At 43.5% G+C, this 72089-nt stretch overlaps 1 long non-coding RNA gene across 1 annotated transcript; it reads right to left on the bottom strand.

Annotated features, from left to right (window-relative positions):
- Positions 1-18831: 18831 nt before the first annotated feature.
- On the bottom strand, positions 18832-39388 carry LOC121040598 (uncharacterized). Its single transcript, XR_005795362.1, has 2 exons — positions 39212-39388; positions 18832-19225 (listed from the first exon to the last, which is right to left on the bottom strand). It is a non-coding gene; the product is annotated as an uncharacterized LOC121040598 (long non-coding RNA).
- Positions 39389-72089: the final 32701 nt, after the last annotated feature.

Raw genomic sequence — 72089 nt, 5'->3', positions numbered from 1 at the left:
TGAGAATCATCCAGTTTTCCAAAAGCCTTAATTTCATTTAGTGGTAAATGGTATCTCAAGACCATAATATTGATATTTGGGATGCTCCATGCTGCTGTGGTTTTTGTTTTTTTGTTTTTTTAATTTACATCCAAGTTAGTTAGCATATAGAGCAATAATGATTTCAGGAGTAGAATCCAGTGATTCATCCCCTATATATATAACACCCAGTGCTCATCCCAACAAGTGTCCTCCTTAATGCCTTTGCCCATTTAGCCCATCTCCCCACCCACAGCCCCTCCAGCAGCCCTCAGTTTATTCTCTGTATTTAAGAGTCTCTTATGTTTTGTCCCCCTTCCTGTTTTGATGTTATTTTTGCTTCCCTTCCCTTATGTTCATCTGTTTTGCATCTTAAATTCCACATACGAGTGAAGTCATATGATATTTGTCTTTCTCTAATTTCACTTAGTTTAATACACTCTAGTTCCATCCACGTCGTTGCAAATGGCAAGATTTCATTCTTTTTGATTGCTGAGTAATACTTCATTGCGTGTGTGTGTGTGTGTGTGTGTGTGTGTGTGTGTATAACAACTTCTTTATCCATTCATCTGTCAATGGACATCTGGGCTCTTTCCATACTTTGGCTATTGTCAATAGTGCTGCTATAAACATTGGGATGGATGTGCCCCTTCGAAACAGCACACCTGTATCCTTTGGATACAGTAGTTCAATTGCCTAGTAGTGCAATTGCTGGGTCATAGGGTAGTTCTATTTTTTATTTTTTGAGGAACTTCTATACTGTTTTCCAGAGTGGCTACACCAGTTTGCATTCCCACCAGCAGTGCAAAAATTTCCTCTTTCTCCATATCCTCACCAACACCTGTTGTTGCTTGAGTTGTTAATTTTTCCATGCTGCTATCTTGATCACAAATTTTAGACTTCTTCAGGAAACAGAGCTAAGATTATACACACATACACATAGACATATGGTATTTATATGTGTGTATATGCATACACACACATGCTATATAGTATATATATATAGTCTTAGCTTTGTATATGTATATATATGCATATTTACACATAGACATACTATATATACTGTATATATACACATATATATGTATATATACACACACTCACATGCTATAGACTACACTGCATGCATAGAGAGACAGAGAGAGTGTATCTTCTGTGATATAGATAGATGTAAACACAGAGATACAAACACATATAGATATCATACAAATACTTCCAGTTTAAATTTGTGTTTGTTTTGGGGCGCCTGGGTGACTCAGTTAAGCGTCCAGCTTCGGCTCATGTCATGATCTCATGGTTCGTGAGTTTGAGCCCTGCATCGCGCTCTGTGCTGACAACTCAGATCCTGGCACCTGCTTCAGATTCTGTATTTCCTTCTCTCTGCCCTGCCCCCACTCACACTGTCTCTCTCTCTCTCTCTCTCTCAAAAATAAATAAACGTTAAAAAAATAAAATTTTTTTAACGTTTATTTATTTTTGAGAGAGAGAGAGAGAGAGAGGGAGACAGAGTGCGAGCTGGGGAGGGGCAGAGAGAGAGGGAGACACACAATCTGAACCAGGCTCCAGGCTCCCAGCTGTCAGCGCAGAGCCGGACGCGGGGCTCAAACCCCCGAACCCACGAACTGTGAGATCATGACCTGAGCCGAAGTCGGACGCTTAACTGACTGAGCCACCCAGGCGCCCCTAAAAAGTTTTATTTTTAAAAATTGTGTCTGTTTTTCCTTAACTTCTTTTGTATTATATTCATATATTCATTCTTCCAAATGAGAATCTGGTTCTTAAGAATGCAGTTGATAAAATATCCTATAATAGCTCATCCCACAACTATCTCAAAATAGCAATATTAATACTGCTCAATATTACTGAAAACATTTGGGGACGTTTTTGTATTTACTTTCCGTCCTGCCCCCTCAGTTTTAAATAGTTGTACTATATCTATAGACCATAGTCTCTTCCTTTTTTATTTAATGTAAGCTCTATACCCAATGGAGGGCTTGAACTCATGACCCCAATATTAAGAGTTGCATGCTCTACTGACTGAGCCAGCCAGACACCACTATACTCTTCCTTTTAATACCTGTTCCATCTTAATCAAAAACAACTGCATTTTTAATTCTCACCACCAGTCTCTCTTGTCTGAAGCTTGTTCTCAAGTAGAATCCTTTGAAAGGGAACAATATTCCCTGAGTTCTTAAATGTTGAGAACGTTTGTCTATAGATAACAGCTGTCACGTAAAATACATACTTGAAAGTCAGTTTTACTGTATACTTTTTTAATATTTTCCTTCCTTAAATTAGTTTAATACATTATTCTGTTTTCTTCTAGGGAAAATCATTGCTCTCAAAAAGTCCAACACTAATATAATTTTCTTTCCCTTGCTGTTTTACCTAAATGCTCAAAGGAATTTTCTCTTTTTCTTTAAAGGCCAGTCATTTTACCAGAATATGTCTAAGAGTTGGTAGTTTGGGTATTATATTCTCAAAGGTGCAGTATGTTGTTTTCACATGTAATTTCAAATCATTTTTTTAACTTTGTGAAAATTTTCTTGAATTATAATTTTAGTATGTGTTCTATTCCCTCCCTCTAGTTTTTGTCTTCTGGAATTCCTATTGTCTGTATGTTGGATCTTCTTTTCCTATCCTCAATATTTGTCACTTTCTTTTAAAATCTTATCATTCCTTAATTTCTTTTTTTAGTTTTATTTTTTGTAAGTAATCTCTACACCCAGCAACCCCAAGATCAAGAGTCACATGCTCTACTGACTGAGCCAATCAGGTGCCCCTCTTAATTTCTTTCTGACTTAAAAAATCCTTCTTTCATAGTCTGTTTTTCTTAAAGGCATACCTATTACATTCATTTGTCTTTAGTTTTGCGTGTAGTCTTCATTTTACTCATAATTCTTTCTTAAGTCCTATCACCTCATTTAAAATGTTTCTTCTAGGGGTGCCTGGGTGGCTCAGTCGGTTGAGCGTCAGACTTCAGCTCAGGTCATGGTCTTGCTCTTCGTGAGTTTGAGCCCCGCGTGGGGCTCTGTACTGACAGCTCAGAGCCTGGAGCCTGCTTCAGATTCTGTGTCTCCCTCTCTCTCTCCCCCTCCCCTGCTCATGCTCTGCCTCTCTCTGTCTCTCAAAAATAAATAAATGTTTAAAAAATAATAATAGTAAAATGTTTCTTCTAGTTTAGGTTATTCTTTCATATCACTTTTGTATCTTTAGCTGGCTTTTAAATAGAAGGTTATAGTTTTGATCTAGTCTGTGGGCATGTCTTTCTGGTGTGGTTTCATTGTCTCAACAGGTGCTCTATTCCACATACCTTTTTTCTTAAAATGACCTGGTGTGGAATTCCATCTCGATACTTTTTACTGCTTCTTTTCACGTACAATTAGTTTTCCTGAAAATTGAGAAAGAAGGGTGGCCCAAGGTAGCTTTTTTTTTCCTTCACAGAACTCCCTCTTCTGATGTTTTTATGAAGATCTGAAAAAGATGGCACCTTGCTTTCTGACATTTCCTGGCCCTCTTTCCTTCCTCCACTTACGGCTGAGCTTTTCCCCCATCTCCACGGTTTACTTCCACAGTTTCTCCTCAAGACAGAAGCCTATCCTGAAAAGGATCCCTGACTGGTCAGTTTGGAAAGTTCCTAGAGGCTGGACTGTTCCAGCTCCTTCCATTTTTACCGCAAACCCATTCCACTCTCCTGCTACTGGAGTTGGCAAATCTCTTCCAGTTACAGCTGCTGTTCTCAGAGTGGCCTCTGCCGTGCTTTCCAGTGAACGCCTGCTGATTGTTTTTGAGATTCTTCTGTTTTCAGATCCACCGGCTGTCCCACTGCTTCCCTCTCTTCTGCATAGATGTTGATATAGCCAGGTCTTTGTGTATTCGGGGGCTTGGGGGATCTCTAGTCACCTAGTTTTGTTATAAACGTTTCTTTAAATGCTTATTTATTTGTTTTGAGAGAGAGAGAGAGAGAGAGAGCACAAGAGGAGGAGGAGGAGGAGAAAAAGATGGAGAGAGAGAGAATCCCAAGCAGGCCCTGCGCTCAGCGTGGAGCCCAATGCTGGGCTCCGTCTCACAACCGTGAGGTCATGACCTGAGTCGGAATCAAGAGTCGGATGTTTAACCAACTGAGCCACCCAGAATCCCCTTGTTGTAAATGTGTCTGGGGAGTTTAGTTTTGCCATCTAGTTGCTCTGTCTGTATCTAGAGACTCAAAGAAATTTCAAAAACTCTGCTGCAGCTACCATCTTCCCAGCTTGCTTTCTTCTATTTTTATAACAATAGTGTCGATCTTGGGAGAAAAGCAATGATATTTCCATGTTGGGAGGAAAAGAGGTCTGGCTGCATTGTACTGGATGGCTATGGGAGAATTAAACAGGGACGGTCAGCTGGTACTCACTAGTACAGCTGTCCCATTATTACAATATTTAAATACAGGGACTATCTGGCTGGCTCAGTCGGTAGAACACGAGACTCTTGATATCAGGATCATGAGTTCAAGCCCCATGTGGAGCGTGGAGCCTACTTTTTTTTTTTTTTTTAATTTTTTTTTTCAACGTTTATTTATTTTTGGGACAGAGAGAGACAGAGCATGAACAGGGGAGGGGCAGAGAGAGAGGGAGACACAGAATCGGAAACAGGCTCCAGGCTCTGAGCCATCAGCCCAGAGCCCGACGCGGGGCTCGAACTCACGGACCGCGAGATCGTGACCTGGCTGAAGTCGGACGCTTAACCGACTGCGCCACCCAGGCGCCCCGAGCCTACTTTTAAAAAAATGATAAAATATTTAAGTACCTCCATTTCAACTGATAAGTAGCCACTGCTCTAACCCCTGTTCCCCTTCCCTTGGGTGTCCCATCTCTATAGCCCCCTGAGTGAAACAAGAACTAAAGAGTTAATGTCCATCCCGGGGGGGGTCCTTCAGGATCCTGTTCTCGCCCAAAGGCTGACCGGTCAGTGCCCATGCTGAGCTGTGGGTTAAATATATTGAATATTTCCTCTGAAGACACTCCATTGATTTGGAGACTGATGGTATTTGGGAAGTGAGAGAGAAGATGACACTTGTGTGTACCTTCTAAATGGGTTTCAGTTGAGGGGCGCATGGGTGGCTGTCAGTTAAGCATCCCACTTCGGCTCAGCTCATGATCTCAGAGTTTGTGGGTTTGAGACCCGCGACAGGCTCCGTGCTGACAGCTCAGAGCCTGGAACCTGCTTCGGATTCTGTGTCTCCCTCTCTCTGCCCCTCCCCCGCTTCTGCTCTGTCTCTGTCTCAAAAATAAATAAACATTTAAATGGACTTCAGTCGAATAGTTCAACCAACATTTCAGCACCTCCTGTGTGCTAGGGGGATACAAAGACAGCAAGACTAAGTTCTTGCCACTGAAGAGCCCAGAACATAGTGCTCTGTCTCAGGGGCCACTTAGCCACTGGGAGGATGCCAATTTGCCATATTAGATTATATAGAGCTCAGTCCCTGAGCAGAAACGAGAAGAGGAAGAAAAATGCCTAATGACAAAGCTTTTACTTAAGCCATCACCTTAACAAGCTCAAATCTCTCTACCTTTAGAAATCAGGACGGCCGTAAAAGGCCTGGCAGCTAATTAAAACAACGTGGCAAATAAGCAGGCAAGGAACGCTCTGTCCTTGTACACAATGAACCAAGCAGTCTCCTCAGACACAAGAGACTCTATCCTTATCTATAGAGTGAATCAATTATTTAACAATCATCTTCTGTGTCCTAATTGGACTGGCAGTACTTTCTTTGAATATGGAAGAAAAAGAGATCTAGAAGAAAAGCAGGCCGGAAACATAGTGTGTCTAAATAATGACAACGGTGCCTCTTAAAGATTTTTTTTTTTTTTTTTTACACTCAGGAATGCAATACAATTGAGGAGATGATCGAATTTTTGTTTGCCCAGTTACGGGGAAGCACAAATCTCTTGAAGGAAAAAAAATCAAATAGGACTGGCACTCATTGTCAGAGCTCAGAAAGCACCAGAAGGGAAAATAAATCCCTTGACATCGTCGTTCCCCCAAAGCCAATAAATCCCAATTGATCACATGTATTAGGTAAATAGGTATGAGCACCTGAGTCCCTGCTATTATCAAATTCCACCTTACCCGGCAAGAAAGTTAATATGCAGAAATCTTTGCTGTAAAGCTCAACTTTGCCCCTGTCGAAAAGTTCAAGAAATTCAATAGTTCCCACAGCAGAGGTAATACTTGAGCAGGAACCAGATACATATTGTGAGTAGGACATTACTGTGTGTACCTTCAGATGGGACTTCTGAGAGAATGAACACAGTCCAAGCAGCTTGATTATCTGTAGGAGTTTATGACGCGGTCGGGAACCCCCACCTCAGAGCCTGTTTCTGAAGCAGAAGAATCGGACACTACAAATTCTCAAAGGACAAAATGAGAATATTACATTGGCGGCTGCTACCATTAACTTCTAGTAGTATAGTGTCTGGCAACATGGGAGGAGGAGGCATCAGAAATCTTGGTGGGGAGGCCGGGAGAAATAAAAGCAGCATTTTCCAATTACAGATCCCTTCTTAATAAGAGATTTTTATACGGAAATGGTCGAAAGCACAGGCTTTGGAGCCAGACTAAGTTCAAACTCTGGCTCTGATGCTTCTTAGTTGTGTGACTCTGGATAAATTATGTAGCCATAAATGACTCATTTTGTGCATCTGTAAAACGGGAACGATGACATTCGTGGCACCTGCTCATTCATCACTTTTGAAGGTGAAATGAATTAACATATACAAATCACTCAGAAAAGGGCATCTCTCCCAGGTCCTATTGCTGCCTCTTGTTGACCTAAGTCAACCATCCTAGGAAGCGCTCCAAGCCTCAGACCATGATAGAATCAAGAGGGGGAAGGAATCTTGGAGCTCTCCGCCCTTATCCATTTTGGAATCCCCTCTCTGAAATCTTGGCCAAGTCATCTGGTCCCTACTTGAAAGTACCGTAATGACAGGGTTTCTGTCTCTACTGTTCTGTACTATTCTGTACTGAAAAACCTGTTCCATCTCTGGGCACGTGAAAGGTTTCCCTCGCATTGAACAGAAGTCTGTTGCCCTGTTTCCTCTGGCTGTTGCTCTGTCTCATGGAATCAGAGATAACAAGATTACTAATATCCTTTTAAATAACGGAGGACAGCTAATGGTATACAATTAAGCTCATGGGCTCTAGAGGCAGATTGCATGGATTGAATCTCAGCTGCCCTGTTTATTGGTTGTGTGATCTTGGGTAACTTCATCTTTCCATGCCACAGTTTCCTCGTTTGCAAAATGGGCGTACCAATACTACCAGTTTCATAGGGTTGTGGTGAGGACTGAATGGGATGATATATTTAATGAGCTTGGTGCACAAGTCTCAGTGAATGTCATCAAGAACTGATGCTGTTGATATCCCTCTTGGGCATTTTCTTCTTCAGGCTAAACATTCCTATTTCCTTTGTTCCTGACACAATTCCCAGTACCCTTCAGCCCTCTCCTATCAGTCTGGTAGCCTGTCTTCCTCTTTAACGGCATCCCCAGTAACAGAGTCCGGGACTCTGGTGGGTTCTGATCCCCAAAAACCAGGATAGACCATTCTCCCTCTTGATGGTTTGTTCATTCACTGATTCATTCACACATGATTTTAAGCATCTATGTTTTTATAAATAGCTCCCAAGAGAGAACTGGCATTTTTTACTACATACATCCCACTCTTGACTTAACACTGAACTCACAGTGGGCTAGACCAGGGGACAGCAAACTTTTTTCAAGAGCCAGATGGTAAATATTTTTGACTTTGCAGTCTCTACAATCTCTGTTGCAACTATGCAACTCTGCTGCTGTGGCATGAAAGCAGCCATAGACAATACAGAAGACTTTATTACAGAAGCAGGCAACTAGCTGAATTTGGCTGATGAGCCATAGTTTGCCAACTCCTGAACTAAAACATATAGTACGAGTAAGTGTGTTTCACCATTTGATCCAGCAATTCCATTTCTGGTTACTTACCCAAAGGAAACAAAACCTCTATCTTGAAAAGATATCTGCATCCCCATGTTCATTGCAGCACTATTTATAACGGCCAAGACATAGAAACAACCTAAGTGTGGGGCGCCTGGGTGGCTCAGTCGGTTAAGCGTTAAGTGTCCGACTTCAGCTCAGGTCACGATCTCGCGGTCTGTGAGTTCGAGCCCCGCGTCGGGCTCTGGGCTGATGGCTCAGAGCCTGGAGCCTGCTTCTGATTCTGTGTCTCCCTCTGTCTCTGCCCCTCCCCCGTTCATGCTCTGTCTCTCTCTGTCTCAAAAATAAATAAACGTTAACAAAAAATTAAAAAAGAAACAACCTAAGTGTCCATCGATGGATGAATGGAAAAAAGAATGTATTTTATTTGTTACATAAAATGGAAAATTTTCATCCATAAAAAAGAAAGACATCTTGCCATTTGTGACAACATGGATGGACCTTGAGAGCATTACACTAAGTAAGATAAGTCAGATAAAGACAAATACTGTGTGATCTCATTTATATGTGGAATCTAAAATCAAAAAGGAAAAAAAACAAAAAACCTTCACAGGTACAGAGAACACACTGGTGGTTGCCAGGGGTGAAGATAGGGAGTTGGCAAAATGGGTAAAGGAAATCAAAAGGTACAAGTTTCCAGTTATAAGATAAATAAGTCCTAGGGATGTAACATACAGTATGATGACTATTGTTAACGATGCTGTATTTATTAGAAAATTGCTAAGAGGGTAGATCTTAAAAGTTTTCATCACACGCACAAAAAATTGTAACTGTATGGTGATAGATGTTACCTAAACATACTGTGGTGGTATACATCTCAAATATGTGTGTGTGTATACACACACACACACACACACGTCTCAAATCATATATGATCTATCTATATAGACATATCAATCATTATGTTGTACGCCTAAAACCAATACAATGTTATATGTCAATATCTCAATAAACAACAATTAAAAAATTATTTTCCCCACCTCTCACTCCCTGCCCAGCTTGTTTTTGTTGTCATTTTGTTTTGTTTTTTAACACAAGTGTAAGGATATCCATTTACTCCAGCTTCATTTTTTTGGACTCGGCCCAGCCTCTACCCTGCCAAGATCTGAGCACTGATTTTGCTACTGTCCAAAGTAATTCCCCTATCCCTTAACTTTGTTTCATCTGCCAGTAATAAATGAGCCTTTCATACGTTCATCCAAGTAATTGATTAAAGTTTTGAACTGGAAAGATCTGAGGACAGAGCCTGTCTGTCCATTAAAACATGCAATCAGAATATCCCTCCTTGTCATCTCTGCTGTATTCTTCACAATTCAGCCCAGTGTTCGCTTTCAGGAAGCTATCCTGACAACTCCCGTCTCTTCCCAAGCCTTCCTGCCCCAGGCTGAACAGGATTCCTGAATTAAGTCTGGGTTCTCCAGAGAAACAGAACCAACAGGATAGCTATCTGTCTCTCTACCTACCTACCTACCTACCTACTTATCTACCTACTTGTCTAAAGAGATTTACTATAAGGAATTGGTTCACACAATTATGGAGACTCAGAAGTCCAAGATCTGTAGACAGAAAGCTTGTGATGCAGGAAACTCAATAGTTTCATTGCAGTCTGAGTCCAAAGGCCTGACAACCAGGACAGCCAATGATGCAAGTTCCAGTCTGAGTCCAAGTCCAAAGACAGGAAGACACTGATGTCCCAGCTCAAAGACAATCAGGCAAAGAGAAGATTTTTCTTAGCCTTTTCTTCTATTCAGGCTCCAACAGATTGGACGAGGGCCACTCACACCAGGAGGGCCATCTGCTCTACTCAGTCTACAGATTCAAATGATAATCTTATCCAGACACAACCTCACAGACACCCCAAAGTAATGTGTAAGTAAATATCTGGCACCCTGTGGCTCAGTCAAGTTGATATACACCATTAACCATCATGATGCCTTTTGAATTTGGCCCGTTAGTAACCTACACGTGCCTCTACCACAGCACTCTCACTCCTCTGTAATTATTGTTTCTCCAACTAGACTACATCTTCCACCCCAGGGCATGGCACAGAGTCAGTGCTCAATGAATGCTGGCAGGATGAATGAATGAATGAATGAATGAATGTGTGGCTTTGAGAATGTAGTTTCTTCCTTCATCAAAAGTGACTTCCCTCTCACTTGTTGGGATGAACATTGGGTATTATACGTAAGTGATGAATCCCTAGGTTCTACTCCTGAAACCGATACTTCATGATATGTTAACTAATTTGAATTTAAAGAAATAAATTTAAAAAACAAAACAAAAAACAAAAACAAAAAAATGACTTCCTTCTTATTGTCTTCTTTTGAAAACCAGCTAGGTATAAGGTATACCAGCTAGGTATAATGGTACAACTCAATGTACCATTTCTTCTGGGCTTCCAGGGAGCTGATATTTTAAGAAGGGGGTCTACACCCTTATTGCAAAGGTCTGAGTAGCATGGCAATTTCAGGCACAATGGAAAAGAGATTTTGGAAGATGTGAATACATTGTCATTCTCCCCAAATCATACCATGTTGTCTTTTCCTTATTATGCCTTTGTATAAGAAAAGCCTCACTAAACGCAGTCTCTTTGAAGAATATACGTTAATGATTGTTGATTACAAATAATATTAATACATACCATCTGTGGCCCACAGAGTTCTTTCAGGCTTGGCTCCTGAGAATCTCTGACAAAGCAACTCACATCCTCACTTTTGAAACCATTATCATTCTGTTCAATGACCAGAAAAAATGCCTATCTCGAGATCTAGTCTCATCCTGAGAATAAACAACAATAAAGATAGAGCTGCTGTTATGTTACTGTCATGGATAATAAATTATTGAAAACTGTTGACTATCTCATTCACACTGGTAATAGGGTAAAGCAATCCTTTACCCTGAAATATTCAGAGTGGCCTGATTCCTCTTTGGGTAGAAATTTGTTGGGTGCCTGGGTGGCTCAGTTGGTTGAGCATCGGACTCGATTTTGGCTCAGGTCATGATCTCATGGTTCTTAGATCAAGCCCTGCCTCAGACTCAGTGCTGAGCGTGGAACTTGCTTGGCATTCTCTCTCTCTCTGCTCCTCCCCTGCTCATGTGTGCTTTCTCTCTCTCATTCTTAAATAAATAAGTAAATATTAATATTTTTTTGATAGGGAGTTTCCTTTGTCACTGACAGTTGAAAACTGAGAACATCCTGGGGCGCCTGGGTGGCGCAGTTGGTTGAGCGTCCGACTTCAGCCAGGTCACGATCTCGCGGTCCGTGAGTTCGAGCCCCGCGTCGGGCTCTGGGCTGATGGCTCGGAGCCTGGAGCCTGTTTCCGATTCTGTGTCTCCCTCTCTCTCTGCCCCTCGCCCGTTCATGCTCTGTCTCTCTCTGTCCCAAAAATAAATAAAACGTTGAAAAAAAAAAAAAAAGAAAACTGAGAACATCCTAAGACAAATCCTAAAACCTGAGATTCGTTTCCCTAACGGAGCTCCTTTATATCAGAGCTAGGGTTACAAACTAGGGCTAAATCCAGCCAGCCAACATGTTCGATGTTATCTTTTTTCCTCCCTCCCTCCCTCCATTCCTCTCCTTTCCTTTCAGTTATAAAATTTGACTTTCTTTTAGCAGATCATGTGCTCCCCCTACTTGATCATGGATGAGCCCATTCCCAAAGCCCCAAACCAGTTAGCTTTATACATTTAAATTACCTTCCTGGCTCCTGCAGACATTTGAGTTTTAGAGCCCTGCATTTGGGACATTGAGCAATTTGTAAAAGGGAGGGATAGTTATAATAGTTATTACTTTAGAGCATTTACCCTGGACAGGCACTGTGCTATATGCGCTTTTCATATACCCTACAACTTTATGAAGCTAAGAAAGATTAACCAGCCCAGAGCCACACAGCTGATAAATAACCTGGTACCCAGGCAGCCCTCTCCAGGGCAAGCCACCATGACACTACATGAAAATGGATACTATTCTGAAGCAGTCACAGCCGGTCCTGTTTATTCTTAAACTTTTAAGGAAATACCTACAGAGACTTTAACAGGACAGCAAATGGAAGTCCCAGGAGAATACGCCACCCCCAGATATGCCACTTTGCATACTGACTTGTCCACCTGAAAACGGCCAGTTATTTTACCAGCAAACTGGGTTTATTCAGAAATAACAGAGGACATGTAATTCAGCTTGTCATTCAAGCTATAGCAAAAGTCATAGGCAAGTGCAACAAGCAAAGGAAAGGAACATTAGCTTAATAGAGAAAGAGGAGGAAGTGGGAGGGGCTATTCTGAGTGGAAGTTCACTGGAGGCAGGCGAGGGTTCAGAGTAGTGATGGCTTCTCATTGGCTGAGTTCCTGGGCAAGGAAGGGAATCTCTCTTCCTCCTGCTGACACAGAAAAGTGGTATCAGGTTGCAAGGTGAGTCGCTCTCCGTTGAGCTGCGCTCGGTATGGACCCTGCTTCCTGTTGCCGGCTGGAATCCATGTCCAGGGGTAGTGCGTGAGGGCTCCCCCTTCTGGCATCCTGATTCCATTTTCAATGAGGTTTCCTTTGATTCATTTTCAAATTATTTTGAATTAAAATTATTTGAGAGTCAGTGCAAGAAGAACACTCCGATCCGCCTTTGTCCCCCTGAAAGCAGGAGACGAATCTCCCATGTGAAAGATGTACCAGGAGGGTAGAAGGGATCCTTATCACCAAAAATAGGGAATTTAGGGCTGAGAAGGCTATACAAACAAAACTTGTTATTTCTTCACTAATTTACTACCCCAAGCCCAAACCCCTTTATCTTGCTAATTCTTTATAAATTTACTGTTTCTCTATCTAAAAGGTATAGGGGCACCTCAGTGGCTCAGTCGGTTAAACGTCCGACTTCGGCTCAGGTCATGATCTCACAGCTCCTGAGTTCGAGCCCCGAGTGGGGCTCTGTGCTGACAGCTCAGAGCCTGGAGCCTGCTTCCGATTCTGTGTCTCCCTCTCTCTCTGCCCCTCCCCTGCTCATGCTCTGTCTCTCTCTGTCTCAAAAATAAATAAAAACATTAAAAAAAATGTTTTAAATAAACATTTAAAAATTAAGAAAATAAAAGGCATAAGAACTGTCTGCTTGGGTCACTTTTTTGAGTCTCATAGCTTTATGGGGCTCTTTTATGCATGAAATTAAATTTGTTTTCCTCCTGTTAATCCGTCTTACATCAATTTAATTATTTGGCCAGCCAAAGAACCTAGAAGAGAAGAAGGAAAAATTTTTCTGCACCTACAAAACTGTGACTGAATCTGAAATCCAAAACCCGGAAAAAAGAATAAGCAGGCAAGCCCCTGAACAAAACTGTAAAAGCTGTGCTAGATTTTAGGAAGAAATCCTAAGACACACGAAAATGAGAGCTTTTCTGAGGCTATTTTTGAAGCAACTGATCATGTGTGCATGTGTGTATGTATTTTATTTTGTTAAATAAAATGCTCTTGTTACACAGTATCTCAAGTGCAAGACTTTATTTCCCAGAAGACAGGGCAGACAGAGCAACAGACCTGATTATTAGCAGCAGTGTCTTAAGAACCAGGACGAGACAGGAGAAGCAGGAAACTGCCTCTTAAAAATTCAGGCAAATCACCCCTCAGTGACAAAAGGGAGTGTCCACCCTCCCTTGTTTTCCCAACAGGGATCAAATGAAGCTCGGATAATAATGCCTTTCAAACCACTGATCTTTGTACATCTCTAGGGAAGTCCGTCTTTCCTCAATTCATGTGTTTCTCAGGGCCAACTGCTGATCTCAGAGGCACAGTCCCTGCCCTCACGGAGCTTCCAATCCACAGGCAATGTAATTTCTTTCCTCCTGAATCCCACTTACCTAGAATTTCAAATACTTCTTTTTTTTTTTTTTAAAGTTTATTTTGAGAGAGAGAGTGGGAGAGCATGCAGGAGGGGCAGAGAGAGAGGGAGACAGAGAATCCCAAGGAGGCTCTGCACTGACAGTGCACTGACATGGGGCTCAAACCAACGAACCACAAGATCATGACCTGAGCCAAAATCAAGACTCAGACGCTCGACCGACTGAGCCACCCAGGTGCCCCTCAGATATTTCTGACTATCATTTTCAAGCATGAGGTGTCTCTCAGAGCACTGAGATTTTTGTAGAACAGAGGTAAACTGTATCTTCAAAAAAGTATCTAGATCTCAGGATGCTATGGGCTGGATTGTGTCCCTTCAGAATTCACATGTTGAAGCCCTCGTCCCCCATGTGACGGTGCTGAGGCCTTTCAGGGGGATTGAGGCTAAATGAGGGCATCAGGGTAGAGTCCTGATCCAATAGAACCAATGCCCTGTTTACAAGAAGAAAAGACACCAGAGCCCCCTGCACGCACTGAGGATGAGAAGAGGCCATGGGGGCACACAGGCAGCCACCTGCGAACCAGGAAGAAGGCCCTCACCAGAACTCAACCATGCGGCACCCAAATGGCAGGCTTCCAGCCTTCCGAACTGTGACAGGTGAATTTCTGCTGGTGATAAGTTACCCAGTCTGTAGTAATTTTTACAGCAGCCCCAGCAAACTAATAAATGTGATATATGGGATCATTGTCATGTTTAGAGTAATTAGGGGCACAAAAGGATCACTATGAAGGTGGCATCTCTCAGACTCTCCTTGTCAGTTCCAGGGCCTAGTGGGCATCTGTTATTTTGTCTGCTCTGCCTCCCTGATTCCCTTGGGGAACTCCTTCAGCCCGTCTATCTAGTTCACGTAGAATCATCCATCGCAATTTGCTGCCCTGCATTGACCACGGGCTCACTCGTCACCGTACCCTATCACCCCCACAATGGTGATCATAACTGGTACAGTGGCACGGTGCTATACCAACAGGACTTATCCGAGCCCTTCTCCACAGTTACATTCAGTGCCTGCCATGTATATTTAATATTCACTGAGACAACCTGCTTTTTCTGCAAGTCTTGCTGAGCTAGGATCATAAAAGCCTGGTTGAGTGTAGAAAGCCTGACTGTAACGGGAGAGGATGAGGCCGAGACACAGAGGAGAGGAAGAGAGCAAGGGAGTGTTATTTAAACGCCTGATTCCAGCTGTGAGTCACGCCTCTGCCAGCCCCAGTTGGATGAGCCAGTAGATTTCTTCTCATTAAGCTTAAGTTAGCTTGGGTTTGATTTCTGTCACGTGCACCCAAGAATCTTGACTTACACAAGAGGCTCACAAGTCTCTCTGTGTCCTTTGTGGACCAGATTTGGCCAGAACCCAGGCTGAGGGCTGCTTTCACCCTCCCAAATGGACATCCGATCCTTTTCTTTTCAGACAACAGGAAAGGGAGGGGTTGTTATCCCCAAACTTCCCATGGCCAGATATATGCTTTCCCTGCTCTAGCCTTAGGGTTTCCCTGGCTAAAACTCTCAACTTTTTATCTTTGAAACGGGAAGAACTGCTGTGAAATAATTTCATAAAGTACTTAGCACGTTGTTTGGCCGTAGTAGGTGCTTGGGGATATTAGCTCCTATCATGGAAAGTTCTTTGCATGGTAACCGAGGCTCTCCCCCAGCCTTCCATGTAACAATCTTTTCCTCTTTCTCATGAAAAGCAGAAGCAATGAACAGATTGAGATCAATATCTATTGTTTTTGCAATAAGATCTCTATCCTCTCCCAGAGAAAGTTGCCTATCTGCAACCAGGGAGGAGAACATATGTTCATAAATCCTCTGCTTAAAATCACACTCTGTTTAGAAATCCTTCTTGCCCGCTTTTCTTGTTTCAATTCAAGAATGGGAAGAAACCATCAGTGTCCAGTAAGGAGTGTTGAAATGAAATGTCACCATGGGTGCTCAATTTCTGCTCTGAGAAAACTAATGAAGAGACTTAGCAAGGCTTCCTTCCCCGGCACAGTCACTCGGATGGGCTTGCAGACTTGCAACCATCCCCACCAAACGGGAGATATTACCCCTGGGGTGAGGACGGCTTGCAAAAGTGCAGAAGCCCGCATTCAGGCTGAAGACAGAAGGAACGGGGCACTTACCTGGAGGATGCACCTGGCACGATAAGGGATAAGGGGAATACAAAACCCTTCTGACTGGTCTTGGCCTCCTGAGATCCTGCCATTTCCATTATTTGGGATGGAAAAGAACTGCCACACAGAGGAGAAGCTTCCGTCATCAGCCTTGTCTTGCTCAACAACCAACCAGAACAGGGCGAGGCTCACACCAACTTGGCAAACCATCAAACTATCACACTTGTGAGCCAGCCTCGGCCTAGGCCTACTTCAGGGCCTCCCCTGCCGTGGACAAAGGTCTGAGTGACACTGCCCCTCAGGCAAAACCCCCCGTCACCCCTGACGGCAACATCACCCCATCGCAGCCTGAGACGTTCACTTCCCCTCCGTTCCGGCCCCAGCAGCCTTGGGAAACCAGCACTGTCCGTCCCAGACATTGTTGCACAGGCACTTAGCACGTTTGGTCCCCACCCTATGAAGTGCGTACCTGCCCCCATTACAGGGTGGAAGAAACCGAGCCTCAGAGATATTAAATCACCAGTTGATAAGTGGAAGAGCTTGCAGGTCTGTGTGACTACAATACCCATGTTCTTCCCCACTGCAGGAGAAAGTTTCCACATATTTAAGACTCTTGTTCCTATGGCCTGAGAAGAGCAGAACAGGCCAGCAAATTCTGGCTCATTGAATGGGCTTCACGTCCCTCACTCTTCAATAGGAAGATACCCTATTAGCACCATTCAAAATATCTACTCTCTCGGGAGAGGACAGGCTGTCTGTCCCCCAGGCTTCCTCAATTAACCCTAAGAGTGCCCGGCACATCATTCCTCAGTCATCACGAACTGCTTTCATGCTCAGCTGTGTATTCACTAAATAGTCAGACTTCTTTGTGCGATGCCCTGCTGTCCTCAGAGTGGCCTGCAGCCCTTATTATTATCCCTCATTTGGCCTGGCCCAGAGCCCAGAGCAAATGGTCCGGCTCCAGGGGCCAAGCTCCCCTGGTTTCCTCACTTGAAGACCAGTTGGTCACCTGCCATACCCATTCTGCCTGCTGCTCCATGCAGATGATTCTTCAATGGACATTTCCTTTTTTATTTTTTTTCAAATGCACCATGCTTCTTTTTAAATTTTTTAAATATTTATTTATTTTTGAGAGAGAGAGAAAGAGAGAGAGAGAGAGATTGAGAGTAGGGGAAGGGCAGAGAGAGAGGGAGACACAGAATCTGAAGCAGGCTCCAGGCTCCGAGCTGTCAGCAGCGCGGGGCTCAAACCTACAAGTGGTGAGATGGTGACCTGAGCCGAAGTCAGACGCTTAACTGACACTCAACACCACATTTCTTGAGAAACCCCCTGGTTTACAAGGCTTTGAAGAATTTTCAAACAGCCATCACTTGGGCTTCCATTGTGCCCCTGGAGTATCAGCCAGGAAGGACAGAGAATCGGGGCCACATTTGTTGTCCTGTAATGACTATCAATTTCAGTAATTTCAGGTATTGGCAGCAAGAGGGGATAAAGCCTTGTGTGTTTGCTTCTTATTGGCTTAAGGCCTTTGCTCACGCCATGTCCAGTCTCGTTAATCAGTAACTGCAGACAGCTGTCTATGAAGGATGTTTTTATGGTGTTTTAATGTCATTTTATTTTCCTAAAATGTCAGTAGACAGCCAGGGAAATTTCCCTCCAGAGTCCTTGGAGGTCGTTTTGAACTGAAATCACCACTGCCACGGTCGGCTGAGCAGTAAATGAAAAACAGTGTTATATGTCAAATTAATATTTTAGGGAAGAAATTGTGCAAACCTGCACGGGCAGGTCTGCCCACACGATCTCCAGCTTTAGCCACAAAGCTGTGCAGTGATGACCGAGAGGCTGGAGCCAGATGTGGCCATCAGTCAGGAAGCTAAAATCAGAGATGGGAAGAAAGAATAATGATGAATGGGGTCTCTATTCATCAACTGTGGCAGACTAGCGGGACAAGAGAAGGCAGGAGTGGTGACATTTTTAAATGGATTCATTTTGAGAGGACCGCTGGGTGAAAAGCAGCACTTACTGGAAACCACTGCCGAAGCCTTAAGAAAAAATAAGATATTGTAGAAGAATAATGAGCGATAAGGCAACTCGATAAAAGCAGGTTACAAAACCAAATGTACAATATTATTCAATTTTTGAGAACTGTATGAGGGAGAAAGAGAGCACATGTATGAGTGAGTGGCAGGATTTTTATGCCTGATTTTACAATAGAATGTTCTGGAGTTTTAAAAAAACATGTTGTTTAATGTTTTATTTGAGAGACAGTGAGCAAGCAGGGAAGAGGCAGAGAGAGAGGGAGAGAGAAAAACAATCCCAAGCAGGCTTCACGCTGTCAGCTCAGAGCCTGATGCAGGGTTCGATCCCATGACCCCTGAGATCATGACCTGAGCTGAAATTGAGTTGGAGACTTAACCGATTGAGCCACCCAGGTGCTCTTAGAATTTTTTTTTTTTTTTAGTACAGATCCCTTGCCCCTGCCCCTAGAGGTTCTGACTTTTTAGATTTGGTTTGGGGCCCAGGTATTTGTATTTTTAAATCTTCCTAGGTGGTTCTGATGCACTGTCAGCATTGAGACCACTTATACAAAGAAAAGAAAAAGATCAGAGAGAGCTCTTTCTTAAAAGATCAGAGAGAGATTTACGAAGTATTTCTGATTTAATATTTTTCCTGTGGTTTTTCTATACTCTTACATACTGGTCTATGAACACGCATTCTGTCTACCATCAGAAAAGGTTACTAATAAAAATTATAACTGAACTGGTTAGGAAAAATTGTCCCAAGCAACAATGACAATGACTAACATTCATTAAGTGCTTCCGGGGAGCCAGACACAGTTTTATTAATGTCATTTAGTCCTTATAATAACTCTGTGACATAGCCACTAGTATTTCAGCCATTTTACAGATGAAGAAGGCGGAGGTCCAAGAGGTTCTAATCCAGACAACGAAAGAGTGAGGGACACAGTATGAACCCAGGAACTGTTACTTGAGAGACTGAGGCTTACCCCCACGTGCTTCTTTGTTCCAGTTGGAAGAAGTCCTGTGGTCCAGACGCCCACACCATCCCCAGCCCTCTGGATGCTGGGCCTCACCTGTGCCTGCCGTGAGCTTCCCAGGAGTTGGAGTTATGGGAAATTTCCTCTCTGCATTCCCACTGAGTTTGCTTCTCATCTAAAAGGAAGAATTCTGTCACCACGCAAGCTAGAGAGAGGGAGAAAGGAGAAATTGAACACCACGGGATGCTGGCTGGCTATTAAGGCACATCATAAGTAAGAATCCTTTGAAACAATTCTTAATTGGTTTTTTACTGGAGTGGAGAATGAAGTTCTATGAAGTGCCCCAGGCCATTATGCGTGTGGATAAGGATGTGAAATTCTCCAGGGTTTTCCCCTCCTCTGAGAGGACAGAATCAGATTATTTCCCCATTTCACAGATGGTGGTGCCCAGTCATTAAGGGATTTCCTGAAAGAAAAGAATGAGCTGACACCTCCAGCCACAGATCTTGGCTAGTCCAAAAGGGGTTGGGAAATTTTAAAGATTTTTAAAAATCGGCAGGGGTTTAAATTCTTTGTCTTCATGGTAAGGCTGCCAGATAAAATACAACATGCCCAGTTAGATTTGAATTTCAGATAGCAAATAATTTTTCGTAAAAGACATCCCAAACATTGCACAGAACATAATGATACTAAAAAATTATTCATTGTTTATCTGAAATTCAAATTTAACTGGGAGGCTTGTGTTTTTGTTTGCTAAACATGGCAGCTCTATTTCATGGGAAAGAATTTTATTTTCTCCTTGGGGATTGCTTTCCCTCCTGAGTGTCATTGGCTCAATGATTTGAAGAAGTATAAGCCAGAAAATTAATCCCAGCTCATCCTTTTGTGCCAAGCACCCAGAGAGCCACCTCCTTTGGTAGCCAGTAAGTATTACATATTCCCAACGCACATGCGCGTGCACAGCCTATGCACGTACCATTTGCATATGCTCACATACCTTCAAATACACTCGCTAACACGCTTTCACATATACATATGCAAATGCATAATGCAGGGTGCAAACGGACTTCTCCGAACATTCTAAAATGCAAATCTCTCACTCTGTTCAGATTGTCATGGCTTTCTAAAAACATAATTTTCCTTTTTGGTCAGTTCTTGCCTATTCAAGAAGAAAGTCATATGCCCGGCTTGCTTTATATGCCCAGCTACACTGACTGGCTTCCCACAGGAAAGGTTGGCAGTAAGACCTTATCTCTTGTATTTCAGAAATTTTGAACTTTTCTTTCCTTGCCATTGCATTTAATTGCTTCTTTTAAGTATAAAGGGGATGACAATTGTCTTAGCATCAGATAATGAGTGTAATTTACTAACAAGGAAAAATACAAACTACGAATTGAAACCTTGAGCCATTTAATAAAAATACTTGAAAATAAGAGAGAAGAAAACATTTTTTTCAAGATTTGTTCATCTTTGAGAGAGAGAGAGCACAAGCAGGGAAGGGGCAGAGAGAGAGGGGAACAGAAGATCCGAAGCGGGCTCTGTGCTGACAGCAGTGAGCTGGATGCGGGGCTCCAACTTACAGCCGTGAGACCATGACCTGAACTGAAGTCAGACACTCAACCAACTGAGCCACCCAGGTGCCCCGAGAAGAAAATGTTTAAAGTATTCTCAAGAAGCAATATAGCATAGTGGCCAAATGAATAATTCCTGGAGTCAGGCTGCTTGAGGAACCAGCGGGCCAAGTTATTTAACTTCATCTGTAAAGTGGAAACAATAAGAGATGCATGAAATAGTGCCTGGCACACAGTATTTACTATGATAATTACCTCTTACTCGCTAGACACAGGGGTAACCTCTTTACCCATATAATCCCATTTGGTTGTCAAAATAAGCCTGTGAAATATGTGGACATGAGGAAACTGAGACTCAGAGAGGTTAAGAGACTTGCCCAATGTCACACAGCTAACATGCAGGAAAACCAAGATTTAAGTACCAGTCTCAGTATTAAGCCACTGTTCTCTTGATTACCCAATGTTAAGATGACAACGAGTGGAAAGCACACAGGTGGCAAGGTGGTAGGTCCTCAGGGAGGGGAAAGAAGGTCATTGCTTCTGTAGAATAGGGCTGGGAAGGTATCAGGAGAAGTTTGGACTGGTGTATTTGGTAGAGAGGACGGTACCCGTAGTAGTTATAATACAGTAGTGCAGTTACAGACCTTACACAAACATTTGCCAAGCAGACCAAGACCTCACTCTCTTGTGACCTCTCCAAGCAAATCCCCAGGAGATGGAAAGCCCTGACCCAGGACTCTGCCTGACCTTCCATCATGAAAAAAAAAATTTTTTTTTTTAATGTTTATTTATTTTTGAGAGAAAGAGAGAGTGCGAGCAGGGGAGGGCAGAGAGAGAGAGCGAGACATAGAATCCGAAGCAGGCTCCAGGCTCTGAGCCATCAGCACAGAGCCCGGCATGGGGCTGGAAACCATGAACCATGAAATCACGACCTGAGCTGAAGTCAGAAGCTCAACCGACTGAGTCCCCCAGGCGCCCCCTGACTCTCCACCATTAAGGCAATACAAGCACTGGGTCCACCAGCACTGGGCATGTTCTAGCAGCAGCCCCAGGACTCTATCCTCAACTTTCTTCATTTACAGACTTACCCTGGAAAATTCCATCCAGTCCCTTTAATAACATCTATAAACTGATGAATTCCACCTTTATGGCCCTACCCAGACCTCTCCTCTGTACTCACACTCACAACTGCCTAATCAGCCTCTCCTTGGATATCAAATAAAGATCCCAGGCTTAACAAGTTCAAAACAGGATTTTACCCCAAAACCAGGCTTTGCCTCCAGTGCCCCGGACTCAACATTTGACAACTCCATTCCTCCGGCTGTGCACACCTAAAGATTTGGAGGGGCCCTTCCCTCCCCATTTCTTGTGCCCCTGCGATCCAGTCCACCAGCTCCCCCTCCTTCAGTCCCATTGGCTCCACCCACAATCAAACCACCTCCCACCTCCCACCCTTACCAGCCCGGGCTGTGCCATCTTGTCTCCATCAGGACCACCGCAGCTGCCCCCCAGCTGCCTCCCTGCTCCCATTCTCGCTGGGACATGGTATGTTCTTCACACCACAGTGGGAGCATCCGCATTAAACTGGGCTGCAGGGGGCGGGGCGCCTGGGTGGCTCAGTCGGTTAAGGACTTTGGCTCAGGTCACGATCTCATGCTTTATGGTTCCAGCCCTGCATCGAGCTCTGCACTGACAGCTCGGAGCCTGGAGCCTGCTTCGGATTCTGTGTCTCCTTCTCTCTCTGCCCCTCCCCGACTTGCACTCAGTCTCTCTCTGTCTCTCAAAAATAAACATTAAAAAAAAATGTGATGAGGATCACCTCACTCCTTTCTCAGACCCCCCCCCCCAAACCCTGTCATCTCAGGAAAAGCAAAGTCCTTACAATGACCCCAAAAGCACACCACAAACTGAAGCCCTCCCCCAGCTGTCTCGGACCCCTGCCCCACCCCTGTTCCCAGCTCCATCTGCTCTAGCCATGAGGCCACCAAGTCAGTCTTTGCCACACGGGCTCATGCACTAGGGCCTTTGCACTTGCTCTTCTCTCTCCAGGACACACCCCCACCATTGTGTCCCTGGGACTCACTTCAAATCTCCATACTTTTCAGTCTCACCCTATCACCCTCCTTTGATAAGACTACCCTGTCCCCACGCTGCCCTCAGCCTGGGCACTCGCTCTCCCTCAACCTGACTCTTGTTTCTTACAGCATTTATCACATGTCCCTCTCTGATGTGAGCTATTCATTTATTTGCCTATGTGGATAGGGATTTTGTCTGTTTTATTGACTGCTATTTCCTTCATATCCTCAATGTCCAGAAGCCTACACTCACCCAGGAGGTGCTCAATAAATATTTGGTGAGTGAGTGACTGGAAGGAGCCCCCTGGACATTCTCAGGCCGGCTGAACAGAATACCTCTGCTGACTGCCTCAGCGTCCCCTCCCAAAAGCCAGGCTTTCAGAAGACCCCCCACTCGGCACTCCTTTCCACCTCAGCAGTCAAAATTCCAGGAGGATCCTCAACAAATCTTTTCTGGCTGGCTTGCTTTTTGTGTTGTGTATTTCTGCTTGGTTTGCTTTGGCAGACGAGACTCGTGGGCAAAGGCACGTGCAAGTCTCCCCACGTGTCTCTGGCTCCCCGTGTGCCCTTGATGACAATGTGCCTGGGGACACTGTTCTAAAGGCTCAAGCAGAGAGGGAAGCAGATCCATCTACCCTGACGGCCACTTCCATGGAAACTCCAAATGAGTTCAAAAGGCCAGTGCTGGCAAGACTTTCTGCTGTTATGATCCCTTCTTGTGGTTCCAGGGTTGTGTCTGCAGGCACACGCTGAGAGGAGGCCTTTTGAATCGAAGGCACCAAGAAGGAAGCTTTCCAAAACCCAAATTAATTATCTTCAGCAGCATTGAAATAATTATTATTACGTGACGAGTTTGCCAGTCAGACCCTCTGGCACATCCACTAGGAACCCTCAAACCATGCCAAGTGCTCAGCCTCTCGGCTGCAGAAATCCCTTCACCCCCAAAATAAGCAAGGCTATTAGAAAAAGGCTTTGCTGATTCGGCTGGGAGGCCTCGTCCACTCCTCTGGCATCTGCAGCGTCTCCTAACAGCTAAAGTGTCACCTACAGAAGCCTGGGATGAACACCGAACATTGCAAGTGTTCAACACACAACATTTAAATGTACATGGGATCTTTTCCTAAAAGGATCCAGGTAATCCAATCACAGCTGTGATTAGCCATTTCTCCAGAATTATACCGGCCAGACTGCCTATGCTTAATGGGTCCCAGTTTCTTTTAAATTAAAAAAAAATTTTTTTAATGTTCATTTATCTTTGAGAGAGAGAGTGCAAGGGAGGGGCAGACAGAGAGGGAGACACAGAATCTGCAGCAGGCTCCAGGCTCTGAGCTCATGCCAGCTGAACAGAGTGCTAGAACCCACAAAATGTGAGATCATGACCTGACCCGAAGTCGGAGACTCAACTGAGCCACCAGTCTCCCCCGGGTCCCAGTTTCAAGGATGCACATTCTATTCGGATAAAGAGGATGATGTCCCCATGGAGTTGCTTGAACTCTGCTTTTTTCCGACACTCAGATCAGTCATGACCTCTTTAATATTTCTGAACATGCAACCAGGACAAATTCTAGGTCATCCTTTAAGTACATACATGTCTATGTACACCATACCTTCATTTGTCATCCATTTCAAGATTCACCACTATGTTACATAAAGCTAAGAAAGAAAATGATGCTGTCAATTAAATTAGAATCAAGACTTTGATAATAAGATGTGTCCTGATCAGAGATGTTACGTTGTAATCAATTGTGAACTGTGTGTGTGTGTGTGTGTGTGTGTGTGTGTGTGTGGTGTGTAGGGAGAGAGAGAAAGATGTAGTTGGAGGGAAAAAAAAACTCATGTAAGTGGTTTGAAACAATTTTAATAGAATTTTAAAATTAAGAAGTGTTGGGGCGCCTGGGTGGCTCAGTCGGTTAAGCAGCCGACTTCGGCTCAGGTCATGATTTCGCGGTCCGTGAGTTCGAGCCCCGCGTCGGGCTCTGTGCTGACAGCTCAGAGCCTGAAGCCTGTTTCAGATTCTGTGTCTCCCTCTCTCTGACCCTCCCTTGTTCATGCTCTGTCTCTCTCTGTCTCAAAAATAAATAAACGTTAAAAAAAATAAAATAAAATAAAATTAAGAAGTGTAGGGGTACCTGGGTGGCTCAGTCAGTTAAGCGTTCGATTTTGGCTAAGGTCACGATCTCGCAGTTTGTGAGTTCGAGCCCCGCGTTGGGCTCTGTGCTGACAGCTTGGAGCCTGGAGCCTGCTTCGGATTCTGTGTCTCCCTCTCTCTCGGTCCCTCCCCAGCTCGTGCTCTGTCTCTGTCTCTCTCTCAAAAATAAATAAACATTAAAAAAAAGAATTTAAAAAAATAAATAAAATTAAGAACTGTATGAAGTTATTTCTATTTCAGACTCTAGTGAGCACACGCTGACTTCTCTAACTCAAAAGTCACGCAATGGCTCCTCCACTCGCTCTGTTTGCAAAGGACCACACCAGGTAGGGTCGGGTGCTGCTTCAGCAGAGCACACAGTTAAGTGATGTGGCAAAATGGCTATCCTTCTGGGATCTCGAATTCACTCATGCACCCACTCACTCTTCCATAACTGCCTTTGAGCCACTGTTCTCAGTGGTAATTTTCTGGGTTTACCACTCATTTCTCACTTGCTGAACGAGAGGCTAGAACGAGGTTGATTTGTAAACTTTAATGTCTGGCTTCATATTCCACTTTTATTTTGAAAATGTAAGAGTCAGCTGGAAAACATTTAATGGGCATACTATGACAAGAGCGTCAAACTTTTTTGAGCACTTACTATGTGCAAAAGGCGCTACAGTAATTGCTTTCCATACAGTATGTCACTTAATCCGTGAAGCGGCTTTGAGGTAGGGGTTACAATGCCCATTTGACAGATGTAGAAGCTGTAAATTCATGCCAAGTAGGGCCTTTTTTTTTCTGTTACAGATTTATTAAGATAGGCTTCACATACCGTATACATCACACTTTAAAATTAACGTTCGGATTCTGTGTCTCCCTCTCTCTCTGCCCCTCCCCAACTTGTGCTCAGTCTCTGTCTCTCGAAAATAAATAAAACATCAAAAAAAAATTTTTTTTTGAAGTTTAAAAAATTAACTTTCAAGGGGCGCCTGGGTGGCTCAGTTGGTTTAGTGTCTGACTTCAGCTCAGGTCATGATCTTACTGTTGGTGGGTTCGAGCCCCACATCAGGCTCTGTGCGGACAGCTCAGATCCTGGAGCCTGCTTTGAATTCTGGGTCTCCCTCTCTCTCTCTCTCCCCCTCCCCTGCTTGCTCTCTCTCTCCAAAAATAAATAAACATTAAAAAAATTAACATTCAAGGGGCACCTTGGTGGCTCAGTACGGTGAGCATCTGACTCGGCTCAGGTCATGATTTCGTGGTTCATGAGTTTCAGCCCTGCATGAAGCTCTCTGCTGTCAGCGTGGAGCCTGCTTTGGATCCTCTTTCTCCCTTCCTGCTCCTCCCCCGCTTGCACTCGCACGCTCTCTCTCTCTCCCTCTCTCTAAAATAAAAATTTTTAGGGGCGCCTGGGTGGCTCGGTTGGTTAAGCGTCCAACTTCAGCTCAGGTCATGATCCCATGCTCCACGGGTTCGAGCCCCGCGTTGGGCTCTGTGCTGACAGCTCAGAGACTGGAGCCTGCTTCAGATTCTATGTCCCGCCCCCCCCCCCCACCCCGTCCCTCCCCTGCTCATGTTCTGTCTCTCTCTGTCTCAAAAATAAATAAAAACATTTAATAAATAAAATAAAAAATTTTTTTTTTAAATTAATATTCAAGGGGTGCCTGGGTGGCTCAGTCTGTTCAGCATCAGACTCTTGATTTTGGCTCAGGTCATGATCTCATGGTGTGTGAGTTTAAGCCCTGAATGCGGCTCTGGACTGACAGTGGGGAGTCTGCTTCTCTCTCTCCCTCCCTCTACCCCCCCCCCCAAAATAAATAAATAAACACTTTTAAAAAATTAAATTAAATTACCGTTCGATGGTCTTAATATATTCAGAGTTGTGCAAGCAGCACCACATTCGATTTTAGAACGTTTTCATCACCCCGGAAGGAAACCTCATACCCTTTAGCAGCCATTCCCCATTCCCCACTGTCCCAGCCCCTGACAACCACCGGTCTACTCTATGTCTCCGTAGGGTCGCCGATTCAGGACGTTTCCTATAAATGAAATCACGCGATATGTGGTCTTTCCAAGCAGAGTCCCGACCCCAAATATTCTGGACTGCAATGCCATACACTATCCTGCCTCAGAGCTAGCTAGGTGTTTGAGGCACAAAGATAAAGTAGGAAACTAAATGCCTGCTCAAGTCTGGGGGGAGAAAACATGGGTTCAAAATAATAGCGGACGATACGAGACCACATACAGTCCACTTTTGGATTCAGAAAGAGGAGACAGAGGGTGAAGACAGCTCGCCCTGGCTTCCCCGCTCTGCTCCGGCTTTACCTGCTCGCCCCTGCTCGCACGCAGGTGGTAGAAACCTGCACGGAGGCTCGTGTGTTCCGAGCAGCCGGCCACCCACTCACTCTTGCACACTCTGTAGCTCACCGGACAGCTCTAAAACAGAAGAAAGGGGAAAAGCAGCTGACTTTCCGCGCCCTCCCTGACCAGAGAGGGGACAGGTGGTGGTCTTGTTTCTGCCCCGAGTCTGGGGCTGACCGAGCTCTCCTCAGTCATTTACAAGCCGCAGCTGGGGCCCCTCCCCTCCCGTAGCCCTGCTGGAAGTTTAGTCTTTCTTTCTTTTTTAAATTTTTTTTCAACGTTTTTTAATTTATTTTTGGGACAGAGAGAGACAGAGCATGAACGGGGGAGGGGCAGAGAGGGAGGGAGACACAGAATCGGAAACAGGCTCCAGGCTCCGAGCCATCAGCCCAGAGCCCGACGCGGGGCTCGAACTCACGGAGCGCGAGATCGTGACCTGGCTGAAGTCGGACGCTTAACCGACTGCGCCACCCAGGCGCCCCTAGTCTTTCTTTCAAGTCAAACTGCTGCAGATTCTCTCACCAGCTCGCCCTGGTAGGTGGAAAGACGCAGGGCTCAGGGACACCTGCTCAGGTGACTCTCTGCTGGGTATTCCCCATGTGTCCTCAACTGTCCTCTGCCCTCCTCTCCTGGCTCAGGGCCCCTGGAAGGCCCGTCTCTAGGGCTGCGTCACCCAGGCTCCCTTGCCCCCAGTGTGACCCCGGGGGGCTGCCCGCAAAAGGGAGGGCAGGAGGAGAGAGAGGCTGGCCCCATCGCTGGCCCTTCTCTCTCCCTTTGGGGCCAGGGCTGAGAGCAGCTGCCTTCTGTTGCTAGCTTCTGGATGTCTCCTCATCCCTTTACGGTTCCCTCTACAAGTCCCTTCATCTTTCCCAGACCTTCGAAAATAATCTCTCCATCAACTTCTTTTCAGTTAAGTTCTTCTGAGAGTGCCATCTGTTTCCGCTCGGCCCCTGACAGCCCCAGTAGCCTTCTAAGATTGATGCCAAAAGGGGAGAGGCAGAGCTTACTAATCCTACCCCACTATCGACTTTCCTTCTGCCTTAATAAAGTAACACTTCATTTCTAGCTGGGCAGGTGGCTACCCTTAATAAAGATCTCTTTTCCCAGACTCCTTTGCACCTAGCTGTGGCCATGTGGCTTAGTTCTGGTAAGACGGAAGCAGAAGTCAAATGTAGCAGGCTCGGGGAGACCTTAAAAGATAGCTAGATCATAGGTATCTGACCTTTCCTTCTGTGTTTCTTCCTCTGTCCTACTGCTTGGAACATGATTATGATGGTTGGCGCTCCAGCAGCTGTCTTAGACCATGAGAATGAAGTTTCACCTTAGGGATGGCGGGATGGAAAGCCTAAAGGAGCTTGGGCCCTGCCTCTATAGAGTCTCCATACCAGCCTGGATTGCCTACTTCTGATCCTCTTTTACAAGCCACTCTGGCTTAAGCCATTATTATTTTTGACTGCCTGTACTACGCAGCTGACTTCAATCCTAAAACGGGTGAATTAAATTGGAAGAAAAATGTGGTTGAGCAGAAAGAACCCTAGACCTCAGAGCAGCAGATGTAGGTCCCAAAGCTGCCTCCACCACTTACTAGCTGTGTGCCTTTGGGAAAGTCATTTGACTTCTCTGAGCCTCAGCTCTCTCATCTTTTAAAGTGCGTGATAATAATACCTGCTTCCTAGGACTCTGCAGATAAAATTAGAGAAGGCACGTAATGGTCTTATTACCTGGCACCTATTTAGTACTCATGAAACACATAACTACTCTGTTATGGTCGTTATTGCTATTATTTCCTAATCATTATTATTCTCCAATTACATGATTGTTATCATTTTAAGTCTCGAGATCTCATATTCCCACAAGAGCAATGGTTTATGTACCATTATAGCCTCCAAAGTTCCTAGCTCGGTGCCAGCTGCAGAAGTAAGCAATCAAACAGAAGATGAATCATCTTGGATGATTCAGCTAAAGAAGCCCAGTTCTGGAGTGGGGTTGAGATTCCTGTTCTTAAATTTTTTTTTAAAGTAGGCTCCATGCCCAATGTGGGACCTGAACTCATAACCCTGAGATAAAGAGTCGCATGCTCTACCGTCTGAGCCAGGCAGGCACCCAAGAGATTCCTGTTCTTAGACAAAGCCACAGGTACCAAAGACGAAGGGTATGGGGGTGGGGTGGGGTGGGAGAAGAGGTTGAGAAGCCGGTGAGAGTTCGGAATTAGTAGGACACCACACGAATTAAAGTTCTTGGTTGTAGACAACAGAATTCATTCCAGCTGGTTTAACCAGAAATAAATATGTGAAAGGAACGAGAAAGCTCACAGAATCTTTGGGAAGACCAGAGAACCAGGCTTGAATGCCACACAATGAGAAAAAAAAAACGCCCTACTTCAACATGGAACTGTTTTAACGCATGCCCCAGAAGAACCAAGTGCCTCTACTGCTGAGCGTAGCAGGGAATCTGCTCTCTTTCTCTCTGGGCTCAGCTGCCATCTTGTATCTAAGCTTTGCAGGTTGGCAGAAACTATGTCTCAAACCTCAATCTAAATGGAAGGGAATTTAAGACTATAGTTTTTAGCTTTCCTGAAAGAAAAGGGTTGGAATATGTGTTGAGTAAGCCAACCTACAGTATTTGCCACATGACTTTTAGAGCTTTCTACTTGCCTATGGCTTTATCCATATGACTTGCATCAGAAAGACCATGAGGTACAGTGCAAAGATTATGGGCCACGATGCCAGATAAATGTACGTTCTTTCTTCTCTTTGGACACACCAGATCTCTTCCTACCCTAGGGTCATTGCATTTGTTCTCTGTTAACTGGGAACTCTCTGCCCCTGATGATTTATCCCTTCCGATCATTCAAGTTCCAGCATAAATGTCACCTCCTCAGAAAAGCCTTGTCTGACCATCTGACTTACGGTGTCCCATCTGACCCAGGCTCCCATCACACCACACTTTTTAATTTTCTTTTTAGCATTTATCTCCTAGTTTCTTGTCTGTTTGTTTTTGTTTTTGCTTTTGCTGTTGTTGTTGTTGTCATGGTTTATGGTATGTCCTCCCCTCACCTCAAAACAGAATGGAAATTTCCTTAGAGCAGGGATTTGGTCTATCTTGTTCACAGCTGTATCCCTATAGTCCAGAAGAGTGGCTGAGATAGGACGATAATATCATTTGTGATATAATTACCGTGGCCATATACTGTTTGATCCTCATGAAGTAATTACTGTTATTATCGGCATTTTACAGATGAGGAAACAGAAGCCCAGAGAGGGTAATATCTTGCCCAAGGTCATACAGCAAGTAAATTGTGGGACTGTCATTCAAATTTGGGCAGTCTGGCTCCAGAGCCTGATGTGTTCATAGCTAACACGTGCTGAGCATAGTAGCTGCTCAATACATACTTTATGACTAAATGAATGAATGGACATGTTAGTCATCCCACTGACACCCTGTTGTATTTAACACTGCTAACTATCTCTTCTTCTCTCTCTTTCATGGGCTTCTCCTCCTCAAAGCCTTCTTCTCCCTCCCTTTAAACGTGGGTATTCACCAGGCTTCCATCCTGTGTCAACTACTTTTCCTAATACACGTTCTCCTTGGGTTCTGTTACTCACTACCATGATTGAACAACCATATTACATGGTGACAAGTCCCAGATCTACCATAAACCCGCAGTGCTGCCTCTCCCAGAGTGACAGAATTAAATGTTCGTGGCACCTGGACATTACTATGTGAGCATCCTTTAGGCATCCTAAACTCAACAAGCACAAGGTTGATTTAATTTGCTATTTGTACAGTCAGGTTAATCCCTCCAGGCTGTGAAGAAATGTGCCATTTTACCTCTCCCCAAACAAAATCTGCTTCTTTTCCCACATCCCCCATTTCAGTCCATATCACTACCATTCTCCTGGTAAGGCCAACAACCTGGCAGTCTTAGAATTTCCTCCCTCTCCTCACAGCCAATTTATGACCAAGTCCTATAGATTCTACCTCTGAGACATTTTCCAACCCATCCTTTCCTCTCTGTTCCTGCTCCCAGCAGGACTTCTGAGTCTCCTTCCAAGACTGTATATTGTGATAGTGTCCTAACTACCCAAATCCCTCAAATCCATTCTCTGAATACCACCAGCATGAACTAGAATTTTGTTTGTTCTACTCTACACTCTTCAGTGGCTCTGCCATTCATTGCCTTTAACATAAAGTTCCAGCCTGATAAAAATCAACCTTGATCTGGCCTTCTCCCACATCCCCAAAATCTACCTCAGCCTCTCCTCTCCTCCCCACCTTCGCCATCACCTTACGCTTCAGAAGTGGCCAGTTCACTGCGTTTCTCCCCACAAAGCCCACATAGAGCCCTATTTTTCTCCATGTGGAGTAGGGATCAGGGAAAGCCAGTCAACTCACGAGGAGAGGGAAACAGAACTTTTCAGTCCCCTAAATTTTATTGTTGAGGCCCAGCTGCAGTCCTGCCATTTCATTTCAGCAGACACTCCTAGAGCTTTATAATTCAGCCCTCTTATTCACTTCTGGCTCCAGCCGATGTCTGCTATTTGAAACCAAAAGAGTTACAACAAACGCACTGATGAACTGAAAGAAAAGGCATCTGTTTACATGAAATGATTTGCATGAGAGGAAGAAAAGAGCCCTTTCACAGGAAGAGGGAGAGGACTGGGGAGGACCCCTGGCCAGCCCCAGAGGGCCCGTGTCTGAGCAGTGTGGTAAGCCTCTATGTTACAAAGTCTCCTTCCTGAATTAGGCACAGCTTTCGTGCCTAAGTGACAAAGTACCAGAGGGGCTGGGCCTTTTCCCTCTTCTGTGAGGGGTGCAGCCCAGCTCCAGCACATTTCAAGTTCATATTGAGGGTTCAGCACATTTGGGAAACACGGGACGGCTCTGACATCTCAAGGGCTGGCTGGCTGGGAGTCAATGAACAGTGGCACTCTTGGCACGACCTTCCGTGCTGTCCCCATGGACACCAGTAGCATGAGTGGTGGAAACACACCATCCTCAAATGGCTCAGTGGGCAACAGATATCAATGGGAAAGGTGGTCAGGGCAGGGGAAGAACACATCACGGATGCCCCATGGTAACTGTAGTGGACAGAAGTATTTGCAGTACACCACCCCCGGAGACCCTCAAAAATAAGTGAGTTAGATCTGAATTGGGGGGGACTGGGGTGGGGGGATGAGCCTCTGAAACTTAGAGATGCAAGACAAAGTCAGTGAAATGTGGGTTATTTATCACCATTTATGTGACACCATTTCAACCCACAGCCCAGGAAGATCTGAGAAAACTCAGGATCATAGCATTAGATTTACTTTAAAAAGTTAAAAAGTGAAGGAATAAAATAACCTGGGAAAACTAAAATGGAATTCCCTACGGGACTTTCCTTCAAAGCCCTCTCTACAACAAGATATTTATGACACGTCATCTACTAACAGAAATAGCTTATAATTTAGCATGCTGAGATTTTTCTAGTAACTCAACAAAGTAGAAAGGAACAACAGAAAGCTTCCAGGGTTATAGGTCTGAAAGTCACCTTTATAAAATCAGTGGCTTTGGGGAGATAGGCACAGAAATCTTGCCAGTTTGGCTTGAGCTCATTTGAGAAAGAGGGGGACCAGCATTTTCAAAAGCTGACTCTTAGCTCTGCATTTCCCATGGAGCGCTTGACCCAATTGTGAAATGACACATTTTCCACAGCCTGGTTGGGATTAACACGACTGGATATATAGCAAATCAATTCACCCATGGAATGGACATCAACCTAGCCAAGATCTTGTCCTTTCTTACACGTGATGAGGTACTGAGTTTTAAATTGAAGCTGATTAGTCATTAAAAAGAAAAACAAGGGGCGCCTGGGTGGCGCAGTCGGTTAAGCGTCCGACTTCAGCCAGGTCACGGTCTCGCGGTCCGTGGGTTCGAGCCCCGCGTCGGGCTCTGGGCTGATGGCTCAGAGCCTGGAGCCTGTTTCGGATTCTGTGTCTCCCTCTCTCTCTGCCCCTCCCCCGTTCATGCTCTGTCTCTCTCTGTCCCAAAAATAAATAAACGTTGAAAAAAAAATAAAAAAAAAAAAAGAAAAACAAAAACTGAAAACATCTTAACTGTGTTTACAGATACTCTTATGACACCCAGGAGACACGAAAGGAAGGATCGCTTGTTCACTGGAAGATGAGGGCTTGGGGAATTAAATGTTTTTCAAACATAAACTTTCAAGTAAACTAAATGCAGTAACCAAACTTCCTATGTGATAGGAATTGTCCAAAACGGTGAACAAAACCTTTGGAGAGAGACACTGTTGTTAGCCCTATTTCATAGATGAAGAAATGGAAGCTTGGCAAGCTTAAGTCACTTGCCTAAGATCCCACAGCTAGTAAGTGGCGGGCCAGGGATTGAAGGCAACGCGACTAGAGAACCCACGTGGGAAACCAGGGTAACTAGATAGCTTCCTAGTTTCTACTACCTCTTTTCTTTACCTAGCGTGTAAAGGACTGTCTTGGTGTCACCTCTGGTCCCATCTATCTCTGCTCTTACCTTTCAAGTACCTCCCTCCTTCTCTAGAAGTAAAGTCTGACTGGCTTAGCTTGGATCAGTGTCCACATTTCGGTTGTGGGGATGTGGGCCAGAAAGCCCCTCAGAGGCAGCTACACCTTAATGAGTTCTTTATAGTCAGGATGTGAATAACAACCATAAACAATACTTTTAGGGAAAGGACAAGTGGGGAGGATTACCAGCATGGATAAGCTGTCATGTGCCAAGCACTCTGCTAAGTGTTTTAAATACAGTACCTCACGGGGCGCCTGGGTGGCGCAGTCGGTTAAGCGTCCGACTTCAGCCAGGTCACGATCTCGCGGTCCGTGAGTTCGAGCCCTGCGTCAGGCTCTGGGCTGATGGCTCAGAGCCTGGAGCCTGTTTCCGATTCTGTGTCTCCCTCTCTCTCTCTGCTCCTCCCCCGTTCATGCTCTGTCTCTCTCTGTCCCAAAAATAAATAAACATTGAAAAAAAAAATTTAAAAAAAAAATACAGTACCTCACTTATTTTTATAACACAAGGAATAAATGAGACTGAAGATTATCAAACACAATTGCCAGCGTGGGGGCCCTTGGCTGGCTCAGTTGGTAGAGGATGTGAGTTTCACGCTTGGGGTTGTAAGTTGAAGCCCTATGTTGGGTGCAGAGGTTACTTAAAAATAAAATCTTTAAAAAAAAAAAAAAAGAAAGAAAGAAAGAAAAGACAATTGCCAGTGTGAAAGAACAAGGACAATGCAGGACGGCAGAATCTGCCAATGGCCTAACGGGAGTGAGGAAAAGAAGGAGGATCCAAAGGAGGAGTACTGAAAATTGACATTAGATTTACATTTTTCTTAATTTATATTTTGAATAGGTATTGTACACAATGGTAGAAATTTCAAAAGGTACCACAGAGGGCATTTTCTGTATGTTGATTTATCTGGTTTATATAGTCAAAATAATTTATTCATTGGGACCATAAGCTTTTTTTTCATAAGAATTTTGTAGTAGATATCTGTCGTTTGTGTGTGCCCCAAATCTTTCCTTTGTAGTTCTTCTATATCATGAACTCTCTTTTCCATAGATAGAAACAAACAAACAAGGACAAGACATTTCTCAACATCCTTTGCTGTCAGGATATAGACATTTGACTATCTTCTAGCAACCCTCCCCAAACTAAGCATAACTTGGAATATGTGCAAAAGGTTGCAAACACATCATTCTTTTAATAAGTGTGGACATAGGGGCATGTGGTTTTCTGCAAGAATTGTAATGGGAATGGGGTCCTGGTCAGTCCTGGCTTTACAGATGTGGAGCATCACCTGGAAGCCATACCAGGATTTCTGTGATAGCACCCTTATCATGTGTTTGGACATCTGTGGCGCAGTGGGACATTATTCCTGGCTGCTTTGCTTCAGACTGTGTGACATCCAGGCCTTGTTTCTTGGCTTTCCCAGAAATTCTGATTAATATCATGTAATAAGTTTCTACTGAAATTAGCTAGAGGGGATTCTTTCTCTGAAAGAGACCCCAAAGTACTGGGAAGCTGGGATTGAGAAAGTGACCCGGTTGGATTTGAAAGCAGTAAGGATGAGAAACAGGTAACATGCCGGTACCGAGTGGCGAAAAAAGTCACTATAACTATTGTAATAGAAGGCAGGGCGATATTACCCCTGCCTCACTTTAGACAGATGCATCAACAGATTATCTTGGGACGCCAAATTTACAGTGAGACCAACCTCCTGCTCCCCAATCTCCTCTCTGCTCCCCAGGATTTATAATGGGAATGAAGGAGAACCTGTTCCACGTCTCCCGGAGCTCTGAGTGAAATCCAAGAATATAAAAGGGGGTCAAAGAGAGGATTTGGAGAAGATAGTTCAGATTTTTTTGCAGAGGCTTTTGCTCTGCTTTAACCCCTCTCCTCTTTGAACTTCAGCCAAAAGAGGCTAGGCACACACAGCTGGATATCCAGGGGCAGAGTTGAAAGACACCACCCAGAATAGACAGCCATCCACTTGAATCAAGGGAACTGCAGGAGAGGGGCCTGCAGGGGACCTCCAAAATTCCTATGCAAGAGCCCTGAGACAAAGAATTAGCTTGAGCCATCCTAAAGGCTCTGAGGAGTCACCAGCTTTAATCATTTCCAAGGCCCAGAGAACATGAAGCCACAACTCACTTGCCCTTCTCTCTATCTCATCTCTACCCTACCTTCAGCCTTGGAGGAGAAAGAACACGACAGCCAGCAGGTGGAGGTGAAGGTAAGTGGGGGAGAGAAAAAGCCTTAGAGGCTGTCAGAAGTTTCATCCTGGTGGAGAGGAGGATCCTCTCCTCCTCCAGCCTCTGAATGAAGTTTAAAGAATTAGTGGAAAGTACATATAAAACTGTGTTTTTTGAAAGTAATGTCTCTACCCAACACAGGGCTCGAAATCACAACCCCAAGATCAAGAGTCTCATGCTCTACCGACTCTGCCAGCCAGGCATCCCAACATAAAATTGCATTTTGATTGTATCATGAGTTGTGCTCATAGTAGTCCCTGGCACCCAGTGGCGGAACAGCAGAAATATCCCCTCTAGTCACACAGAGTGAAGTGCCTGGGAAAAGCAAGACTCTGGTGGTTGGCAGCAGGAGGAAGATAAATGCTATTGAGGTGAGTGGTTTCACCTAACTGCAAGATCACATTTAAAGAAAAAAGAAATCACGGGCTTAGGATTTAAATTCTGGCTTCAAAGCACGATCGGTGAATGAGGAAGCTTCTGTGACTACCCTAAAATACTTTTTTTTTAATTTTTTTTTTCAACGTTTATTTATTTTGGGGACAGAGAGAGACAGAGCATGAACGGGGGAGGGGCAGAGAGAGAGGGAGACATAGAATCGGAAACAGGCTCCAGGCTCCGAGCCATCAGCCCAGAGCCTGACGCGGGGCTCGAACTCACGGACCGCGAGATCGTGACCTGGCTGAAGTCGGACGCTTAACCGACTGCGCCACCCAGGCGCCCCTACCCTAAAATACTTTTTATGTCACTCAGGCAGAGGGCTAATGAAGCCAAAAATCAGAGGAGATGGATCCTGAAGGCTGATGAATTACAACACAGATTGGATGCACAGTCGAAACAGGCCTTTCATGGTATTTATTTGGAAAAAGTGGTTCTTCCCCTGAGTACTGGGATGGAGATACTTCGTAGTGTCAGATGACCCTGAAACTCACAGAGCCTCCTGCGCTAACAAAAGCAGCCTTTCCTCCCATTCTGATGAGGCTGGCCCTGTCGTATTCAGAAACACCGCAAGTGCATTGAGTGGTCGCCTTGCAAGGGGAGATCCTCATGGCCCACCCCACCTCTGTTCACTGACTCCAGACACACCACTAGAGTCAGATTCCAGCGTGCCCTGAAGTCAAAATCAGACCTGGGGCAAGAAGGCTTATACACCCAAAGCATTGTGAGGTGATGGGCAAGAAGAATTCTGAGAGTGTTGGCAAGAGAAGAAAATGATCATATTTTATTTATCAAATCAAATTTATCTTATAGGTGCCCTCACCAAAACCTCTGGATTCAACATGCTAGATGAAACAACCGGAACAGGTTTAAATCTCTTGCTTGGTTGTCAGACACTGAGTGTTTGTGGTGGCCCGTGCACATGAAGTTCAGATGCTATACTTCCTTAATGAGAAGCGAATCCAAAGACTTAAGGAGAAAGGAATATCAGAGTGGATTTATAATACCTGAACTACACACCCAGCTTCAGAAAGAGGGGGGGGAAAACAAAACAAAACAAAACAAAACAAAACACAGTGCCCACATAGTGGGGAGAAGAGTATTAACATTCTGGAAAAATACTGGCCCTCTGCAGGCCAAGGATGATAGTGGGAGACACTTCTATGGAAAACGGTTTCCTGAAGAGGTCCATGTGAGCCTTAACCTTCAGAGGCAGCCAGGTCCTGATTCCCGAAACAGGCAGAAGGCTTAGGTGTGACTGAGGGTACCTAATAGATTCTAGGATCTTTAGGGCTAAAATACATGGCACGAAAATGTTTGCATTTTTTTTTTTTTTTTTTTTTTTGCATTAACTTGGCAAATAACAACACAATCTAAGTTTGGGGAACAGTGAACTGACTTGAGCCACGATGATGCAGAGTCAGTCTTCACCCAATTCCCAGACCTGAGTCACCTTCCAGACCCAGAGCCCCTTGAATAAAGGGAAAACCAGAGGCTCTTGAGGACATCCCCACAATAGCACCTCAAGGGTAGACCAACGACTTCCTCCTTTTCTTTAATAAAGGCACTTGGAACCATTTGCCAGGGCAACTGGGCCCTGAGCAAAGGGACTTAAACAGGCCTCACAGGGTCATTCTTGTCTCTGAGCTAATGCTAATCCCCAAAGACTCCAAACGCCACCTCTGTTTATCTGGTAAGTATAAGCAAATTTATGGCAAACAGGTACCAACAGGGCTCACTCACAGTAGTGAGCACTAGTGGATCCTCGAACCCGTTGTATAGTTATTTCCTTGGTTCTTGAGTAGTTGCAGTTGAAGTTTGAGCAGAATAGTCACACTGGCTCCCTGATCTGCGATGTGAATCTTACCATGGTAGGAAGGGTTAAATGGAAGCCTCTGGAATGATCCCTCTGTACTGAAATAATAAAGATGTTTTGGGGGCACCTGGGTGGCTCAGTCCGTTAAGCATCCGGCTCTTGATTTCGGCTCAGGTCACGATCTCACAATTTGTAAGACGGAGCCCCGCATCGGGCGCCACACTGACAGCACAGAGCCTGTTTGGGATTCTCTCTCTCTCTCTCTCCTTCTCTCTCTGCTCCACCCCCACTCATTCTCTCCCTCTCTCAAAATAAATAAATAAACATTTAAAAAGTAATAAAGATGCTTTGTACGTGTTAAGTCATGTGATCTTCACAATAATCCTACGATATGGGGTCTGTTATCATCTCCTTCGGCAGATGAGGAAACTGAGGCGCAGAGAAACTAAGTAATTTGCCCGAACTGACACAGCTGGTAAGACTGGATTCAAACCAGGCAGACCCTCCGCCGAGTAAAGATCCCTAGTCAGCTGAGAAGCCTGCTGCTGAGAAAAGGAATAGGAAACAGGTGGTAGAGGAAGGGTGCTGTAAACACCGATGGTGCGTTTGTGAATGCCATAGAAGCAAGGGTAGTGGTGCCTGTTCACAGTGACAGGAATATGGAGAAGTGGTTAAACGCACAGAATTGGAAGTCAGGCTTCATGGGTTCAGATCTCAGATTCACTGCAGAAGACTCTGGGCAAGTTTCTTCTCTCTGGCTCAATCTCCCCCATTTGTAAAATGATAGTCCCTGCTTAGTAGAGTTATTATGAAGAGCAAATGAGTTAACAGATAAATAAAGTACCGGAGGGTAGTGTTTGCTGTTATCACCCTCCTTGATTTATCATGCATACTTTTACCCAATTGGGTGATTTTATATTTTATATCCTTTTCTTCTTCTATTAGTTTATATAGGTTGTATTAATGATGATTAACCTTAAACTTTAGTCCATAGGTCATGGAAATAACCAAATGGGCTCGTTACTCACCTTAAGAAAGAATGTCCAGTAGTCAGAAATCCTGAACTTAGAGCCAGAATCAGACTTGGCTCTGACTTTAGTTCCCTCCTCCTGGAGAGAAGGTATGTTCTCATTTTTACAAGGAATAGTGGCATTATCTCAGGTTACGGGAAACTGCATGGCTTAACAGCAGATTTTCTCCAGATGCTTCACTGAAAAAAGCAATTATGATTATGGCAGGTATTCAATGATATGAATCCATAGTATCCAACTCATTGTGATACTGGTCACTGACTGAAATGCCGATGGTAGGATTAAAGTGCAGAGTTTATATGGTAATTATTGGTTTAATATCTTTCCGATGTGTTTTTTCCAACACCATCCACCAATTCTCCAATTCTCAGCAGACGCTGACTGGGTGTTCTACAAATTTAACTCAATTCTGACACTATCTACCTGCAGATAAGCGTTAGATCTCACAGGTTAAGGGTTCAGTCCCACAAGACTGCCCCCACTTCAGACACCAATTGAAGGTCTAGGCTTTTGCCCGAGCTTCTGACCAACTAGCTATAAATTAGAGTCCCATAGCTCCTTCCTCAAGTCTAATTTGCTAGAACAGCTCACAGTACTCAGAGAAACATTTCCTTACATTTCCCGACTTATTATAAAGGATAGGAATGAACAGCCAGATGAAGAGGTACATAGGGGGAGATCTGAAGGGTCCTGATCTCAGGAGCTTCTTTCCCCCATGGAACTGGGGTGCACCACACTCCCAGAATGTGAATATGTCCACCAATTATCAAATCTTGTTGCTTAGCAGTATTCATAGAGCTTAATCTGCAATAACCCCTCCTCTCCTTCCCAGAGGTCAATGGGTGGGGCTGAAGTTTCCAAACTTTTAATCACTTGATCTTTCTGGTGGCATCGCCATCCTGAGGCAATTTAGGGGGTCCCACCCTTAGTCACCTCATTGACATAAACTCAGGCGTGCTTAAAAGGGGCTCCTTCCGAATAACAAGACACTCCTATCGCTCAGGAAATTCTAAGTGGTTTAGAAGCTCTGTGCTAGGAACCAGAGATGAAGACCAAATACATACTTCTTGGTATAAGTCACAATACCACAGTCATTTATTTCATTAGATTGCAAGTTCCACGAAGACCCATTTTTTTCTCTCGTTCACCAAAGTATCTCCAGAGCTAGTGCAGGGTTCTGCACATGTCATTATTTCAATAAATTTTGGCATCGATGACCCATTGGTTTGAATATAATAATAATATTATCTATTGCTGGATAACAGATTACTGCAAATTTAGCAGCTTAGAACAGCATACATTTATTATCTCACGATTTCTGTGGGTCAGGGGTGCAGGCATGGATTCGTTGAGTCCTCTATGCCAGGGACTCATCTGAAAGCTACAATCATAATGTCGGCAAGAGCTGCCGTCTTACTTCAACATGGGGAACAATCCACACGATTTCTGGCAGAACTCAGCTCCTTGTGGATGTTTGGGCTGAGGGCCCCAGTTTCTTACTGGCTGTCGGTTGAAGATTCCCCTCAATTCCTGCTATGTGGCTCTCTTGGTAGGAGAGCTCACAGTGTGGCAACTTGCTTCATCAAAGCCAGCAAGGAAAAGGGGCTGTCAGTAAGGTGGACATTGCAATCTTATGTAACATACCAATGTACATATTCTCACATACACTCCATTACCCGTTGGTTAGAGGCAAGTCACGGGACCCACCCACACTCAAGGGCAGAGAATTATACAGGAGCATGGACACCAGGAGGCAGGGGTCATTGGGTGTCATCTTGGAGTCTGTCTGCTTCAATAACTCACCAGTAAACACCCTCATCAAATGAGCTAAGCTGTAGCCAGCCTTTCTTTAAAGAAGGGAGGATAGTTAATGTCTGTGAAATGCCAGAGGGTCCTCATTAGCTCAGCCTTCACTATCTAAGTCCCCGCTGTTGTCGGGTTGCATTGGGAAGCAAAGGCCATCTTAAGCAGAAAATATTCACTAATATCAAATTGGTCCCCACTAAACAAACATTTCTCCTTATGACGCTAGTAAACGTCCTTGCACGTCTCATTCTGCCAAAGGTGCCTCTTGCTACTTGTGTGAGTCTGTGATGCAAATACTAGGGAGCCAATTGCACAGGTGCTACAAAAGAAAATTGTCTCAGTACCAGAAGCGTAGGAGAGGCTCTTGGGAAAACTGATGAAGCCTTCAAATAATTTTGCAAAACTGATTCTTGTTTTGATCATCTTGGGCAATTTGAGTATAAAAGACTATACATAGGGGGTGCCTGGGTGGCTCAGTTGGTTGAGCATTCGTTCGACTCTTGGTTTTGGTTCAGGTCATGATCTCATGACTCATGGGTTAGAGCCCCACATCAGCACAGAGCCTGCTTCAGATCCTCTGTCTGCCTCCGTCTCTGCCCCCCACCCCCCTTAAAAATGAACAAACATTAAAAAAAGGCTATATATCCTACTATCATACCATTTTTGGATAAATATAAGGAAGAAAATCAGCAAAATGTATCTCTTTTTTTCATTCCGAGAAAATTTCCTGGATACAAAATAACCTAACCTTAAATATGAGAGAAAACAACACTGTCCCATAATTTTTTGTTATTTTTACTAATTACAAATTTGGGTCTGATGTGAGCTGTGCCTGGGTTCAAATCCTATGTCAATTACTAGCCGTATGATGTTAGACAAGTGATTTAACTTTTCTGTGCCTGTTTACACAAATGTAACACGGAGAGGCTGGTAATAAGGTACCAATGTCACCTATCATGCCATTTGATCCTACTAACAATCCTGTGAGGCCAGTGTTGATGCAGGTGCCTTTGACAAAGTAAGTGACTTGCAGTTGGGGTGAGATGTCCAGATGTCCTTTTTTGCCTCCAAAAGGCTGGGCTTTGGCAGCACAAAGCAGAGTGGCCAAGTAATTAAGGTCTGGGGATCTGCAAAGTTTAGGATACCTTCCTTTCTAACTGGTTTTGGGAAAAGTCCATCTAACATGAGTCTACCTATAACAAAGACCAAATAATACGTTGCACCTTACAAGATGCGAGAGCATATAAATAACTTGCCAAAGGTCAATAGATTGGAAGTGGTGGATTCAAAGCCAGGTGTAAGTAGCTCCAAAGCCCAATCTGATGCTTTTTTTCCTACACTGCTCCTGGCACAGCCCTATGGATTGGAGGATGGGCAGGGAGCATGGGCCTGACTCGGGGAAATGCAACAGCATTCGGAAAATAAAGGGTCAGATCAATAGCTAACCCAAGAAAATCACTAGCCTTGCTTTCCCCTCCCCTCCTCAACTATCCCTTTCATCTTTTAGCTTTCCCCTGCCTCCACCCCCACTGCTTATGTTGCTCCATGATGCTGCTTGAGAAGGTTTTTGAACAGCACCCTTGAGATCTTAGGAAAAGAGAAACAATCTAAATCAAAACAGCAAATAAATCAATATCAAACCATCTTCCAGCCGTTCTGTTTGAATAGACAGAGAAACCCAAAACGAGGCCCAGGAGTGTTGGAGTTCATCTTCAAAACACAGTGCACGCAGTGTTCATTCTTACTGAACCAATGGAGGGAGACAGAATCTAAAGGAACTGAGGGGAGGGTCATTGCTTGATGGATCAATGACACAAACATAAGCGGCCGAATCCACAAAACATGCAACATAGGAGACTGAGGTGCTGTTTGGGGCTATGAAGGATCCACAGCACCTTTGGAACTTGGGATTCTGAGCATGAAGATAGGCCTTCCTCTTGGCAAGTTACAGCATCTCTGCCTCTTCAGACGTGAAGTAGAGAATAAACAAAATCCTTGGAGGTCAAGCTTGGAACAGAAAAGGAAATGCAATGCCGGAATCCAAGTGGTATCGCCTTGGAATACAGTCATTCCATGGCTGCTGCAGGTACAATCTGAAGGCTAAAATCAACTCCTGCTGCTGCGGGGATAATCTGATTCAGCTTTGACTGAACCTAAGCGACTATAGGTAACATGCTACATGGTATTTACTTCTGTCTCATTGACAAAAGCACAAGGAGAATTCAAAATCCTAGGCTTATACTACGGTTCTCAATAAAATGATGAAAGGGGATTGGAGAATCTTTACCCCCCAGAAACCTCAGAAAAACAAAGAGCAATGGATAAATGGGTAAATGGGCAAATGGATAGTGGGCAAATATCTTAGGTCAAAAATTCTTAGGTTAAAAAGAATTTCTAACCTAAGATCACCACAGTTTGACTATTTCGAATAACCTGATGACTAGTTTGAATATTTAAGGATAAAAAAACTCTCCAATATAGCTACAATTAATTACACATGTGTTAAAACTTTCAAAACTATACCCTCTAGGGGCTCAGTCAGTAGAACATACAACTCTTGATCTCGGGGTTGTGAGTTTGAACCCCAGTGTTGGATGTAGAGACTACCTTAAAAATAAAAATCTTAAAAAATAAAATATTTAAATGTATATATATAACCTTTAAATATAAATATATATTTATATATATATAACCTTTAACCCTCAATCTATAATGTCTACAAAGTTTGTAAAATATGTTTGTTACATGTATTAAATTATAAACTACATGTATTAGAATATGATAGGAAATTACATTTTCTTACTATCATATCCCCTAGAAGCACGGGATTGGGATGCGCACGGTTTGCTGAAGGAGTACACTCAGGGGAAAGGGAGCGAGGGAGGACAGGGCAGGAGAAAGAGCTAAGCAAAGGCAGGGTCTCAGCTGGAAATGAGCTTCAGAATGATCCCACAGGGAGCTCAGCAGCATAAATGGGTTCTCAGAATTGGTCCCATGTTGCGGTGAGGGAGCCAGTCTTCCATACCTCTATGTCAATCAGTCATTGGATGCTGGTTACCACTAGGGGCGGGTGTAATTTCCTGGGTGGGGTGGTTCCTGTGGGCTGAGGGCCCCTTATTTGGAGAAGGGGGAAGCTGTGAATGTTTAGCAGCTCAAACTCATAGTACCTGGGGGCTAGGGGCACGAGCCAGGAAAAGGCATGTGGCCAGTGCACCAGCAGCATTAGTATAAACTCGTTATAGCTGCAAAATAAACTCACTTGCCTTGGGATGATTAGCCCACTGTCTAGAACCTCATTACTTTGTGTTAAGGAATCTTACCTCACTGTCAGTACATTATAGATTTCTTGGTGGTCAGTCACTGGTATTAGCTTCCTCCATTTAAGCCTGTTTGAGAGGTGCCTGGGTGACTCAGCCAGCTAAGCATCTGACTCTTGACTTCAGCTCAGGTCATCATCTCACAGTTTGTGGGTTCAAGTCCCGCATTGGGCTCTGCGCGGACAGTGCTGAGTCTGCTTGGGATTCTCTCTCCCTCTCTCCCTCTCTCTCTCTCTCTCTCTCTTGGCCCTTCCCTTGCTCACATTCTCGCCCAAAATAAATAAATAAACTTAAATATTAAAAAAGCCTGTTAGAGATAAATACTTTGGCAGATTCCAATCCAAATACAATAGGACTCTATTTTTCCACAGCTACAGACAAAAACAATTCAAAAGGGGTAAGAGTAATATTAAAAATCAGTGAAAAAACTGGATGAAAATAAAATTAAGTATTTGCCATCATTCTCAAAGGGGGATGATTTTTTGAGCTTGGAAGTAAGGAGAAAAAAAATCATAAAGGAAAAGATTCAGTAGTTTTTACTGCATAAAAACATAAAACTTCTATCCATCAGGGAAAAAGAAACCACTCTGCATAGACAAAGTCAAATAGTAAACAATAATTAGGAAAGAATGTTTCTGCAAATTTGAAAAAAAAAGAAATCTGACAAATAAAGATTACTAATTTGGCAAGGGGAGCATTTCACAACATGCTCCTTGCCAGATTCTGGAATAAAATCCTCACCCAGCAAAAGGGTTTGAAAAGGGATTAAAATATCCCTTTTCAAGGGATATTTTAATCCCTTTTCAAGTGCAACCTGGGACTAACCTCGTACGAGTTACTTCATTGTTCTCCACCTCAGTTTTTTTATCTGCAGTATGGGGATAATGATAAGATGGGGATAATAACAATACCTACCTCTTTTTTGTTATTGTTCTTGGGGCTGCAAGAACCAGATGGTCTACTAAAAATCAACTGCCCATGCTTATAAAAAGAGGGAGGCAAGAGTTAGAAAGAGAAAAGGGAGCTACTGTGGGCACCAGAGCACAAGTACCAGGGAAAATGATTGGAGGGCCGTGTATCCTGCTAGATTCCACCAGGCCCTGGCGTGAAGCTGTCCTTGGCAGAGCTAAAGCTCTAGAACTTAGGTCAGGGAACTGCCACAGGACCCTTGACACCCAGAGAGAATTCCTCCTTACCTACTATGACACACACAAAATCTGTTTCTTCTCAGGCTCCCTTTTTGTTAGATGCAATCATGAAACCAAATCCCACTCTATAGAGTATGACAGGAAGTGATGTGTACATTTGTGGGCAGGCACACATCATGTTCTTTCACATTCTCCTTTCCTTTTCAACAGCTGGAAACTGGATGTTAGTGACTCAACTTGGGCTGTGCAGCTGAGAACAGGTCCTGTGATAGGGCAGAGCCACGAGGTGGAAAGAGTTTAAGTCCCAGATTACTCTGCGGAGCAGAGCTACCTACCGACTGGGAACACACACACCAGTTTCATGAGCAAGAAGCAAACTTCCATATTCATGCCACTGAATTACTGGGAGTTGGGACTGGTTACAATTCGGTCTGCCTTAACACAGCAACGTTGAGCTAAACCTGTTCATAAATGATGCTCAAACCCTTTCCTACAGAGACATCCCGGGCACTGCAGGATAGTGACCCTACCAACAAAAAGTAGGCAACAACACACGCATGTTGAAGGCCAAACGTACAATTCGAAGGCTGTTGTCCAAAGAGTTTTGGCCCCAAATATTTCCGCTCTTGGCCTATAAAAAACATTGACAAACTTTTTCTACAAAAGGACAGAGAGTAGATGTTGTAGGTGGCTTTGTGAACTATACAGTCTCTGTTGAAACTATTCATCTCTGCCATTTTGTAGCACAAAGACTGTCACAGGCAATGCCTGAAACAATGGCCATGGCTGAGTTCCAGCAAGTCCTTATTTTACAAGACCGGGATGCAGGGTGTATTCGGCAGCAGGCCACAGCTTGCTGACCTCTAGCCTACAAGGATCCCTAGAATTCCCACTGTTAGAGAATCATTTGTTTGGCTTATACCTAGCAAAGTTATGAAAATATAAATAGGTAGTAAAGCAAATGGTGAACTGTTCCACTCTTGGTGTTTTAATGACCGCCTTATGGTGTACCTCCTTTTCTCGAGGGAGCTACATTATAACAGGTGGACATTCCTGATAAGAGCCTAAAACTAAACTTTTATTAAAATGATGAGCATCAAATTTAATTAGTAACTCTTTAATTGCCTAGCTTAAAGCTTTCTAAGATAGATAAACATCAATTTCACAGGACAACTGTTGGAAACGTACCAGTGTTCTTTAAGATATTTCTGGAGAAAGTCATGATAATGGGTTGGCCACTGCGGTCCAGATGCTGATCTAGGTACTTTAAATGCATTATATCTAGTCATCACATAAACTCCCAAGACACCTTCCAGAGGGGGAAATTGAGACTTAGAGAGGTAAGCAATTTGTCTAAGATAGCATAACTGATAAATTGCAGAGGTAAATGTGTTTAGATTCAAAGCCTCTATGCTCATATCACAGCCTCCTGGCTTGGAAATTGAAGGACACGGGCAAAAATTCTGATGGAAAACTAGTGGCTGGCCAGGAGAGAAGGCCACTTGGTTCTGGACCTTGAAGTATAGGTTTCCGTGGTCAAGAGCATCGGGAAGCAGAAGTGTGGTCACTGTGTGTTGTGAAAAGGTCATACCATGAATAACTAGCTGAATATTCCAAGTGTGGATTGTTTTAAATATAATGGGGGGCCTACAAAGAGCAGATATGAAATTGTTACATTTCCTGAGTACCTACTATGTGTCAGGCATCATTCCAAATACTTTACATGGATATACACCGATTCTATCGTGCAATCTGCACAAGACCCTTCTGATGTAAGTACTATGATGATCTCCACTGTATAGTTCAGGAATTGAGGCACAGAGGGATGAAGCAATTTATCCAAGGTTTAGAAATAGCAGAGCTAGGGGCACCTGGGTGACTCAACCTGGTTAAGCCTCTGACTTCAGCTCAGGTCATAATCACACGATCTGTGAGTTTGAGCCCCGCATCAGGCTCCATGCTGACAGCTCAGAGCCTAGAGCCTACTTCAGATCTGTGTCTCCCTCTCTCTCTGCCCCTCCGCCGCTCACACCCTCTCTCTCTCTTTCTCTCAAAAATAAGTAAACATTAAAAAAAAAAAAGGAAAGAAATGGCAGAGTTAATGTTAACTTCGTCAAGTCTCAAAGCTCACATCTTGGGGCGCCTGGGTGGCTCAGTCTGTTGGGCGTCCGACTTCGGCTCAGGTCATGATCTCACGGTTAGTGGGTTCGAGCCCCGCATCGGGCTCTGTGCTGACAGCTCAGAGCCTGGAGCCTGCTTCGGATTCTGTGTCTCCCTCTCTCTCTGACCCTCCCCTGTTCACGCTCTGTCTCTCTCTGTCTCAAAAATAAATAAACATTAAAAAAAATTTAAAAAAAAAAGCTCACATCTTAATTCCTATGCTATATGGCTCCCCAAAACAGCAAATAGCAAACCTCCGTGTGGCTGTAATCATTATCACTGTCTTGCACAGCAGGTGCCCATTCCTACATCCAATTGGCCTGGAGTCTTTACTACACTTGGGAAAACCTCTCTCTCATTTTTATGTCTCATAGATGTAAATAGCTAGCATGATGCAATGCTTAGAGGAAGGATAGTGGGACTGTGGAGCCAGCCTTAGAGATGAATTCTGCCTCTTTAAATTACTGGCTTAGGAATTACTTAACTTCCCTGAGAGTCCATTTTCTCAGCTGAAGAATAGGTTCATATCAACTTATTAAGGTAACACTATATGCCATGTAATGCCCATTAGGTCAGCAGGTAACACCTAACAGATAATACCTATTAAGGTGATTATCTAATATCATGCCTAGCACGTAGCTACATGTTCCATACATGTCTGTTTTCTTCCCTCACCCACAATTCTAGTCCTGTACCTCACCTACCCCCAAGAGAGCAGAAATTGCTGAGTTGCATGTATTCTGCTGGCTGGGTTTGAGATGTCAGAGGTCAGCACTCTCCTTTCTTTTGCTAGCACTGTTACAGTTTGCCTCCTTTATGTTTGTATGCCCCTCCGCTGAAAATCTCTAAGGATTCAGAAGACTCCAGAGGGAAACATAAACCATTTTTATTTTACTAAGAGGAAAGCTAGGACACAATGCAAGACCAATGGCTTTTCCAGAAAAATTCGAGAAAAATTCCAAATTTCCTTCCCTTCCCACAGTCCTTCCCACCATTTGAACTGCTCCCCTGGAAGCCACATGAAAGCAGCTGGCAATCAGGAACCCCCTGCATGGTCCACAATTTTAGCAAGAGCCCGCTGGGCCTGTTTTTTCAGTCATCACATCTTCTGAAACCCTCTCAAACTGCCTCTCCTGCATGACGGTGGTTTCAACTCAAGGGTCCATTTCATTCTGAAACAATTGCCAAGCACTAGGCGTACCCAGCGTGTGGCGTTGGATAGGAGTGAGTGATGTGCTTCCTCTGATTTATGTCCGTCCAGCCCTTTGAGAAAACGCTTATTGCTAGTGATGTTGACCTCTTGTATCATACTCTATTCTTAGCCTTCAAGTGACTGATGAATCAGGCTATAATCTGACAGTAGGCTTACAGACATATTAGAGGCAAATTAAATTATGGTGCCTCAGACATCACATACATTACTAAAGAATAGAGCCAGAAAGCATTATTCCTGCCCAGCTTCAATCTGCACCCATTACATCCTAAATTTTTTTCTAAAGGACTCATTATACATACGGTCAAATACAGCTCTAACATTTCCTCTGATTTTAATCAAACCTCACATGCCCACGTAGCTTATTCCAAAAACTGGAGCTAGAAATGATTTCTCTTGGATATTATTATGCTGTGAGCTCAGATACTGCTGGTAGAAACAATATTTTCAATCATTCAGATACATATGGAGCATCTACTCTGTGACAGGTACTGTCTTGGCACTGGGGAGACAATGGTGAACAAAAACAAGACATAATTCTTACCCCGTGGAGCTAGTTTAGTGAGAGGATAGATGGTAACCAAATAATGCAATAAATACATGGTAAAGGTTGAGTGTTGAAATTATGTTATTAGGTCTCTGATTCTGTCTCTCTCCATCCATCTCTCTTTTTTTTTTTTAACGTTTATTTATTATTTTTGGGACAGAGAGAGACAGAGCATGAACGGGGGAGGGGCAGAGAGAGAGGGAGACACAGAATCAGAAACAGGCTCCAGGCTCTGAGCCATCAGCCCAGAGCCCGACGCGGGGCTCGAACTCACGGACCGCGAGATCGTGACCTGGCTGAAGTCGGACGCTTAACCGACTGCGCCACCCAGGCGCCCCTCTCCATCCATCTCTTGACTCTGCTGTCTTCTATTTGGCCTCCTCTTCCAGCATCCTCTCCCTATGTGGCCACTCCCTAAGATGGCCACTTCCAGCTCCTGACTACTCTAGTGCTAATAAATAATGATCCTAGAGGGACGACTGTCCCTAAAGTTCCAGCAAGGTCCCAGGGAAGATGCTGATTGGCTTGGTCGAAATCACATGCTCATTCTTATACTCATATGGAGACCTGGGAAAGGAATAGTCTGATTGGCCAGCCCAGGTCACATGCCTACTCTCGGGCTGGGGAAGGGAGGGGCAGCATGGTTAAGCAGGATTCCTATGGCATGGGAGAAGGTAGTTTCCCCAATGAAAGGATGATGGGCTAATAAATTGTCCACCAAAATGTCAGAGGGATGATGTTTAAAGTCAGTCAAGTAAAAGAAGAAAAGAAGTAGCATTTTCAGTTATGCTTTCTCTGTGTTCCATCTGGCTCCTCTAAGGGCCAGAGATGGAGGCAAGCAGCATGTTAGAGAAAGGCTTTCAGAACCATACAGACATGCTCTCAAATCCTACCTCCCTGATGTCCTAGTGTCTGTGTGGCCTTGGATAAGTCATCTACTGTCTCTAAGACAGTTCCTTCACTGGTAGCATGAGGATAATAACTCCACTGTAAACAAAGAAGTACAGTGCTGGGGGAATTGGAGGTGCTTGGTGGATATGGGTATTTAGGAATCTCCCGGAAGTATCACGTTGTACAACAAACATTACAGACAGGCTCCTAACTCGTGGGGTGGAGGGAGGGAGTGGCATTTGAAGACAAGAGGAAGAAAAAAATATATAGACACATTAACAAGCATATATTCATATTCTGAAAAGTTCTCTGGTAGGAATAAACAAGAAAACCAACAACAAAAAAAATCTGATAAGTGGAAGCCTCCTTTAGATAGGATAGACAAGGAGGGACAACCTAAGAAGGTGACGTGTGAACTGAGTCCTGAGGGATAAGAGAGATTACCACACAAAGAATTTGGGGAGGGGGTTCTAGACAGAGAGAACAGTGAGGACAATGGTCCTGTGGCAGGAAAGGGATGAGTGTGTCCAAGGAACAGAGGGAAGATCAGTGGTTGGAATGGTGAGATTAAAGAGGTGGGTAAGCAACAGATCAGAGAGACCTTCCAAGCAATAGTACGAGTTTCAAGCTCCATTCCCAATGACATACCTGGTTAAAAGTCTAGTAGGACAATTAGAATTGTCGAGTGTAGAATAGAATGGATAATGGTATGTGTAGGGAGACCATCTAGAAGACCACTGCAATAGTCTAGATGGTAGACAATGGGCACTGAACCTAAGGCAGTGGTAGTAGAAATGGGGAGAAATGGATGGACTGGAGATATGTTTTGGTTGTAGGACCAGGAAGCCCCTGGGATGAATTTGTATGTGGAAGAAGAGGGAAAGGGAGGAATTAAAGATTGATCTTGACTCAGGTTTGAGCAACTACTTGGGCGAATGTGAGACCATTTACTGAGATGGAGAAACCTTGGGAAGTAACAGGTTTAAGATACTGATTTTGAGGTGCCTATAGGGACCAAGTGGCAGGTGATGAGGCAGTTAGATGAACAAGTCTGGGTCTCAAGTGAGAGGTCAGGGCTGGGGTACAAATTGGAAGTCGTGGGACCAGATGAGATCATCAGGAAAGATGGGAGATAAGAGAAGGGGGAAAGCCCCAGCCTTGAGGCTCTCCTGCACAAGTCTGCAACTCATAGAAGAAGACTCAGCAAGGAAGAGAAGACATGACCCAGGAGGGAAACGAGAAGAGTCGAGGTGATAGCAAGGGAGAAAAATATTTCAAAAAGAAGGACGTGGTCAGCTCTGCTGAGGGCTGTGATTTGTAAAATGAGGACAAGACATGAACTTTACATTTAGAACAACAACAACAAAAATCCACTCTTTACAGCCGTGTTCTCAGACTGATCTCTTTCTAAAACAGATCTGGTCTGCGCCGCCTGGGGGGCTCAGTCGATTGAGCATCCAACTTCAGCTCAGGTCATGATCTCTCCATTCATGAGTTGCAAGCCCCATGTTGGGCTCTGTGCTGACAGCTCCGAGCCTGGAGCCTGTTTGGGATTCTGTGTCTCCCTCTCTCTCTGCCCCTCCCCCACTCATACTCTGTCTCTTTCTCAAAATTAAATAAACCTTTTTTAAAAATTAAGGGGCGCCTGGATGGCTCAGTCGGTTGAGCGTCCAACTTTGGCTCAACTCATGATCTCATGGTCTGTGAGTTCAAACCACGCGTCGGGCTCTGTGCTGACAGCTCAGAGCCTGGACCTGCTTCGGATTCTGTGTCTCCCTCTCTCTCTGCCCTCCCCCACTCATGCTCTGTCTCTCTCTCTCTCTCTCTCTCTCTCTCTGTCAAAAATAAATTTAAAAACAATTTTTTTAATTAAAAATAAAATAAATTTAAAATACGGCACAAAAACAGACACTCAGATCAATGGAACAGAATAAAGAATCCAGAAATGGACCCACAAACGTATGGCCAACTAATAAGCAGGAAAGAATATCCAATGGAACAAAGTCTGTTCATCAAGTGGTGCTGGGAAAACTGGATAGCGACATGTCCAGTTGAACAAATGAACCTGGACCACTTTCTTACACCATACACAAAAATAAACTCAAAATGGATGAAAGACCTCAATGTAAGACAGGAAGCCATCAAAATCCTTGAGGTGAAGGCAGGTAAAAACTTCTTTGACCTCAGTCACAGTAATTTCTTACTCAACATGTCTCCAGAGGCAAGGGAAACAAAAGCAAAAATGACCTACGGGGACCTCATCAAAATAAAAAGCTTCTGCACAGCGAAGGAAACAATCAGCAAAACTAAAAGGCAACCGACGGAATGGGAGAAGATAATTGCAAATATCAAATAAAGGCTAATGAGTACCTAGGACCCTAGAATTTCCTGCCCAAATGGCCCTGAGCCTGCTTCCAGAATCTACATGGGCCTCTCTCCTCAGTCCAGACTTCTGAGAATGGGCCATGATGTAGGAATGCACGCCTCTAGGCCCAAGAGGAGGCCAAGACATGGCTGATTGCTGGAGGTAATTAGATACTAATCTAAAATCTATAAAGAACTTATCCAACTCAACACCCAAAAAACAAATAATCCAGGGAAGAAATGGGCAAAAGATATGAATAGATACTTCTCCAAAGACATCTAGATGGCCAACCGACACATGAAAAAAATGCTCCACATCACTCATCACCAGGGAAATACAAATCAAAACCACAATGAGATACCACCTCACACCTGTCAGAAGGGCTAACATTGACAACACAGGCAACGACAGATGTTGGTGAGGATGAGGAGAAAGAGGATCTCTTTTGCATTGCTGGTGGGAATGCAAGTTGGTGCAGCCACTCTGGAAAACCGTATGGAGGTTCCTCAAATAATTAAAAATAGAACTACCCTATGACCCAGCAATTGCACTACTAGGTATTTATCCAAGGGATACAGGTATGCTGTTTCGAAGGGACACATGCACTCCCAATGTTTATAGCAGCACTATCAACAATAGCCAAAGTATGGGAAGAGCCCAAATGTCCATCGATGGATGAATGGATAAAGAAGATGTGGTATACACACACACACACACACACACACACACACACACACACATATATACACACACACACACACACACACACACACAAAGGAGTATTACTCAGCGATCAGAAAGAATGAAATCTTGCCATTTGCAACTACGCAGATGGAACTGGAGGGTATTACGCTAAGTGAAATTAGTCAGAGAAAAACAAAAATCGTATGACTTCACTCATATGAGGACTTTAAGACATAGAACAGATGACCATAAGAGAAGGGAAGCAAAAATAATATAAAAACAGGGAGGGGGACAAAACATAAGAGACTCTTAAATATGGAGAACAGAGGGTTACTGGAGGGGTTGTGGGAAGGGGGATGGGCTAAATGGGTAAGGGCCATTAAGGAATCTACTCCTGAAATCATTGTTGCACTATATGCTACCTAATTTGGACGTAAATTTTAAAAAAATAATAAATAAATAAAATAAAAATTTAAAAAATTTAAAAAATTAAAAAGAAAAGAGATCTGGTAATGTTGCTCCCTTGACTACAAGATTCAGTGGCTCACCACCAACTCCCTAGCAGGGCATATTGGTCTGCTTCTTCGCAGCTTGGCCTCCATCTGCTCTCCCCACTCCTTTGCCCGCGCTTCACAGAGGGGTCCTGCCTCTCTTAGCAACACCGCTCTCTGGGTCTGTGCAGTTTCTCAGACCTGTGCTGCCCTGCCTTCACCCCAGTGGATGCTGCACCCCTGACCCAGCCCTGATTCCACTTCCAGACTGTGTTGTTTGAGCCATTCTCTGGGATCTCACAAATCCCCTGCTGGGATCTCTAATACAACACACTCCAGATTGCATTAGAATGATTCCTGCTTGGTTTCCCCCATTAGACTATGAATTCCGTTACAGGTAGGACCTGTGGTTTGTGTATCCTTAGTGCCCAGAATAATACCTAATCTATAGTAGATGCCTACTAGGCATTTGTGGAATAAATTTCTTAAAGGCTATTATTCCAAATAGAAGTTCTAACAATTATTGACGGAAAAGCAAAGTAAAGGTTTCTTTTGTACCTGCATACACATACAAGTACCCTTGCTCAAAAAATCATCTTAGGGGTGCCTGAGTGGCTCAGTCGATTAAGCATCTGACTTTGGCTCAGGTCATGATCTCTTGGTTCATGAGTCTGAGCCCTGCGTTAGGCTCTATGCAGACAGCTCAGGGCCTGGAGCCTACTTCAGATTCTGTGTCTCTCTCTCTCTCTCTCTCTCTGCCCTCCCCCACTCATGCTCTGTCCCTCTCTCTCTCTCTCTTCTCTCTCTCTCTCTCTCTCTCAAAAATAAACATTAAGATTTTTTAAAAAATACATCATCTTAAAATGTACAAACACTCCCAGTTAAGGGCTGAATTGTGTCCTTAACCCCCAACCACCCCCAAATATGTTGAAGCCCTAAGTCCAATACCTCAGAACAGACCTTATTTGGAAATAGGGTCTTTACAGAGGTAATCAAGTTAAAATGAGGCCAGTAGGGTAGGCCCTAATCCAATATAACTGGTGTCCTTAGATAAAGGAAAACTTTGGACACAGAGGCAGACACACACAGAGGGAAGCCATGTGAAGACACAGGGAGAGTGCCTTGTGAGGATGGAATATTGACACAATGCGTCTGTAAGCCACGGAGTGCCAGAGGCTGCCAGAAGCGAGAAGAGGCCTGGAATGGTTCTTTCCTAACACCTTCAGAGGGAGCGTGGTCTTGCTGACACCTTGATTTAGGACTTCTGGCCTCCAGAACTGTGAGGCAATATGTTTCTGTTGTTTTAAGCCACCCAGTTTTGGATACTTTATTATGGCACCCTGGGAAATTGAATGCACCCCCCAACACGGAGACAGACCCAACTGTATTCTCTCTGCTTTGTCACTCTGGCACTCCACGAACTTAACGCATTCTTTACGCTGAAGAGTGAAAAAATACAGGGAAAAAATTTTGCCTAACAGGGAATTGAGGAGAATCTCCAAAGACTTCCTTTAATCAGGTTTAAATTAATCTACATTTTGTATTCATAGTGATATTAAATTAACAGAATGTGTTTTGATAATAATGTATTCTGAAGGGTGGAATTGACTATATTAATTTGAATGCTGTATTTTTATTCAGTAAAGGAAAGTTAAGCATTTCTTCTGCTCATTTGATAAACTTGGGTGAGTCTCGTTATAAAATAAAATAGTTTATTAATTAAAAAGTTATTTATGGGGGCTCCTGGCTGGTTCAGTGAATAGAGCACGCAACCCTTGATCTTGGGGTTGTGACTTACAGTCCCATGTTGGGTGTAGTGATTACTTAAAAATAAAATCTTGGGTCCCCATTGGTCAAGTGTGACTGTTGATTTAGGCTCAAGGCATGATCTCACAGTTCGTGAGTTTGAACCCCATGTTAGGCTCTGCACTGTCGGCACAGACGATGCTCTGTCTCCCTCTCTCTCTGCTTGGGATTCTCTGTCTCCTTCTCTCTCTGTGTCCCTCCCCCACTTGCTCTCTATCACTCTCTCTCAAAAATAAACATTAAAAATTTTTTGTTTTAATCTTTAAAAAATAAAAAAAAATAAACAGTTATTTATGAAAACTCTAAAGGTCTGGACTGAAACAGTGGGGTGGTGTGATGGTCAAGTTTATGTGTCAAGTGGATTGAGCTAAGAGATGCCCAGGTAGGTGGTGAAACATTATCTCTGGGTATGTCTATGAGGGTGTTTCTGGAAGAGATTAGTACTTGAATCAGTAGACTGAGTAAAGCAGTCACCAGAGCAGGTGGCATCCAATCCATTGAGGGCCCAAGTAAAACAAAAAGGCAGAGGAAGGGCAAATTTGCTCTTTGCTCGAGCTGGGATGTCTATCTTCTCCTGCCCTCGGACACTGAGGATCCTGGTTCTTGGGCCTTTGGACTCTGCCCACTGGCTTTCATGGTTCTGTAGCTTGCAGACAGCAGATTAGGAGATTTCTCAGCCTCCAAAACTGCATAAACCAATTCCAACAATAAATCTTCTTTTATATATAGGTATCTTTATACATATCCTATTTTTTTCTGTTTCTCTGACTAATACATATGGGGAGATGAAAATTTCCAGAATCCATGGGAAGGTGGCAGAGAAATTATCACTGACAGATTTGAATAGAAAAGAAAAAGGAAAAGAAGTTCATACTTTGGGGAGGCATTCCTCAATCTAACCAAGAAAACAGAAGCCACTTTGAGTGTTTACATAGGGGGGATTTAATACAGGGAATTGATCACACATAAAGGAAGAGCTAAGCACCAAACAGCACCATGAAGCAAACCTGAAATTAACAACCAAAGGAGCCACTACTGCCTTAGGCTGGAGCAGATTTCTCCATATGGGCTCTATTCACAATTTGGGACAGATAATCCTGTTGTGGAGACCTGTCCTGTGCATCATAGAATGTTTAGCCTTTATCTCTGGCCTTTACCCACAAGATGCTTAGAAGCCTTGCCTACACAAGTTGTAACAACCAAAAAGGTTTCTGGACATTGCTAAAAGTCCCTTGAGGTGGGGGGGGGGGGGAGAGAGGAGGGGTAGACAAAAATGTTCCTGGTTGAGAACCACTGAGCTAAAGGGACAAAAGGAGGAGGTGGTGTCACCAGAACCTGGGGTCATCCAGCATCACCCAGGAAAAGCTGGAACCATGAGGCAGAGAGGTGTGTCCAATAAGAGAGGCAGGGAAAAGAGGTCCCAAGCAGGAAGGGAAAGGGACAAATATCCTGGCTTCTCTCTTGCCCCCTCGATCTCCTGCAGGCTGGTGCTGCCTTCCTGACATGAAGAGCAAAGGAGAGGCATGGAATGGTTTTGAGAATGCAGGCCCAGGATCAGCACTGGGACTGACTTTCAAACTGTAGCTCTCAATGAGGACAAGATTTTAAATCTGAGGTCGAACTCTGAGATTAGTGCTCATTCAATGTGCCAGATCACCAAATGATTGCTGCACACCGTCCAGAGGCAGCTTATTTGTGACACCAAGAAATCCCTCACTTGTGCTGGTAACTTCCAAGGCCTCGGAAGGGCCCTAGGAAAGTGTTCAACATTCTCTCACTTTTTTGTAAAATTTGTATCACGCTTCCCCTCATGTTGGGTGGAACTGGAGTGGGTGTGGATATTTTGAAGAGCTGGTTAAAGAAAAGTTGAGGTGGGTATCAGCCCTACCCTTGGGCTTGGACAACAGGGGCTCCTATCCCAGGCCCGTACTTCAGAGGGCCTCAATCTGGTTCTTCTGCTGTACCCTTCCCTGGAAATGAGAAGTCTGCAGGGTCAAGGGGATATGTCCACTCAGAATTTATGCCCTCCCATTCTTGCCCATACTTTGAGTACGTAGGACCCTAGAATTTCCTGCCCAAATGGCCCTGAGCCTGCTTCCAGAATCTACATGGGCCTCTCTCCTCAGTCCAGCCTTCTGAGAATGGGCCATGATGTAGGAATGCATGCCTCTAGGCCCAAGAGGAGGCCAAGACATGGCTGATTGCTGGAGGTTATGGATAAATCTTGGATGTGTGGACTAGAGTGTCCACAGAAGTTTGTGAGAGGTCTCTCATGGTATGGAATGAAGTTAGGAATGGGAACACAAGGGGGGGGGGGCTCATAAATAAACAATGATAACATCAATAGAAGACACTCTGACATTGAGACACACATTGTAAGCCAAAATAATAAATTGTTTCAAATTATATCCAAAGTAGGAATTCAATTAAGAGGAAAAAACACATTTTGAGTAGAAGTAAAAAATGGACGTTTATATTGTTTGATAATCTATTTCTTCTTGATCTAACATGAAATAGTGACATCATAATCCACCATCACAATGGGGTTACATTGACAAACTGGTTAATAAGAGTCATCAGTTCAAAAAGTATCTAAGATTAGTTCTTGTGCAAGAAAACATGAAACGTGCATGAAATCTTAACAGCTCGTATATGAAAGAAACTCAATATAGGGCTTCCCAAATTTGACAATTTAAAAAATTAACAAGACTTACCAATAACCAGTTCTGAAGCTGAAAACCCTTTTCTAATATAACAACAATTTCAAAAAATTGGTCAATCATTCTAAGGGAAAAAAGTGATTTCTCTTTCTATAGAAAATGCTATTACAAAATCACTGTCATGCAAAGGAGTGTATACAGGTATGTCACCAAAAAATATAGAGATAATGATATTCAAGAGATACGTCAGGCTGTCAAATAATAAAAATATTATTTTTCTAGATTTTTGTAGCATTTGTGAGCTTTTCAAATTCTGTAACTTGCTATCATTTCTCTTTCCATTTTAAGTATATATTCCATTTCATACTTAATTTTATATTCACAGTTTTCCATTCTCTTCCCTAAGGAAGGAACCCACCTGTTCCCAAGTTGTATAAGGTTTAGTTTCCACAAAACCCGGATCTTGTCCTGGCGTCTGATTTATCATGTGGTGTTTGGGCGTGGACAGGTAAATCAAGAGTTGTTGAAAAATGACCTCTGTGCTTTTCGGAGCCAAAGACAGTTTGGGATAAAGAGGAACAATAGCTTTATTGCTTTGCCAGGCAAAGGAGGCTGAGCACACTAAGGACTTCAAAAACTGCAAGCCAGCGCAGAGGGAGAGGCAGGGGTGGGGTGGGGGTGGGGGGGTTATAGGGAAATACGTGATCAAGCCGGTTTGAACAGGAATTGTGTAAGTGCTGCCAGCCTTGTTCGTCGTTTTCAGGGTGGTCCCGGGTTCCTGAAATAAAAGGTTAAGGGGGGCGGGGGGCGGGGAGGCTTGTGTTTGTGGAAGAGAGCAAAAAGGTTAGTTTAAAATGAAGATTTGGGGCACCTGGATGGTGCAGTTGGCTCAGGGCATGATCTCACAGTTTGTGAGTTCGAGCCCCATATTGGGCTCTGCCCTGGTGGCTTGGAGCCTGCTTGGAATTCTGTTTCTACCACTCTCTTCCCCTCCCCGTTCTTGTTCTCTCTTTCTCTCTCTCTATCTCTCTCTCTCTCTTTCTCCCTCCCTCTCTTTCAAAATAAATAATAAAAATAAACTTAAAAAAGTAAAATAAAATGGAGCTTTGCTGAAGCATTAGTGCAGCATTTGTTCAACTTTATGCTTGTAAGCATAAAGGTTGTAAGGTTTCCAGAGGGGCTTGGTGGTTACGCCAGGAGAAATGTATAGAAAATTATCCGAGTGGGCAGCTCATCCTAACCCCCAAAATGTCAAGATGTATTATTTTAAGGTAAACGAGTCAGCAACTGGCACTTCCTGAATGCCATTTTCAGATGACTGAATTATGTCCTCATTTCTCCTTGTTTCTGTTCTGTAGTCTCGGAGGCAGCTGGTACAGGAGGGAGAACTGGGCAAGGGGCAGATGACTGTTGGGCTGTGACTGCACAGCTTCTCTCAAGGTACAGAGCAAAGAAAGACAGTGGTTAAAAAACAAAGCCAAAAAAGTAACCCACGGTCTATCAGAGCACGCCATCAATCCTGACAAAGAGCTGGTATGTTTGGGAGTCCGGAGAACAATCCCCAAAGCAGACAAAGGAGTGGGTAGGAGGCACCAGGAGCCACAGCAAACAGGTTTCATTTGCAAGACTATAGGCTGAGGGGCCAGACCCTTCTTCTCCTTGAACAAAGCACAGGGATTAATTCTTACTACGGAATTTATTATTTCCTTTAAAGTAAAGACATTTCACTCTGAAGTGTGTTAGGTTTCTGAGTGTTCACATTTCCTCAAAAATAGTTATCCGGATTTGAGGATGTAACTTCTACCCACGTTAGTGTACTTTAGGGACTGGTAAAAGACAGGCTGCTCGGGGCAATGCTGCTTGTCCATTTTCCAGCAAAGTTCTTTTAATTCCTCAAAAACCTTATGATTAAATAAAGTGGGTTGAACACGGGCTTTTTATCTCTTCCCCCTTCTGAAATCCCAATAACACGACTGTAAAAGAATAAACTAGGCGTAAGTCCACAAGGACAAAAAGAATGAGAGAGGAGCTGACAGCCAGCTAACGATTCAACAACATCTGGAGCTGTCGTCCTGAGAAGTGGGACTCGGCAGGACAGAGGGAGCTGGATCAGAATCCTGGCTCGGCTCCTATCACTTCAAAACAGAGCAGACAGCTTTCACAAATTAATCTTGACTTTATTTATTATGGGTATTATGAGTATTTTCTTTTATAAAGTGGATCACTTAAATTATAAAACGAGCTTTGAGGGGCCTCTGGGTGGCTCAGTCCGTTAAGCATCTGACTTTGGCTCAAGTCATGACCTCAGGGTTTGTGAGTTCGAGCACAGCATCTCTGCTATCAGCACGGAGCATGCATCTGATCCTCTCTGCCCCTGCCTCTCCCCGGCTCGTGCTCTCTCTCTCTCTCTCTCTCTCTCTCTCTCTCTCTCAAAAATAAATAAACATTAAAAAATAAAATAAAATAAAATGAGCTTTGATTTACTAAACGTTGGCAGTTAACCAAAGGCAAGTCAACTGTTACCCTGGATCCACTCCCTGGCCAAGTTTTCTTCCCGGGGAGATTGGGCCAGCAAATCCCCCGCTCAGGCAGGGCTCGGGTGCCAGACGGCAAGCCAAGCCGAGGCAAAAGTGAAGCTGCTCTCTCTGAATCACATAGGCTGAGGGAAGAAGGGAAGAGCGGTTTCTCCAGGGGAAAATGGGTGTAACAGTAAGAACAGCTCATACATAAACTGTGTGTCAAGCAGTGTTCAGAACACTTTATACACATTAACTCAGTTAATTCTCATAACAATCATGTGCTGGAGGTACACATATCCCTTCACTTTACGTGTAAAGACCTGAGACACAGCGTTTAGGTACATTCCCCAAGGTCAGTTCGTGAGTGGCAGAGCTGGGGATGAACCCAGTCTGGCTACGGTGAGAAGGAGACATGGACCCCGGGTGGCAAAACCATAACAGGTCTACCACAGACGGAGCCATGAATTATGTTCCAAAATTTTCATTAAATTGTGTGCACTGTATACAGCGTTATCATATTGCCGACAGTTACAGTGTGGGACAAGAAAATGACGTAATGCTAAGCCTGTTCTTCCTGAGCAGCAGCAGGACCCCTACAGACACAAGTCTGTGACAGTCTGAATAATGGCCCCCAAAGATGTGTCCCAATCCCTGGAACCTATTCTCTTATATGATAAAAGGGACTCTGCAGTGTGATTAATTAAGCATCTTGAGATGGGGATTCTTTCATCCTCACAGAAGACTCTGGGCCCCCTTGCACCTTCTACAGCACAGACCACGAGGAGCTCACAGACTAAGACACACCCTTCTTCAAATGCTACATCACTATTCCAATCACTAGTGAGAACTTGTTCACAAAGGTGAGGGGGACCTCAAACAAATCTGTCCCTGAGCTGTGATACTAAGTGAAAGTTGGCACTCATCATACACTACATTGGATACCCATATGAGAAATAGTTTATAATCACAAGACAGAAAGTTCTCCCATTAGAAACAGGACAAATATAGTAAGGCATTTGTAGGGTTCAAATGCCAATAAAAATTGATTTTGTTCAGGGATCAGAATTTCTACACTGCCAAAGACTTTGCTGTGGTTTTGAAGAAAGAATCATGAATAACGTCTGGGTCGGTTATGCCTAGAAAAAGGATGAATCTTGATTAGTCATGGATGGGGGTTGGTGTGTGATAAACAGTCCACATGTTCTCTTGGTGGAAATCATGTCTATTTGTGCTTAAGGTATTTTTCTATTGTAAGTTTATAATTCTAAGATGAACTTCGTAGCTGGGAGAAAAGGGGAGGAACCCCACTGGAACACTTGAATGAGCCACCAGGCACTTGAGCAGATGGAAGGAGCAAATAATACAAACCAGGAAGGGTTTGCCTTAGGAAAGGTCAATCATTTCAGTCTGCAAGAGGACTGTGAACTCAAAGTGTTCCTTAGGCGAGGAGCAAAAGCTTATTGGGTGCACCCATAAGAGTCATGAACCCGGAAAGGACACATTTAATCACTAGGAGGCCATGTGACTACTAGAAGAGCAAGGCTCAGACCTTGACTAAGAACAGTGATACCCACGGGCGCCTGGGTGGCCCAGTCAGTTGAGTGTCCGACTCCTGATATCGGCTCAGGTGGTGATCTCAATGTTGTGAGACTGAGCCACTCAACAGGCTCTGCGCTGACAGTGTGGAGCCTGCTTGGGATTCTCTCTCTCTCTCTCTCTCTCTCTCTCTCTCTCTCCATCTCTCTCTACCCCTCCCCGGATCATGTATGCTCTCTCTCTCAAAAATAAGTAAATAAACATTTTTTAAAAAAAGAACAGTGATAGCAAAAATATGAGGTATACATGGTCACTCTCCATTCCACTCACGTGGCAGACATTACTAAGTGATCATCATACCTTTTCTTGCTGAAGCCAGAGGCATCCTCACAATCTTTCTCAGCACAGATCCCAGAGAACGAATACTTACGGATCAGGACCCACGTGATAAAACCTATTTGCTATCCCTGGTTTAGAATAAGAGGTAAAGGAACCAAACGTTAGTTAGAATAGAATCTGCATTAATATCTGTCTTGAGAAAGCACTAGAGGCACACTGAGTAGGACAGAGAGAGATCTGGACATGAAAATAAGGGAGGACTTCCAGGGGCTGAAGCCAAGGCATCTGTAAAGTTGCAAGAGATGATAAAGAACTTCAGCAAATATTTCCTCATGTCTCTTTGGCCTTAATAGGGTCATGCGCCCATCCTGAACCAATCACTGTAGTCCGACGTGTGGGCTTTACTGATTAGTTTAAGTTAATCAGAGCCCACCTCTGGAGCTAAGGGCCTTTTTGCCCAAAGCACATGAATACACGTTGGGGAGAGGTGTCTCTAGCCGGGTACTCTCACCTTGAAGGAAGAAACTTAAGGCGGAGGAATAAACAATAGGTGTTATTTACACTAGGGTAGGATTTCCAAGGGCCAGAGCTGGAGAGCTCTCCAGAGGGCAGATGAGGTATCTATAATGTAGGTGAAGAGCATGGGGAGGGGGTCGAAAGTGCTTCCGTCCTCTAAGGAGACCTAGAAATCCACACCTGCTGCAAAAATGAGGAAGCAAGTTTAGGTTGCAACTTAATATGTCCCCAGAACTAGTAAAGGCACAAGCTTCCATTATCCTGAACTAATCCATTTGGGACAATTATCTGTTGTCATATAAGGGGAAAACCTTGGAACCAGCCAGGAACTAGGTCCTACAGCCCAAAGACAAAAATAGCCAAGTGCTTTCTGCAACCCATGCAAACACCCCATGTTTACAATTTTGTTTCCCCAAATGTTTTCCCCCAGCGGTTAGCAACAAACTCAACTCAGAAAGATCCTGAGTGCTTGCCTTCTAAGGAAAGAAGAAGGAAACTGGGGGATTGTGTCCCATTTCTTTGTTACTTCTGGAAACAGAAGATCTCCCAGGGAGAAGGAGCTGGGGGCTTTGAAAAGAAAAGGAGGCTGGCTGGTTGCTTGGGATGTATGGAAAAAAAGGAGAGGTGCATAAAGGCAGTGATGAGAAGCAGCTCTGTAGGCTTAAGGGGCGGAACCCCATGGGTTACTGAGGAGGAAGAATTTGTAAATAAGAAGAGTGTCAACGGAAAGAAAGCTGGAAACTATACCACCTATAGTTTCTTCACAAATGGCGTCAGCTAGTTTAGGGATCTTTCAGCTGTAAGCATTTCTAGAAAATCTTTCCCAGACTGGCTTAGACAGAAAAAGAATTTATTGGCTCACAGATTTGAAAGGGACAAATGTAATATGGATTTGGGGAAGATTTGATCCAGCAGCCCAAAGGAGGAGATGCTTTCTCATTACAGTCTCCTCTTATCAGGAGGGGATATGTTCAGAGACCCCCAGAGGAATGCCTGAAACTGCAGGTGGTGCTGAGCCCCTACATATGCTGTTTTTCCATATACGTACACCCCGTGATAAAGTTTGACTTATAAATTCGGCACCGTAAGAGATTAGCAATAATAACCAATGATAAAATAGAACAATTACAACAACATACTGTAATAAAAGCTGTGTGAATGTGGTCCCTCTTTCTCTCAAAATAGCTTACTTTTCTGTGCTCACCCTTCCCCTTGTGATGACGGGAGGTGATAAAAATGCCTATGTGGTAAGATCAGGTGAGGTGAATGACGTAGGTACCATGTTATGTATGTTATGTTTGGCTACCACTGACCTTATGACAATCCATCAGAAGGAGGCTCCTCTACTCTGGGACTGCAGTCTGGAGTAACTGAAACCTCTGAAAGGGAAACCATGGATAAGAGGGGGGACTACTGAACTATCAAATAGGAGAGAATGGACTCTGTACCCCAGAACCCCAGAATCCCAGTCAAAGGACCTCTGATTGGACTAGCTTAGGTGTTGTGACCAACTCTGAGCCAATCACTGTGTCCGGGGGGGAAGGAAATCAGGTTCTAATCAGAGGTGGCTGTGGAGTCCCTCACATAAATTCTCCATGGCTGAGGATGGTGGGGGTGATGGTTTCCTAAGGTAAATAGGATATTATTACTATGAAGGAGGGGGAATAATGGCTGGATAGCCAATAATAGGTCACTGAACATCAGATGTACAGGAAAAGGAGAAATGTGTGTAATATACATTCTCAATCAAAGAGAAAGGCAAATAGGGAAAGTCTCTCTCCTGAACGTGGCTTTTGCTTAAAAAAAGGGTGGGGTGGGGGGGAGGTGTACTGGAACGGATGACTGGAAGAGAAGGCATGCTCAGCTGGCTAGCAGCTGCTCCATCACATGAAATGAGACATAGGAAAACAACCCCCATGAATAATCTCTGAAGATGGATCTTGATACATATACTTTACCCGGTGTTCTTGGAAGGACTCATGGGGCACACCCCAAAGAGCAAGTTAATGTTCTGTTAAGTTCTTGCTTTATTTATTATCAAGGATGGTTGCTTCCTGAAACCCAGCACTATATTAGCATTCTGCGTATCACTGTGGTTCAAGTATGCCATGGGAAAATGGATCGTCATTCACTCACTGAAGAATTTCCCAAGTTAGAGATACAATTAATAATGTTAGCATAGCTCAGTTCAAAACTCTAATGTTGCATAATATGGAAGATAGAAAATAATGAGAACAATCATTCCTTTGTGCTTGGAAGAGAAAAGTAAAATAGGTTTGGTAGTATGATTGTTCAATAGATTTCTTCTTACTTCCTGAGCTATGTTCTTGATTCATGCCAGGGGTCTGCCAGGCTGACAGAGCCAATATATTTATCTGAAATAAAAGTCTCCAACTAGTATGTCAGAACATAGCAGATTTCAAAATCTTGTCTGGTAACCAGGTTAACGGTTTAAATAAATTATGATATATCTCTATAATAGAATTATTTATTTATTTATTTATTTATTTATTTATTTATTTATTTATTTTAAAGTAGGCTCTACACTGGGCTTGAACTCATGACTCTGAGATCAAGACCTGAGCTGAGATCAAGACCTGAGCTAAGATCAAGAGCCAGACGCTTGGGGCACTTGGGTGGCTCAGTTGGTTAAGCTTCTGACTCTTGATTTCCGGTCAGGCTGTGAGATTGAACCCTGCAACACACTGAGCGGGGAGGCTGCTTAAGATTTTCTCTCTGACACTCCCCTCCTCACTCTCTCTCAAAAAATAAAAAAATTAAATAAAAAAGAGTCGGATGATTAACCAACTGAGCCACCCAGGTGCCCCTCTATGATAATGGAATATATAATGGAATTCTATTCAGTCATTTAAAATGATGCTGTAGGGGTACCTGGGTGGCTCAGTCGATTAAGCGCCCAACTCTCGATTTTGGCTCAGGTCATGATCTCACAGTTCGTGAGATCGAGCCCCACATCAGGCTCTGCACTGAGCATGGAGCCTGCTTAGGATTCTCTCTCTCCCTCTCTCTCTGCCCCTCCCTCCTTTGTGCTCTCTTTCTCTAAGATAAATAAATATTAAAAATAAATAAAATAAAACAAAACGATGCTGTAGATGAAAATGTATTTGCATAATGCTCATAATAAATTGTTAAATGAAAAAAGTTATAAAACAACATGGAGGTTATAATTACACTTATAAAATACTAAAATATTTACATTTTTTGCACCAAAAGCATCCCATAAAGTGCTTCTAGTGGTTTTCTCCAGGTGGTGGGATAATGCATATTCTTTTTTTTTATTTTTTTATTTTTTATGAATATTCTTTTTGAATATTTCTCGTTATATTATCTAAGTTTTATACAACACTCATTTATTGCCTTTGTAATAAGAAAAATACAGCAGAGATATTTTTAATTAAAAAATTATACCCACTGCATCTGTAAACCTCTAAGTGTACTTATATTTTACTCCTTAAAAATTTTGGTATTCTTCTTGTAAGCAGCCACAAATCCTCTGTGAAACGAGGTAAGGGAAGAAATGCATACATGCATGTAAAAATGAGTGAATGAATAAACACAGCACCAATTAGATCAGTAAAGGGAACTCTGGGGACTCCCAAGGCTGACTGGTTTTTCCCTTACTTCACATCTAAATGAGATCCCATTGTAGGAGAACAGTCCCAGGCCCAGCCATGTGGGGCATTTTCGTGTTTCTGGGTCTGGAGATGGAGTTTCCTTGCTCTCAGGAGTGGCATCTCAAGAGTCTAGGCTCTCCTACTCTAGTAAGGGGGCAGTCACCTTCCCCCTTCAACCCCCTGTGGAATTTTTCTTCCCACAATCCCTAGATCCTTCCAGTCCTCAACCCCCATCAGGAGGGAATGCTACGCTGAGCTCAGGAGCTCCTTGACCACTCATGCCAGGGTTTCAGGTGCTGTCCATTGTTTCAACCACCTTCTCCAGAACTGCCACCCCTACACAGCCCACATTAGTGGCCACCATCACTGCAGCCACCATGCCCCAGATGTGTTAGAGATCACTCCCTTCTTGAGTTCAGAGCAAAACAGACAAAGAAACTCCCTCTCAACAGACTCCAGAGTGTAGAAATGCAAAGGTCCCCATCACAGGGCTTTTCCCAAGTAGGGAAGGAGGTAAACACATCAAGCTTCTAGCTCAGTCCCCCAATGCCTCTCCTTTCTGCTCACCAGCCTGCTGGACTGGGGGACAAAAAGTAACAAAACGGAGGTGAAAGAAGCTCAAAAGCCTGTAAGTAACACAAATTAGTTATCCACCAGTGGTCGGGCTTTAGCAGATTGTCACCAAGGGTAATACAGGCCTGGGGTTGATAGGTTTGTTTCTCAAGAGAAAGCAGAAATCTAGATTATTATGTATAACCACCCAATTTTTAAATACTGGCAAATAGTTTATTTTTTTAATCCCAGTAGAGGTTAGGAATTCTGTTAGGGATTCCTGGTTAGGAATAGGTTAGGAATTCTGTTCAGCTGCTAGTAAAAAAGATGAGAAATAATATAGCTTAAGATAGAGCCTTGGTACTCTATCTTGGTGAGAACCTGAAAGTAGTTTAAAGGTGGAGAGTCCAGGGCTATGTGCAGCTCCATGAGGCCATCATGTTCAAATCATGTTTCTTTCTAGTGGTTGCTAGAATGCCCTGGAACTTGAATTCAAAATCAACTAGCTGAGTGTCCCTGGGCACAGCCATTTACCTTGCTATGCCTCTGTTGCCTCATTTTGTGAGATAAGCACCTTGCCTCACAGGGTGGTTTTGAGAATTGAATGAGATACACAGGGAAAAAGCACTCAGCACAGAGCCTTACAGAGCACTTAACACAGCAAGCTCCCAAAATGTTGACGTGAGACGAAATGAACGCAAACCTGGGCCTTTATACACTCTAATGACAAAGCAAAATTCTTAGATATGCAAAGAGAGTTGGATATAGGATAGATGAAAACTGAATTGCTCTGTATTATGTAAATGAGAACTCATTTTCCTTTTTTTTTTTTTTTTTTTTTTTTTTTAGCTCCTTACAGAGCAGGAAATAACAGGAGAAGAGGAAAAGCAAGCAACACAACAGATTTGAGGAGGACATTTACAAATACCTGATGTTAATGTTGAGATTGATAATCTTTTTGAAGAATAAGACCATCGGTCACCCCAAATCGTCTTTTTGAAGTCTGCTGGGCAGAAAAATATCTATTGTGAGTAATTTTTTATGGAAATTAGGAGAAGGGGCTGAGGTCTATATCCATGCTGTTGTAGAATTGCAATGGATAGCATATATAGGACTCTATATTCTATTGAATGGACTAATTCTGAATGGATTAGTTCAACAGAAATAGGAATCTGGAGTCAGAGCTTAATCTGTATGAACATAAACTGTACCCTTCCCCGAATCTTTGGATAGATTACTGGATTTTGTTCAAATGTGAAAGGAATGGGGAGGGTTTAAGTCCATTTTTTTTCAAGTCTGAAGGACCAGGAAGATCCTACCCAACATTTGAGTCTCAGGGCTAGAGCACCTGCCCTCCCCAAGGCCCCAACAACATTCCTAATGACCCTTCACAAAATCAAATGGGAATCTTCTGACATTGCCTCTGCTTTTGCAATACTGAGAAGTCAGGAAAAGCCTGAGTTGGCTGTAATTCTAAAGGATGAATGGATGCTGATGGCGTATCCTAGCAACGGCTGAAAAGAAATCAACATCAAGTGATACAAGCTCCATGAGTGGAAGCAAAAGATCCACTGCAACACAGTCAGAAGTAACATGGCCTAGGTAGTGACTGTCAGTCCCATACTGGCATTTGGAAGCTGACCTGTCGTTAGGAGGCTGCAAAGATAAAGCAAGAGCAAAAGGCTGAGTTGGGCTAATGGAGGCCTCATACAAATGACCCAAAATAACAATGCTCAATCAAAGTCCAGGTTTGGAGTGACAACTTAGCCAGAGAAAGCCATCTGTAGAAAACTGAAGGTCAGTGAAGGCTGTCAAACACATCCCTTTAATCTAATTACAAATGACATTTATTCCTTTAAAGCCACATAGCATTAAATAAGACACTAATAATCCTATCTCACAAGAATGAAAATAAAAGTTACTCTCTTCCATAACCCGCTTTATAAGCTTGGAAAGCACAGATTGTTAGCCAAGTACCACTGAAGACTACTAATGCCCTCTTTTATTTGTCAGGGCTGCTTTTCCTGCCAGTAAAAGAAATTCAGCTGGAACTTCATTTGAGCAAAAAGGGACTTGTGGGAAGGAGAAAGTCATAGAATCAAAGGAAGACATCCAGGAATTGGGCAGCCCTAAGGCTCTCCAGAGCTAGGAATCAGGGACTTAACACACCTGGGACTCTTTTCGTTCTTTCTTTCTTTAATTTTTTAAACTATTTTTTAAAAAATTGAAGTATAATTGACATACAATACCTTCTTCACTTTAGGTATATATCATAGTGATTCAATATTTTTATACATTATGAAATGATCCCCACCACTTGTCGCCATACAAAATAATTACAAATTATTGATTATATTCCTTATGCTGTACATCACATCCCCATGACTTATTTATTTTATAAGTGGAAGTTTATGCCTTTTAATCCCCTTCACCTATTTTGCCTGCTCCCTAACCCCTCCCTGCTCTAGTAACCAACAGTTTATTTCCTGTATCGATGAGTCCGTTTCTGTTTTGTTTTGTTTGTTGGTTGGTTTCGTTTGGATTTTAGATTCCACATATAAGTGAAATCATATGATATTTGTCTTTCTCTGTCTGACTTATTTCACTTAGCAAAATGCCCTCTAGTTTCATCCATGTTGTTGCAAATGGCAAGATTTCACTCTTTTCTATAGCTGAGTAATATTCCATCATATATACATAGTAAATATATATATGTAAATATATACATATATATGTATATATATACATATGTGTTTGTGACCGTGGTCGGACAGAGTAATTTCTCTACCAGTTTCACTTAGAAAAATTCCTAGAGAAGGATTTGATTAGCCTGGTATGGGTCACATGCTTATTTCTGGGCCACTAATTGAGGATGGTCCTAGGATTGGCCCGGCCTCAGTCATATACTCACTCCTGATGTAAGGATAGGAGGTGGGGTACTCTGGGACTGGGATGGGAAGAACTTCCTCAAAGGAAGGGGATACTATTTCCAAAGAGAAAAAAACTGGTGCTGAGCGGATAAAGAACAAATGTACACCACTTTCATTGAATTAGTTATTAAAGTCATTTTCATAACCTGCTACTATCCTAAGCTGGTCTAAGTTGTCTTGGCAAAAGCAAAACATTACAGAATTACAGCTGTCTGGAATGTACTATGGATTTGGTTTGATCTTCCTAAAGCATTTAATTAGCCCCCAAAGGAGGTGGGAAATTAACTGTACATTACTGAAAATATCAAATATAAATTTCCCATAAATTAAAGGAGATACTAAAAAGATAAAAGCTAATATCATAGCTATATTTTGATCTTTATTTCCAAATATAAGTTACATTTATTATGGATTTTTTAATCAGTAAAATAATAATTCAAAATTAAGTTTTTATTAAAACTTAAAGGAGGGGTGCCTGGGTGGTTCTGTTGGTTGGCTGAGTGACAGACTCTTGATTTCAGCTCAGATCGTGACCTCATGGTTGGTGGGTTTGAGCCTGTGTGGGGCTCTGTGCTGCTGGTGCGGAGCCTGCTTGGGATTCTCTCTCTCTCTCTCTCTCTCTCTCTCTCTCTCTCTCTCTCTTTCTCTCCCCCACCCTGTCTGCCCCTCCCCGACTCATGTACAAGCGTGCATGCACACGCTGTCTACCTCTCAAAAGAAGTAAAATAAACTTAAAAAAATACTTAAAGGAATATTGCATGAAAAAACTTTCAAAAGTATCTCTAAGTCATTCTTGTATAGGTGACCCATACTTTTTTATTAAGTTTAAAATTTTAATTCCAGGAGAGTTAACCTACAGTGTTATATTAATTTCAGGTGTACAATATAGTGATTCTATACATTACGCAGTGCCATCATGGTAAGTGTACTGCCTAGTGACCTATATTGACAGCTAATATAAGGTTTCGTTGAACTAGTTAGTATTTATATGATTCTATTTATTAAAAATAAGTAATAGTAAAAAGGCCTAAAATTGGTTATACTTTTGAGAACTATTCATCAGTAAACCAAATTATCATTATTCTAGAATTTTTGTTAGGTGTTTGGATCTTTAGCCTGTGAGCCTATTTTTTTTAAACATTGTTTTAGACGTTCATCTATTTTTGAGAAAAAGAGAGTGTGAGAAGGGGAGGGGCAAGAGAGAGGGGGACAGAGGATCTGAGGCGGGCTCTGTGCTGACAGCAGGGTTTAAACTCATGAACCACGAGATCATGACCTGAGCCAGAGCCAGGAGTCGGAGACTTAACCAACTGAGCCACCCAGGCGTCCCTGCCTGTGAGCCGTTTACAATAATTAAGGTATGCCCTCTGGAGATTCACTATACAGCATAATGCCTGTAGCTAACAACGCTAGATTCCATACTTAAAATTTGTTATGAAAGTACATCTTGGGGTACCTGGGTGGCTTGGATGAGCATCTGACTTTGGCTCAGGTCATGATCTCACGGTTCAGTTCGTGAGTTTGAGCCCCACCACGGGCTCTGTGCTGACAGCTCAGAGCCTGTTGCCTGCTTCAGACTCTGTGTCTCCCTCTCTCTCTGCCTCTACCCCTCTCTCACTCTATCTCTCTCTCTCTCAAAAACTAAATAAACATTAAAAAAAAAAACTTAAAAAAAAGAAAGTACGTCCTATGTTAAGCATTGTTACCACAGAAAATTATAATAATAACAATAAAGAGTTGGGAGGTGATGGCTAGTTTAT

The sequence above is a fragment of the Herpailurus yagouaroundi genome, unplaced genomic scaffold, assembly GCF_014898765.1.
Source record: "Herpailurus yagouaroundi ecotype Mexico unplaced genomic scaffold, PumYag 182, whole genome shotgun sequence".
NCBI classification, from domain to species: Eukaryota; Metazoa; Chordata; class Mammalia; order Carnivora; family Felidae; genus Herpailurus; species Herpailurus yagouaroundi.
The sequence above is the reverse complement of the archived record's forward strand: the minus strand, read 5'-3'. Positions and strand labels throughout refer to the sequence as shown.